This window comes from Hetaerina americana, unplaced genomic scaffold, assembly GCF_022747635.1.
Source record: "Hetaerina americana unplaced genomic scaffold, ioHetAmer1.1.p SCAF_8, whole genome shotgun sequence".
NCBI classification, from domain to species: Eukaryota; Metazoa; Arthropoda; class Insecta; order Odonata; family Calopterygidae; genus Hetaerina; species Hetaerina americana.
The window spans coordinates 62,811,504-62,883,592 of record NW_027287427.1 but is presented as its reverse complement, the minus strand read 5'-3'; the positions used below and the strand labels follow the sequence as shown (position 1 = coordinate 62,883,592).

At 37.0% G+C, this 72,089-nt stretch overlaps 2 protein-coding genes and 1 long non-coding RNA gene across 3 annotated transcripts in view; 2 read left to right on the top strand and 1 right to left on the bottom strand.

Moving 5' to 3' along the window:
* Window positions 1–51,655: 51,655 nt before the first annotated feature.
* On the top strand, window positions 51,656–57,835 carry LOC139698123 (mucin-2-like). The gene is made up of 4 exons (XM_071597046.1): window positions 51,656–51,772; window positions 53,871–53,918; window positions 56,028–57,704; window positions 57,821–57,835. The coding sequence occupies exons 1-4, from the start codon at window positions 51,656–51,658 to the stop codon at window positions 57,833–57,835; spliced, it is 1,857 nt and encodes a 618-aa protein (XP_071453147.1).
* A 105-nt stretch (window positions 57,836–57,940) lies between these two features.
* On the bottom strand, window positions 57,941–58,762 carry LOC139698121 (uncharacterized). The gene is made up of 2 exons (XM_071597045.1): window positions 58,747–58,762; window positions 57,941–58,605 (listed from the first exon to the last, which is right to left on the bottom strand). The coding sequence occupies exons 1-2, from the start codon at window positions 58,760–58,762 to the stop codon at window positions 57,941–57,943; spliced, it is 681 nt and encodes a 226-aa protein (XP_071453146.1).
* A 10,184-nt stretch (window positions 58,763–68,946) lies between these two features.
* Window positions 68,947–72,089, top strand: part of LOC139698171 (uncharacterized) — a 3,823-nt gene continuing 680 nt past the window's right edge. Inside the window, exons 1-2 of the long non-coding RNA XR_011702856.1 lie at window positions 68,947–69,047; window positions 71,075–71,140. This is a non-coding gene — a long non-coding RNA (uncharacterized lncRNA). The remainder of the gene's footprint in view (window positions 69,048–71,074; window positions 71,141–72,089) is intronic.

The following is a 72,089-nucleotide window of genomic DNA, read 5'->3' as shown; positions in this document are numbered from 1 at the left end:
ATTTGACGAATCGAATTTACAAATCTTTCTATCACAGTTTATTAACTCATCTTATGCAGTTCCCATTTAACTCATATGAACCTACTTTCTAAAAGTAAAATTTCTCCTGGTCTCCTAAACGCAATCAAATTCAATCACTAATATTTGAAAAATAGTCAATATTGGGCGGATAGAGGCTTCATTTGTGCCCGAGCAATTGTTTAAAATGGTTTATTGAATGGTTTCTAAAATGGCTTCAATGGTATGCAATCCGAAATCCTTACGAGCTCAGGATCATCCATTTATATTTTAACTTTAGAGCTCAATCACAACGTAAAATGGAATGGGTCGGGGGTCCGGGTTCGAATCCCGGCGGGGCATAATTAATCAGAGGTTTCCAGATACCTACTTGGAGTGCTATATACAGAGAACCTCAAGTGGAGTACACCGTCCGTCAAATGGGATGCTAAATTGTTAACCCCTAGGAGCCTATGTATGCTAATGCTTGGAGAGTAAGCTAATACCGACACCAGGTTTCTCTTCACCCTTCCTCAATTACCTGATTATCCTACCCAAAACAAATTACCCGCCTATCTCCCTTGTTGTACGACTTACCTCAGCCGTCGGTCTTCTACCCTAAGAATTAATACTATATAAAATGGATGAAAAATCATAGGTGAAATTCAATGGGTAATGGTACTAAAACAATGGCTCACTTGGAGCTCTTCAGATTCAATACAAATCTAATAAAAACAGAAAAAAAATTTTATACTTGCAATACTGGCAATGGAATAAATGAATGATTAAATTTTGAATTCACTTTCCACATTACAAATACAGTTTGGATGATTTTTACTAGTACTGTGAACACAGAGACCAGATGAAATTCAATGATTGAAAATTTTCGTCATTAATCCAAAACAAAGTTAAACTAACACTTAATACATCTGATGAAAAATATAGTCTTTTTCCATAAAAACACTCCTACGCATCATGAACTTCACCTAATTCATTCGAATGTTGAATCATTAACTTGTTTCATTGTGGATAAATAAAACTAACAAACGCTTTTCACAGACACGATGAAATCATTCACCCGCATCACTTAGTAACAATTCACTCATGTTTTCACGTGTATTTGTGGGGAGAAGTGATCCTCTTATGTTTTACCGCTTAACATCTACTGAAAGCACGCATGTTCAGGTTAAGGTGCACCGTTTTGCTTCTCTCAGTCGTCTTGCGTCAAAGAGTACTTACTGATGAGGTAAATTTTTGTCACCTGAGAATTTTTTGATTTCTAACTCAGGAATCCAGAGGTAAGATATCGAAGCATTAATCCTCAGAATTGGATCAACTGCTCTCCATTTTTCGTGGGTGTCCTTGATTTTGGACCTTTGATTTCCTTTAATTCCCTTTCACTGCTTTCATAACTATGGGCGTTCTGTAATGTAAACAATCCCATTGAGACGGTATGAATAACAACTTCGGTAAAAGGGCGGGTACTTTGTTGTTATGAATGACTGCTTCAGGGTTGTTTTGGTCGGGCAGCGTTGTTGGATGATTTTTAATAAATGCATTTTTACCAACTATTTCGGGGAATTGAGGGATAATTTGAGAATGAATTTGGATGGGGCGACGAAATTGAGTGAAAGGGAAAGGCATTCGGATGGGCTTGTGTTGAACTTGACTTGCTAATATTATCTTTTTGGACAGTTTCCAGTTGAATGCCTTTCATTCTAATAAAAAATTTGACTAGTGGCCCGCAAAAAAATTCAAATCTTCCTTGTTATTTCTTCGCTTGTCCAACACGAAGAGTATCAGCACAACTCCGGCAACGCAAGATACTTCGAGGAGGCGCCAAGGAGGTGCCACATCCCGAGGCGTGCCCTCCAGGGTACGAGAGGTCGAATCTGCCGCGACCCCTCCGACCGCTGCCGAAAGATCCACGGGCTCGAGCAGAAGAGGCGCCACTAGGGTAAGTAGGAATGCGGCGATCCGACGATAATTCGACGCCATGACTAAAATGTTTCTACATTTCTGTCGATCACCATTTCGCACCAAATGCTATCCGATATAACTACATATCATTTCTTCTCGCTAGCTCTCTTAAGAGATCCGGAAATAAGTGTGTGCCTCATTTCCATCATTAAAACGAGAAGTAGTGGGAAACTGATTTCCAAACGTACTGACATGAGGTACTTTCCCCTCGCACAACCAGTAACGACAACAGTACAGATGATCTTGTACGAAAATTTAAACTACCCGAAGGTAAAATAATAGCTAATGGCAATAATTATCAATTACGTCCTACCACGCGTCTTAATGGTAGCTTCCAGGGAAAAATCCATATGCATGACGTTTATATTACCCCAATCCAAAGCTACATGTTCAGTGTACATTGAAAATCCTTCAGGAGAGTAGATGTATTTGAACACATATAAGGACTACCCGTATATATCCACAACCTGCACTTACCCTTTAAACCACCCAAGAGTGAATGGCAAGAAACAAAAAATACTAATGGATAAGAAGGGTAATTGGAACTTTATTTCTCGAACATGTTGCCATCTAACTACTCTGGAGATGAATGTGTCCAACTTCTTACACTGTTTCCCCTCAGTCTCATATTAGCATAGAAAACTTCTATTTACATCGATATGGAGCCTAATAATAGCCCACATGAATTGTGGCAAGAGTTAAACACGGATGGCACATACACTAATCGAAACAGCCAATCTATTGTCGTATCTTCCCACCCATGGAGCCAGATTTTGATTTTACGATAGTGACTTCATCCGGTATGCACTTCCGAAAGCGTGTACGCTTGCTATCACGTAAGTTCTTTTGCATTATTTCATTTTGTTTTGATTAAAATGTCTCCAAACTCTGTTGACTATTGTGCTTTTTCTTGAATTTCAAAGCCATGACATGGCCGGAATAAATGGTCATGCTAAAAAAGCTGACTAATTTCCATTTGAACTCGTAAAATCTTTTAATGATTTCAACAATTTCATTCCAGCATTCCCAGTCAAACATTTCTCTCATTACTTACACACCAAGTTGGCAAATATTATAGTGACACTTTTCATCGTACGTTGATTGTTTTCAAGTAACAGTTACCCACCGTATTTGCGGTTGAAATAAATGAATGAAAGTGTGCTGAATGAATTTTTTCAGTTAACGAGCACTAAATAAATTTTTCCAACAATTTTTTTCCGATCGGATTTGACAAATTGGAACAATTATGACAAGGGCAAGATACAAACGTTTCCCTTCTTTTTAATCCTTTCTCTCATTTAATTTTTAAATGATTTTATGTTAATTAAAGTTAATTGAAATTTAATTGAAATTATATTTAGCTTCTCCAGTTTATATTTTTAATTCTCCTAATGCATTCAAAATACTACCTATTAGCTCTCCTCCTCTCATCCCCCCTTATGCCGTTGACATGTTTACACTCTACATGACAGGGCTTCCGCCTGATCATCAATACAAATGAAAATGAGGCCACTTCGTTAACCCAATTAATAACACCCAATTCAACTTCTATTGTAGACATTTATGTACTAATACCTTTAATATTATACAAAAATGCAGCAGATTTGCATACTCTCCTACAGATTACTACAGATTTGCTCTGCTTCATTTATGTTTCGTAAGATAGCATCAGAGAGTTAACTAAATCGGCTGGTAACAGATAAGTTTGGCACCAATCAATCATCATAATCAAAATCCTCTTTAACCATTGCTGATTACATCAACTTTTTTCCACAAAAAATTGTTAAGAATTCATTCAAATTTCTATGCGTAATTGGCACTAAAGTTAAAGCCAAACGAAAAATAATGTTATCTTGATGTTAACGAAGTATTTATTTCAAAAAGAAATTCTCCTAAAAATTTCACTATTAAAACTATTTAAATGTTTCAAATTCAATTTCTGGAATATTTTATTTCTCCAAACTCAGTTAATGCACAGACCTAAACTGTCACCTAAATACTCAATTTCCCAAATGTATGCATGAAAGAAGAGTGCTAGGTATTTTCATCACACTTTTAATTCGGAACTATTAGTTTCAATACATAGGCGTCATCTTCTGGTACTTAAAGACGGCCGTTGTGAGAGAAGCTAGTATTACTGAATAAAAAGTGTGTTGAAAATACGTGGTATTCTTCTTTCATTCGAGATGAATTTACACGCAGTCGAGCCTGTAACCATCGAGTTTATTCCTGCATTTATTTGTATTCAATTTTTAATGTACTCTAAGATTTTCTTGACGAGACATCAATGCTCAGCAAAAGCCTTACATATGTGACCAATGACAGACTATTTTCCTCTAGTTTCATGGACTTATAATTGTTTTCAGAAATTGTAAAACGTAAATATAAGGACATTAAGGTAAAATATGACATTTCATGAGCATTTGTTATCAGAGCTCCTATTCCAATATGCTTTCTTAGACGCATTGGAGGAAGAAAAAGAGTGAAATGAGCTTACGGATAAAATACTACGACAAGTAATGAGCATGACGAATTGAATAAGTACAGTATATATCACCTTCCCTGCTGATAATATTATATGATAGCTTAATGGTAAAATACGGGATTTTACCTGACCGTATGGGCTAATACACTTGACCAACCTGGAAGAATACTACACCGATGGACAAAGAACGACAACCATAACGTGACGAATACTGGAAACATCTCACACCACAAGGACAATAAGATGGCAAGCATAATAAGACGGACAGAGAGAAATTTCGAATGATAAATGTAAACGGACCCTGTGGACGTTACGGACATACTACGGACGCAATCGGAAATTATACGGATGGACTGGTAAGGGAAATACTGCTTCCTCACACGTCCAACTTAATTTCTGAATGGCTAGGTCTCACGAGTGGAAGTAATCACGTCCTCATCCGAGGAGAAGATCACCGAGAGGAGTAGGAGACGGGGAGGCCGGAGGAAGGGAGTTCCGGCGGTGGCTGCCGACGTGCCCCCCGCCGAAGAGTTCGTCTCCAGGAGGAGGGAAGGAGCCCGGGTGTGTACCGCCCCATTGCGGTTCCCGCAAGTCGTCCCCTCACTTCCCGCCCTAAACCCATCCCCAACCCAATCTAACGGCCGTAATCAAATAGAGGCAACCGACGTTCATTCTGTACAGATTATACTCCAATTGTTTTGAAATAATTACTTAGATGTCCTACCAAAAACATTGACGTGAAAAACTAGTGGGAAGCGTATTTTGTACAGAGGGATAAGAACCTTCTGACTTCAACTAAACCGTAATTTCCTGATTATAACATTAGCTAGGGAAACCGCAGATAACAAAAGGAAAGGAAAGAACACGCCTCACCACCTTGAGTTTTGGAATTTGCACATCATACAGGATTTACTTACTACGAGGTTCTTCAATATTTGAGTTGATCACTGTTTTGGGACTCGGTCATACATATTGATATCGCTGTGCAAGAAAAAGCAAAATTAAGGCCAAAACCTTCAGTATGAAGATGAACTTTTTAGAAGTAGATGAGATTCACTTAGTACAGAGCCCCACAAGAAATTGACGCATTCAAAATGGGTTGACAAGCTTCATTTCCTTGTATAATACCCAGTGTCTCAGAATGTTTTTAGAGCAATAAAATCGCACATGGTTTGAGTTTTTAGCTAGATCTGTTGAAATGAAACTTCTGATTTGATCTTGATATCCTTAGATAAAACTTAGCAAAACGTTCTATCCACGCAACCTAAAATAAAGATAATTATTCATCCATAAAACTACTTAGAATTGAGCAGAGAATTCAAAGCCCCTGTTCAGTGATCTGAGGGTAGCCTCTTCATCAAAACGATCCCACTGGCATTCTCCCCTGAGCTTATATTGAAATACTCATTTCTTAGAATAAAAGACATTATTCTCAGGCCAAGTAACTGTGGTCGTTGATGTGTTGGCGATCTGATTTTCCATTTTATTTAACATTCCCATCTTAGCTTAACGATAATAATCACCTAAAATAGAACAATCAATTAACCAAAAGATATTTTAAGCACAGTTCAGGTTAACCGGGGAGAAAGATACCCAAAAGGTATTAACAGGGCACAACCTACAAGAACTTCACCACAATTACAATTAAATGTGTTACTAAACATTACATTATTGTTATTATTAATTCATGCTTCAATTCATAATCGGAAACACATAATTCTGTTTGCCGTATATGAGAAGACAATAGCGTGTAATGTGTAGACCCTGTGTAATAACACATTTTGTCGGCGTATGTACTAGTTCAGAGCCAGTTCATCGAAAGGGCTGAATTGTCCTTCAACTTCGCATTTTATAATTAAAATATTAGCTATAAGTCAAATAATCAGTCCAACTCATCAAAAACTGCATTCCTATCTAAAAAATGTATGAATGCATTTAAAAATATATATTTCGAATGTCTTCAAGCTGAATGTAATTTTTAGACTATCAAATCGGTTGAAATAATTTATAAAATCGATTGAATAATATTTCTAAATGTATACAATCACTTTTAGATGATTGATACAGCAAATGTTCATATGTCACCTTAGTCGACGGGCCAACAAATATAATCATCATTATGTGGAATCACAATTTAAAATTTTAAAGGAACTACGATCAAAGAAATTATGAAAATACTGCAATAAAAGTTATAAAAACTAAATTAAAGCATTTACCTCCATTAGACCGGGCGTCATCCTAAGAATCGGTTATTTTTTCGATTAACACCGTTATTTTCTTCCAAGCAGACGTCCAGCAGGCGAGGAGGGACCACACCCTTAGCGCCCGAAGTGACGACGCCGTCACCCGCAGTAGAAGTATCGAGTCCCTCCACGGCACCACCATCCGCCGCGCCATCAACCACTGCTGCTGCGGTCCCTTCAACCGAGAAGGCGCCAGTGGTCCAGCAAGAGGTACGCATGGTGCATTTTACTTAATAGAAAGGAATCAAATAAATGGAATAATTAAAAGCCATCTCAGATACACGCATATATTTACAAAGTAAGATTGATTTTTGGTCGTGAATGACCAGTCACTAGCATAAAAGCCAAATTTGTCACGATTTAGAATCAAAAAAATCAGTATGTGAATTATCTGAAAATCAAAGTTACTATCGTCTATGCGTTGAATCCTAAATATTATTGCCGTAGTTGCCTAAACATGGACTGCACAAACGGCCGCATGTCACATGGCATTATGGTCTTCAGCAACGATGTGGCTGTCGCTTCGTGTGACGCAATGCACACTCTGTGTTTTTCTTAAACTATGGTCACCGAGTGAAGATGGGTACTTTTTGATACGATTCTCTCGATATCGATTATATTTTCAATCGATCTTAAATTGATTATAATTGGTCAATCAATCCCTAATCGAATCGATTCCGCATCCACACCTAATCCCAATACAACCGACTCATCCGATGCTCATGCATATCTCGAAAAGCTTAAAAATACAAACACTTCTCTAGATTATAGTAATATAAAGAAACTTATGATGTAAATTGTCCGAATTTGACGCCAGCTCAATAATTCCTCGAACAAAACTTGCAGAACGCGTAAATCACCCTTGGTGTCATTTTTTTGTACCAACGTAGTTTGCATTAATTAACATTTATGACGACAGTTTTCTATACGTACTATAATAAATGAAATATGTGACACATCGAACTTGAAACTATACCAAAGTTTTGTTCTCTGGGTAACTCATTCACAGAGTAAAACTGTGGATTAAGTGTGGATTTTGGTAAAAATGAAGAAAAAATGAAATTTATTTTCAAGCGTAGAATTTTACATGCGGAATGAAAGGTGAGTTACAGTGTTATATTCCCCACGCGTAAACATAATCTCTAAAGAATTTGTCTCCTCAAACCTTCTTCTTATCTATCCAACTTACGACAGTATTATCGTACATTCTATAGTAGAAACAAATAATTGGAAAGATTTATGATAATTCTGGTACATTAAGACAAACATGGATGGACTTAAAAAGAGAATAAGTCGTAGAAAAAAAGCATTTAAATATGTGGACGAAAAATATTGTTTAGGCCAGCTGCCCTTCTTGCAAAAGCTAAATTGATCCATGCTAAAATATTACTCGCCAGTGGGCACTACTTAAGAATTGAAAACTTTGTGACGTTCGCAGTCAATCAGAGGAGACGTTTTATATCAAGATCGAAGTAGATACCGCATCTACGAATACACGCACGTCAATAAATGTGAGTGCATATGATATTAATCGATCCATCAGAATTTGCTTCAAACTATCTCAATTAAATCTCATGCATACGATCTACTTTGATATTTTTCACACGACCGATTGGGTAGATCAACTCAGTCATACAATCACAACCGATTGATGGGAATCGATTTTTTCCATGAATGGTCCATTATCTGCCATATATTCACATCATGGCCACCATACAAGCCGTTTTTGGTCTTCTCAATTGATTTAAATTTAAAATTTACCGCTGGAAGTTCAAAAAAAATTATAAAAAAATATTCATTATCTGCTCCTGTATGCGTAAGTTTTGTAATGGTATGATATATTTTGTCCACAATTTCATTCAAGAAGTAGGTTCTGTGAAAGTAAATTGATGTGGATAAATTAATTAATTTTCCAAATTCAAAACTCATAAAGTATTCAGTTCTCATCAAGGAAGGAAATACCGCTCACGTTCACGTGAAATTATATTTCAATTACCGTAAATAGCCGACCTCAAATTCAAAATAAACATATTATTTTCCTGACAACAGTGAAATATAGCCATTCCAACAGGGTATTAACAAAGCAATCGGCATTACATTATCTGGAACAAAATTAATATTCACTGAATCTGATCACTACCTTCCTACTAACGAAATATAACCCACTTCCCCTTACAAGTTGACTTTCTTTAATCATCTGGTGCAGGAAGTTATTCCTCTGTTCCACTGAGCCTCAGAAAATCAGTCACTGTCACACGTTCATTTACTCAGCCATATTCGAGGCTTGACATGTTAGAACGATAACTCTCAAGCCAAAGAAATAAGTAAGACCTCATGAATGATCACTCTTCACAGAACATAAATGAGGTTATATCACCAATTAATTACATCTTCAAATCGGTAAGACCGTTAGTTTTTTTAGTTTTTTTTAGGCATTAGTGAAAAATAGATATTCAAGCAATGAACGAAAACTTGAGCGATGCAAGAAAGTTAATGTGATATTTAATACGCAGCTATGCGTTTCGGGAATAGATATTTGTACAAAAATATAGGTAGTGGCATGAAAATTGATATCTAACAGCAGTGAACAGCGTGAAAAGTTATCAAATTACTACTGAATAAAAGAAAAACTAACTGGCTTTACTGGAAGTACGTGTTATATATTAACTCTGCAAAATATTACACAATTTCCGCTTCAGTATTTGATATTTATCAAAAATGCTATACTGGTGCATTCGCATAATCACATGAGCTACAATATTAGCTATTGAGTACGCTACATACTACAGGATTAGTTCATTTAATTCAACAACAAACAGACAACATTTCCAATTCGGTAATTAGACTCTGCAGTTTCGATAAATACTGATGACCCTTTGTAAAAATCTGATTGCGATTGAAGCGTTGAATAATTTATTTTGTGGGATAATGCGACAGACTACGGAGATATTTTACACCATTGTAGAAAAAGGTCTTACTGTGGAGATCCATCATTGAGAAATGGTTCAGAGAAACAGAACTTTCATATTTTTCTTCCTCTTAAGAAGAGCTTAAGAGACAGCTATCCGATGGTTAATTACAATTAAATATCCCATCACACATTATCCACAAATTTTGAAATATCTATGCTTAGAATAAAATGCAGCTGCACTCAAAACTGGACATTTATTATATTGAGTGCGCGGGTCACAATTCCATGCAATTCCCTCAATGTTGATGTAAATCACATTAAACCAGGATACGACGAAAACGAAAGAGAAATTTCAATAAAGAGATGTGGGGGAGGAAGGTTGTGCTACTTCGAAGTTCGGGCTACAAAGACTTAACGACGCAAGAGAAACATCTCTCCCTCTCTCTCTCCGGTGAATATAGTTGAAGAGGGTTATCCAGAGCAACACATTAACAACCCGATTAAAAGGAAAGCTGTGGAGGGAAAATTAGACAGACGTTGGACTGAGAACATAAAACTGAATTTAATAGCACCCTTAAGACGAGAGAAAGGAATATTTGTGGCAGATGGCAAGTGTTCCCGGTTTAGCATATACATTTATTGATTCCATGGTATTTATTAGTTTCAGCGTTCTGATCCGCATGTTTAATACCGAAAAAAGTATATTGTGCCGTAATGAAGGGACTGAAAGTATATTTGGAACTATGATTGGAATAATTTTTCAAAATACCAATACAATTTCGAAATGACATTTTCAATTTTTCTCTCTTTTCTCTTCCTCCATATCTACTACTTTGTAGGCTAAGTTTATTATAATATCTGCAAAGTCAGACATGATTTCAAAAGCCATTTACAATACTTGAGTCCTTCAAATGTTAATTTAATTTCTTTAAAAAATGTTTTTTACACAATCTTTATTTACCAACAATTGTTTAATCATGATACCTTTTTTCACTGAAATTCATGAATTCTCAAAATTTTTTGATTAATATTCTAAGTCAGTGACAAATTTTGTACCTATCGCTTTCCAATTGTTAACTGAATTTACAAAACGCAAAAACTTTCATCCATCCGTACAATTTTTAAGAAAAAATTGTTCATTAATAATTATTTACTGATTTATTTTATACTTAAATTTAGTTATTAGTAACTCCTATTTTGCAGTGGTAATTTTATTTCTTGGGCAAATAAAATGATTTCTACAAAGATTTCAAAATTACATCAACACAATTTTGAACTTACCTCTCAGGTTGTCGCAGTCGAAGCCAGCAGTAAGGCACCATCAGCTTTTATGGAGATAACACGAAGCTCAGATCATATGAATGGAATTGAGAAAACGACAGCAGGGACGCTTATTGACAAGGTAATTAGATTATGTTTAAATGTAAAGAGAGTTGATTTGGATAATTCAAACAGTGATATCTTCTTGTTTGAAACATTGCATCATATTCATCTGAACTTAAAGAGAAAAGGCGTGTCTGAAGGAACAGTATTGCAAGATACCTACAGGTATTCAGCCAAGCGCCGACACACCTGACAATGAAATACCACTAAATATCGTGTGAACGTCATTTAACAGCCACAATGGAATGTCAATTTAACTCGAAATCCTCAAGAGGAGAGAAAAATATCCTAATCCGATCATCATAACGGTGAATATTTGTAGTAATTGTTGTCTAAAATATTTCTACAAAAAAAGATTTATGTTCACCTATGAGATCTGAGAAATTATGATACGAGTATTATCCTTTGAAGATAACATAAACACATCATTTATGAAAGTCACCTTTGTCTAAACGTTACGTAAAAAATGGACCAGATGAAGGGATTCAAGATGAGGGGTAAATTGTCACCTTGAATTTTGAATTTCTTGACAAAGATTAGTTTTGTCGCTCCTTGAGTTGAGCGGTGGATATAATATATTTTTATAATAATAATTATATGTAGTAGTGGTCTATCAGCTCATGGTAGGATGGGCACTGGCACTACATACTAATGTACTTATACGCTCTAAGTAGCATGACACAAAATATTTTTCAAAACCATATCGCTATTACTCATTCTTTAATTATCCATATTTCATGACTCCAGAATTTAATTCAAAATGCCTATTCTTTTCCTCCCTCTGTCTCATCCTCTGAGCATTCTTCCCTATAGTGGCGCTTATTAATTTTCTTTTGTTGTACCGTAAAATATACATTGAAGTAGAATGTCTACTTGGATTCAGTACGCCCATTCACAAAGCCAGCGTTATGATATTTTACGAGCATGCATTTTTTTCCATATCATATATATACATTTAATTTTAACTTAACATTATTCTTGCTGTTATATCCTACATTTTTTCTAATAAAATATGAATTAAGTATGAACTTCCAAGCTACTTCCTTTTCTAACCCTAAACTACACAAATTTCAATGAGTAAAGTACGGATCAGACTCCGACAACTTGTCATTCCTTGAATAACCTTTTATACTTTGGGGATCGTTTATCATGTTTCTGTTTATTCAGTTTAATTCATCCACCAGTGGATATAACATCATTGAAATGGATTGTCAAGTGAGTTTCATTATATTTCTGCAGGTTCCGGATTCCCGCATCAGCAGCACCGAGCCGGCCCCGTTGCCCCCGAGCGCATCTCCCAGGGGGGAGACCCCCGGCCGGTCATCAGGGAGAAGAGGACAGAGCCGTGAGGGGCCGAGAGGTGGTGTCTCCGCTAGGAGGGGGGGCGCAAGAAGCCGAGGGCCGGAGGCCACGCCCACTGAAGAGGCAAGAGAGGGTGGTGCTGAAAGGGTAAGGAAGATGGATGCCATGGCTACCTATTTATTAGAATTAGGGTTTTTGATGGACCCAGGGGCTACACTCTACTGTATTCCGACACACCAAACAACGTGCCACAAAATATCCCTAGTCCCCACGCTATACACGTATATTTCAATAACTCATTCCTTAGCTCGGGATACTTTCTACATCTCTTAATTTCAGCCAAAATACCTGTTCTTTTACCTCCTATATCCCTTTTCTCCAGCATCCCGTTGCCTCTCATTACCTCCTGCATCCACTTGCCTTGTCTCCTTCGAAAATTTCAGCAACAATCTCTTTCCCTGTCATGTCTAGAGCCTCATCGTTTGTTTCTATTTCCATCCATTTTAATTTTACCATTTTCTCGACACGTACATTTCAAAGGTCTCCATTCTACACTTATTTAATCATTTACTAATGTTGTTCATGAATAACATGGTAAACATATTAATATAAATTTCAGTCATTGTATTCAATTTTAGCATGGTAATCACAAAATCAATAAAAAGAGCATTTATATCTTTAGAATTTCAAGTAGTCAAGCCAGAACTACATTGAAAGCATAAATATTAAACTACTCTAATTACACATCCTTGATGAATAAATACGAGGGTCATCCGGAAAGTAGTACCCGTTCGTGAAATAAAGACACAAAAGTAAATATTAACAAACATAAAAAATTTTATTTGAAAGAGGATACTTTAAACTACTTCTCAACATAATCTCCAAGCAAATTAAGGCATTTGTCATAACGTGTGACAAGTTTCTGTATTCCTGCTGCATAGTCCTTCGCCGCCAGCTCATTGAGATACGCGAGGGACCCATCTTGCACAAATTTTTGCATAATGCAGATGGTGTTTAACAATTTCATGAACAATTGTTCGAGAAACATTGGGAAAATGCTCACAGATGTCATCAATTGTGACGCGCCGATCGTTCCTCACGAATTCGTCAACTGAGCTCACCAGTTGGTCTGTAATGACAGACGGTCTCCCCGAACGCTCATCGTCGTGTGTGTTCCCCCTCCCCATGTTGAAGTTGCGACACCACCGCCGAACAGACGACTCGTCCATTACATTGTCTCCATACACCTCCTTTAATTGGCGATGAATATCACATGGGCGAACGTTTCTTGCATTGAGGAATTTAATCACTGCCCTCACTTCACAACTGGCGGCGTTCTCAATTTTTTTAAACATTGTAAACAATCACAGAAACAACACAGGCAATGCTAGCGTCACGCAACTTGGCTCAGAGAAGGCAGACAAGCCACTGAAGCTATCTGACCTCGTCCAGCGGCTACTCGCGTCGTCAGCACTTCATGCGGCACGAACGGGTACTACTTTCCGGATGACCCTCGTAGTTCCCAATTACATTCCCACTAGTTTTATTTTATTATGCTTATCAACGGCTAAGTTAAGCACAACATTCTTCTTCCATTCTTTGATTTGTTTAGTATTATGTATACATCATTAATAATTGATAAAATATGAAGATTAAAATGATTGCTCATATACATTCTGTATAAAACATGACAAGAAAGTATCAGTTGTCTAATTATCAAAAAGTGACTCAAATATCTGAGGCTCGATTAAGCTTATTTTCAATGTGCCAATTTTGAGCTTTACATAAGAACTCAGAGAAATAAAACACAAATACTCACTCGATAGGTCAACTAAGAGTGAAAAAGTTAGGGAGCTATACTATCAAACAGACACACTTAAAGATTCTTTGTTCCTTTGATTTTTTCAAGATAATGAGACAAATGAGCAAAATGACGCATACTTCAAAAATTTCTTCCTCTTTCGTCACGGCATAGGCACTACTATTTAAAAAAAAAAAGCCTTAATCTATCTTTTTTTGCCAATGTTTTATAAAATAATGGATAACACACATACATAACATCATAAAAAAGCCACAAACAAATTTACTTGTCCAATCCGAAGACAAAATATGTAATTATTATCCACATTTCCCGAAGAAAGCGTTTTGACTACAATAAAATTAGCCTCACTATGATCAATCCTTATTCCTCTCCTAAAACATTTACAAAAGCAAAAAAATCCCTGCTTTCGCACAGGTCAGGCGCGTCTTTACTTATTTGACTAGAATTAATCTCGGATCCTTATTCCTATGAGATCAATAGAGTTTGGTAAAAAAAGAAAAAGCCATATGAAAGAAAAACGAAATTGGCCAACATGTGTTTTCTCTACAGTCGATGTGTCTTTTTGCGAAAACTAACAGAAAAAGTAAAACTGAAATATAAGTATTTACTAGCAAAAAACCATCGTCTTAAAAATACAACGTTCTTTCCCAAATTACTGCTGAGGGAAAACATTTATTCCCTTCATTTTCCCACACAGCCTTTTAAATTCCCTACTTAAGTTCAACTTTCATGATGGTATCTGGGAGAGTTAAGGGTCATCTAACATTCCATTTTCCCTGAATATTAGGAATATTTTCGGTTTACTTTCGGTTTCTCTTTCAAGTTAATGACGATTTCTTAACTTAATTTCTCATGGACACAAAGCAATACCGATTCACTTGTTTTAATGGTAAAAGAATTTTGTAAAAAAAGTGAATCATCCTGATGTCTATTTTTAACAAGGAATTTAATTTTTACACATCAAAGTCTTTTTTGAATTTTTTATTTCAATTCATGCTTCTGAATTCAATCGCATAAATTTCCTAGAATACGAATTTTAGTCTCAAATGTGTCCGTCCATTTTAAGGATGTTTGTTTTTCCGGATATTTGTCTGCAACAGATGTCATATACATTGTCCTTTAATAAAATAATGGCATCGCCAAAATCATTTATTCAACGTAATATTTAGTCAAAAGTCATCCCATTCAAAATGTATGCTAAAGACACATACCTCCTTAAGGTGCATGGCCGTATGACAAAATGTACGCCAAATTTCTCCCTTTTCTAGCTAAATTGCCTGCTTTATTCTGGTACTCTGTCAAAATTTACTTCATCTTTCCTTCCATAGATTTGAAGATTGTTTTCCTGCTGGGACTTGATCCCTAGTTATTTGAAAAATTTTGCTTCCATTCATTCAGATAGCATGGCTTTTCAATATTCTTTTTATTGCCCCCCATATGGCGCTGTTCTATATTTTACGAATGAGCTTAGTGCCTTGTTTCGGGAAGAATATTACTTCGGTAAGAAATTGTCCTTTGATTAGGGAACAGGCAGCAAACCCAATCCCTGAAAAAACATTTTAAACTCATACAAATGGTGCAAAGTCTCTTAAATGGCTATTACCTGTATATTACGCAAAAATACATGAAAGCTAACGTGATCTTAATGAATCAATATTAAGCATGAGCATGTGTTTCTCTCGCGGCTTTCAGCAAGACAGGCGGAGGGGGAGAGTTCAGAGGATAAAGACCACCTCCGCGCCCGCTCCAGAGCAGTTCTCGAGGACATCGGCAGGGGCTCCAAGGAATTCCAGACGTGGCCCTCCACGGAGAGGGTTGGAGGAGCAAGGGGGAGAAGCGAGCACTTCAGCGCCACTCTCAGGACGTGGCAGGGGAGAGTACTCGAGGGGAAGGAACTTTCAGGTGAGGGATAAGTGGGTGGAAAATGAAAAACACCTTTGACGGGAAACTTTAACCCGTTTTCACAACTCATGTTCATGAATCTGTGATTTTTTTCCATTATCTCTCTTAAATAAAAATAATAGTAATATTTGTACACGCTTTGAACTAACAAATAAATCATTTCCACGCTCTTATTTGAGGGAATATGCTATCCAATGGGTAGAAAATTGGTCTATTAAACCATAAGGCCCGAGTTCGATTCTGGGGGAAGCCTCTGTGCTACTTCAGCTACCCCCAAACTGTGTTCGTTTTCGGGTGCCTGATCTTACTCGTGCATGGAAAGAAACCTACTCTGATCCATGAAATTCACACGCATTCGTGGTACTTGTTTGAGCTCTATCCTCATCAATGAAACCAAACTTTCGGGTTGGTATATTTTGAGTGGTCCCTGTTGACGTCATAACGTGGATTAATTTTATTATATCTTCAGAGATCAATGCGATCAATATTAATAAACAATAATTCGTTGGTAGGTGATTAATTATCACCTCTATTTCCAAACATTATAGTCAATTCCCCAAGAATGTTAATATTTTCGCTTGAAATCTCTATTCACAAAACAATAATGCTGAAGAGTTTTTATACTAATTTAATTCATTAAGTTCCTACTATATGGTAGTCCTAACTTTTTGTGAATAATTTTAACATACTATATTCCAACAATTTCAATCCTCTGAATATTATTAAATTTTTGAAAACAGAATTGGGTTGAATAAAAGTATTTCACCTACTGGTATTTGGGTGAAAACATTTACCTTGGCAGGAATGCACTTCACAAAGGCTACCTTAAAATTTCTAGATGAAAGATTAAGTAATGCAACGGAATGCATATTAATACCACTGCATAATACCGAGATTTACTGTGAAGATAAAAATCAAAACAATGATGATATCTTCAAAAATTGCGGTATACAATGAGTTAATTCTGTCATCAAAAATTTCTAACAGCAATACCATTCTTATTTTCAAAGTTTATTCCATCTTATTTGCAGAGGACACGAACGACGGAATCGCCAGAAGACAGCTTGATAACGAGGGCTTCCGAGTCCCTGGTTACTGTCACTTCAGCAGGAAGCTCCCCCGGACAATATTACTTCAGGGGCCAGACAGACAGCAACACGGAGCCTTCACCTCGGGTACGATTGAATGTGCGCGGTCATATCATTGCACCTAACAATCTTCCCCAAAAGTACTTAAGTTGCAAAACATAACTTGGAAATTTGGCTCGTTTTCACAACGAATGTGTAAGAACGAAAAACCCTTTAAGCCTTTCCCTTTGGTGTGAAAAAACATTTGCACCTTTCCACAGGTTCATTGGTAACGTCAAACGCGTTTCGGTTAACAGAACCATCCTCAGATACAATACGTTACCAATAAACGTTGTACGTTACCAATAAGCCGGTGGAAAAATGCAAATTTATTTTTTCTCATAATGATGACCTCCCACTACATCTCGCCTGAATGTGTTTCCCTTTGGTTAAACGTATAAAGGGTTACAAATCAAAATAAAACCTAATGTTGAGTTTTTTTTGCTAAAATTATTAATTCTGGTTATGGTAAATCTTCGATGAACTCAAGCACCACAGATTGTTGTTCCTACAAGCTCTGACTAACAATTTTTATGAAACTTCATACCGATATTTCGGTATGGAGTTCCACAAAAAAATCAATATTGGCTATAGGAGTGTCGCCTTACAAACACAGGGCAGAGTTCACAATCTGTTGGCACCCAACTAACAGGACAAAATATATCCTTAGATATAAATATATGTTGAATAATTCACCTGAAATCCTATAACGACGTATAACCTTTAAGCTAAGTGAGTATTTTTACCGTACCTGTCTAAGAGCTTGTGTTGGATATGAAAATCAATAACGTGGTTCCAAACTCTACACTTAATCTCACCGTGCTCAGTCCCGTCAATATGTTGTCAATATATTCTCTTTCTTCTTTCCTGGCCGCCATGAAAACGAAAAAGGAGGAGACGCGAAGAAAATTGGCCGCCTTGACAAATGCCAAGAAGCCACCCAACGCAAAATTCCAATCGACCAAAAAGGTAAGTCGGAATATGAAGCTGATGCAAGAGGAAGAAGATGGATAGAGTGAATGTTTGATGTTATTTCCGGATAGCGATACATTTCCCTGATACATTTCATTCGGTGTTTAGTCTCCTCAGAAAAATAGTTCTCCACAAGCGAGTACATGCTACTGATACAAGACAAAGAGGTTTGATTTTTTGTTTCAGAAAGCTTTGTTCCGAATTCCATTTTGTCTAGTCTTAAACATACTTCGCTCAAAAGGCTCATAATACATTTAAACCTTAAAACGTAATAGATTATCCCAAACTGTCAAATATAACCAACATATATTTTTCTTTCTCTAAATCATATATTTTAAAGCCCATTCACCAATATCGCAAAACCCTTACTGTGATTTATAAAAAAACAATAATCTTTTAAGTATGGCACTGCCATAAAAAATCCTATCCTTTTGAGTGTCAGTAATTTTCAGTTTTCAAAGCTAGAGAAATGGCCCGAGCTATTTTGTGAACTGTTTTAGACCCAGCTCACTTAATTAAGATCATTATGGATATAACTTTGGCATCCATGAAATTCATCCCTACGCCACTTCTTTAAGCTAGGAACTAGAGAATTTAAATATTAAGGGTCGGAAAAAAACCAATAGGAATAGCTAATGTTTTACTGATACAATTTTACAACACGCAGAAGATAATTACACTTTCAAAATTAATAATCTACCTCTAGTGTTTAGAAATAGAAAAAAGATTTTGAATTTAAGTATCTGCCATCAAGCTAGCATGCCTATTGAGGGAATTCGAAGTGATATAATGTAAACTAATAACTCTGACAATATTTAGGTGTATTAAGATCTTTCAGCAACATTCATTAATAAAGGAATTCTCAAGTGTAATAAATATATGGTAAACCGCTATTAGCAGACAACATATAGTGTATCTAATTGCATGAATTGCTTTCAGGTTATATTTTTGCAATTTCTTATTGTGAATATATTCATATAATTTTTATTATGAAATAAGCATCTTATTCATATTTCCATTTTCTCGAAAGTGAATATCTATCTCGCTCTCGTATGTTAATAATATTTTGATTTGCACTGAATATATTTTAGTTGCATGACGTGAATTGCTGCCCTTTTTTTGTATGAAAATGTAAACGTTTCTCTCGCAACTCCTTCACATCACGTAGCCTATTCATTTGCTTATAATTAAATTAAACATGAATATCTCAATTGCAACAAGACTTTTCTGCATGGTAATCATCTTCATATTGTATTTCAGAAATACATTCTGTATTCTGTTTCTGGATTATATTATTTTGCTCCCACAGAGCATGTAAAAACTTCAACATGTAAATTATACCAGAGGAATTCGTCATAAATAATTATTGGATTCAGGCACATTGGCTCCTCATAATTTCTTAAAATGAAATCTTACAATAATGCCAAGTCCAAGATCAGTTATTTGTTTTTCGCATTCATATGTGGGAAACGCCCAAATTCTAAACTAACCAGGCTATAGACTTCATTCCATAAAAATAATTTTGAAGTCATTTTTATTATTAATAATCTTTAATTGTTGTAAATAAACTATAACTACAAACTAAAAAGACAAATTAAATATTTTCCATGTAAAAGACATTCCTCTTCGACTTTCTTTAAAGACAATTTCACCGACACATAAATTTGAACCCACGCTAAATAAATACCAGTAACATATGTGATTTAATTTTCAATATAAATTTAACTAATATAATACTAACAGGCTAATTAATTCAAAACTTATTATTATCCCAAAATATCAAAATTTACCGATATTACCATGTAAACAAACGTTTAATCAAATGTGATATTAGCTACAAGTATGCTGGACCATTTATTCGATTTCTCCCAATCGTAAATAAATTCGCAAATATTTAATTACTGCAATAACCCTCTAACGCTGAGAATAGCAAACAAACTTAAATATATAGATTTTTTTGTTTTGAAATTGTATTTATATACGAAGAATCAAGATAATCAATACAACGTACAATTACAGACAATCTTTATCTTATACCATAGTGATATGAACTTCATAATATAAAAAAGTAGTATACATTAAAATTTATACATGGAATACTCATCCTGGTCCTGCTATGCCAGTCAGTCCTGGCATGACAGCAAGTGCCACGTAAACAAAAATGACAGCTTTATATTTATGCTTTTTAAGTCGAATAAAATAATAGTCACTCGAAATTGTGGAGTGTGTTCACATACTCAGTCAATGCAACAATGTAATTATACGCCTTTAAAGTATAAATTTTAGGGCACTATGTCTTCGAGCATTAATTAATCGTATCCTCTCATTTAGCCTTAAAAAATTTTGAATTTATTGAGACTGCCAAAACTTAAGTAAGTTATATAGCGGGCAAATTCATCAAGAGATATGTCCAATTTTGTTAGTGTATGGAGCAATAATCTTATGGCTCGCTTTCACTAATTCGAAAATATCAGTTTGATTCAACAGAAAGAATTGCAAATTTCGTCAAATTTAAGAAAGTAAACTTGAAGGACCTTCTGAAAATCTAGCACTCAGATTCAATAATTAAAGGGTATACGATATCATAAACTCATCATCAAGTTTTGTGGGCTTTAGCAGGTCCTTCTTGCCTATATGCATCTCTCTATGTTCTCTCCCCTCTTCTTCAAGTCTGAAATTTCATCCTTTCAAAATGTCAATTATCTTCTTTCTCCTTCATCTATCAGTCTCTACTTCCACCGTTCCTTCTAGTCCATCAGGTTGCAAACACTCTCGTCCTACGACATGTCTCATCCATTTCTTGAATCAGTTGGTAATGTTGTAAAACATCTTTCTTTAATTCTATCCCCTTTCTTCTTAATACGTATTCATTTTTTAATTCTCTCTGGCCATTTGACGTGAAGAACCCTGTCCCGTATCCACGTTTCTAAGTTATCCATTCGCTTTCTTTCATTTCCGCTCCTGTTAAAATATCCCCACTGTATGTCTAAAGACACCACAAACAAAACGAGTGAGCATTCTCCTCTTTAGATTCACTTTTATTTTATGGTACTACTTAATGGCATCATTTTTTTCTACAAGCCTCCTTTGTGATCTTGTTTTTATTCCCATCATATTTTTACAGTCTCCCGACAATTCTGTTCTCAGCTGTGTGCTTGTAATTTTCTGAAGGCCTCCTTTGTCATGCAAATTCTTGATTTTATTTCCAATTCACTTTAAACACCTTTCATCGCTTTGGGATCCAGATTGGTACTTGTGTCTTTCATAAGTCCCCATTTGTAATTCCACTTCTCGCTTCTATTTCCGCTAAATCTTTCGTCACTTCTGTTCCAAGATATGTGCTTGTATCTTTCTACAGGCCTCCTTTATCTTGCCAATTCTTGCTTTAATATTCGCTAAATTTCACAACCTTCCGTCACTTTTGTTTCCAGATGCGCACTCGCACCTTTTAACTTCCCGAGCCGACTTCCATCCACATATACGTGCTAGTGTATTCAACTGCCGCTCCTATCTAACTTACAGGTTAACCTGTACATTACCTTTGTTTTCTTATTCTTTAATGTAAGTCCGCATTTCTTTTCTGTTTGCATTGGGCAATCAACAATCATATTCAGGTGCTCTTCACTTTCTACAAACAGAAACATATCGTCTGCGAATCTGATATATTTCAATAATTTTCCGGCCTACATTCACTCCCTTATACGAACCCTTCGAGCACTCTTCCACTATTTCCCCAAATACACGTTGGAAATAGTTGAAGATAAAATTCACCCCTTCCCTAACCCTCTTCTAATTTACATATCACTCCCTCCTGCTGTTTCCTGCTCTCATGGCCCTCTCGCTGTTCTCTAGAGTACAATCTCCGAAACAGTATTCTTTTTCTCCAGTCAATTACCTTTATATTTAACATCTCCAACAGTTTTTCTTTTTATCACACAGCCCACGAGCACTCTCCAGTTCTAAGAAGCAAACTTAAACTCCCATCTTTTTCCAAACCTCTTTCCATAGTTGATCTTACCACTCCAATTGAATCCCTAGTCCCCTTCCCTTCATGACCCAAACTGCTTCCCGGAATTTATTTCTCTTCCATCGTCATTCTCTTGTATATCGCTCTAAAGAGGGTATTCTCCTCCGCCAAGTCGACGTTGATTGTCAATAATGTTTAAGCTTTATGAATTAAAAGTAAAAATGACCTAAATCACTAAATATTGATAGATTAAATTTTACCGTGACTTAAATAAATACACTTGAATAATAACGTAACTAAGTTGTTTAATAGCACGACAACTGCTCTCCTTTTCCTGCATTGCATAACCAGGGAAATTATCCAGTATGTCACTGATGAACATTTAATAGGCTTTCCCTGGTAGTGGCTTTGCCTTGTGCATTAAATACTTCTCATAAAACTGGCTGGGGGTGGGCAGAATAAAGGTGCATAAAAATTATTAAAATTCTTGGAGCTTTTAAAACGCCATTCAGAGAAATTAAGTTATAGCTAAAGTAGTACGTGCCTCTCTATAACATTGACACTGGCTCCGACAGTATGCGGCGACTTGAACTGTGGGCGTCCGTGGTAACATTCTCCAGAATACGTGGCGTTTGTTTGCTCGGGTTGGAATAATTTCGAGAATTATAAAAACAAAGTACGGAGTGAAACCCTAGGAGAATTAATTCCTAATCACTGAAGTTCGATATCGGAACGTTATCGCGGTTAAATAATAATGGACGGTGTGAGGCCTCGCCCTCTCGTCATAGGTCATCATGATGCAGAGTCAAAGAGTGACGGGAAAGGACTCCTTTGCATTGGCCGGCGACCGATGATGTATCGAAAGAGAGAGTTTTTCTGAGGTGCTAGGGAGAGAGAGAGAGAGAGGGGGCGTTCGAATTGCGGAAGCTGCAGCGGTGGAGGGCGGGAGAGAGAGAGAGAAAGCTCCGCCGGTCCGAGAGAGCCTCCCTGCAATAAGGACGGCTGACGTCTGGTGCACCAGCTTCGGTGCTGCACGAAAAGATACCTTTCCCTCGCCGTCCCTGGACGGCGCCGTGGTCGCACGGGAGAGAGAGAGGGAGAGAGGGGGGGTGAGGGCTCGAATGGACGGTTTTGGCGGGAGGGGGTCTAAGCGGAGGAGGCGAAGAGGGGGGGGGGGGAAGCAGGGAGCGGAGAGCGGGATGGGCGGCTCCCAGAAGGTGGGAACGGCACGCATACGCCCTCGTTTCGCCCGCCCGCGGCGGGGGAACGACCGGCATTGCGTTGCATCTCACCCTTTTCGATTTTGTTTTGTTTTTTTTCTCATCATTTCTGCTTCGGAATCGTTACACTACGGTGGTAGGTTGAGGGAGAGGGAGGGGCTACATTCCTTCGCTTGATCTTGGATCGAGCCTTGCCTGCAAGATCAGGTTTTCCTCCTCGAACAATTGGAACGTAAGTAGTTAGAAATGTTTGGAAATTGGATTGTCCGTCCAACGAAAACTTGTTTTTAAAAGAAACACAAGAGACTAAAAGGTATTTCAACCGTAAATGATTTTCAGAACTGATGCTGAAATCCGAAGACGCCTTGAGGTACAATATTCCGAATCCATGCCTTCTTTGATCCTGTAGAGAGTGCTTGAGTCACGGACGAAAATACCGATTCTCTGGGCACAAATGGTCCGAGGGGCTCACTACTCACTTTCTACCGAGTATGGCCGTGTGCTAAGGATGCACTGCTATGCCCGCTCTCAACCAAGCTCTTTTCGCCTAAACCCTTACAACGTCTCGGCTTTAAAGGAAAGTTATCCCGTGGGATTTCTTGGTCTCTCTCTCCCTCCATGCCACTTATTCATTCGACACACTATTCGTTTGGCATTGAAACATAAGAAATATCTATCACATTGACGTACCAGAAAAATCGTTATGATTACATCAATCAACAATCATAGGGGGAAATAAAAATACAACGGTATAACTCGGAATGTTAAATAAATATAATTATGATGATAGTTATAAATTAAACTAAAACGAGTACGCAAAAACTGTCCCAAAATCAACGGTGACGAATATAAGGCATAATATCTTCTCTATCCCATTAACACATCAAAAAGTCAACAGATTCCATGAAATCCAGCGGCTTCGTCATTTTTTTCCAACGTATTACTAAAGGATGTTTAAAGGGAAGTTTTGGACTTTCCATGATGGCTGACATTACACTTTATGTTGGACTTACAAATCAGTTTCGTAAAATATAAACGCTTATGACAAAAAATACTCGAACCGTTTTAACCAGAATATTTATTTCTCTCCTTCCCTTCACCCGTCATCCAACATTCTTCCTGCAACGCCAAGCCTTCATTATCCTTCTAACTTTTAATATCTCCTCTATCTTGCCTTCTTTGCCTACTTAGAATTTTCCACGACATCATATTCTGTTCTCCAATCTTATCCTATCTTTCTACAATTTGGATATTCCAAGGGTCGCGGGTTCGATTCCCGCCTGGGTGAGTTTTCCTCCACCTAGGGCTTGGGTGTTGTAAATGTGATCATTGTTATCGTTGTCAATAGTTCGATGTAAAGGCCAGAATGTGCTGTTTTCGGACTTATACTGAATAAATAAATAAATAAATATATATATTTTTTTTAATCTCACAGCTATTTTATCTACTACTATCCAATTTCTCTACCTAGATGCTTCACAAATTTCCAAACGAACTTTTACCCCTTTTCTACGTAACGATGAATTTTAATCAACATCATCACTTGAAAGAAAACCTTTAACAATCTTTTTTTCCACTCGCTAGAGTTCTAATAAGATACATACTATATGGTGGCCATCGGCCGTATTTATCACGAAAAATCACGGCGAAATCCGTGAAAAGTCACTTTTACAAAGACCTATTTCCCAAACGTAACATTTTTACCGATCCTTTTTAATGTGACATAGTATATCGATGGTCACTATTGGATCGATGAAAAGGTCAATTAAGCCAACGAAGACGATATTTAAAAATGATTAGCCCTTATAGGTACTTCCACAACGTGAGGCTTCAATGTCCACCTCTGTCCACCACATACCTACGTATTACTTCAGCACCGCGTTAACCACCTACCCGAGGGACACATATTACATGCATACTCTTTCAGATTTGGCGACAACACTCTTCTCTGGACGACAACCACTTGGACAGTCCAAAGGACGGAGACCCCAGCGGAGAAAGAGGGAGGGGAATCGACGACGATTGGGGTTTGGGGACGGAGGAGGGGCTCTCCACCCGGCGTGAAATTCCGCTGTGGGACTCCCTCCGGGTCCACCCCCTTGGCCACCGCCGCCACCGGGCCTGTCTGTTGGGCCCGGGGCAGTGTGGGGGCCTCGGGGACGAGGCCCGGAGGCGGAGGGAGGCGACGGCCGTTGTCGGGGGGGGCGCGGCCCCTTCTCTCCCTCCCTCCGACCCCCATTCGTCGGCCCCCGCGGCCTACTCCCTGGTGAGGGTTGTGGAGGGAAGGGTGGAGGAGGTGACGTCCAGGGGGAAGATGAAGAGGAGGAGGAAGAAGGGGAGGGAGGAGGAGAAGGGAGAGGGAAACCCGGTAAGGAGGGAGAGGGCGAAGGAACAGGGTTGGCAACTGTCTCGTTTAGACCTGGAGATGCGACGCGGAAAGGAAAAAGAAACCCACTTTTGTGAATCTCACCAATGACCATGGCAAAATTCGTCTCTTTAAATGCATAAGTTCCTAGTTTGTAACCTAGTCAAACGAATTTGACTGGAATGATTGGCATTGGGACCTTTAGAAGCTCGATAAACTATTTATGGACATCTATTTGAAAATATTTCTATTAGAAAATATATCAAATAAATAAAAATTTTGTGCATCAATTTTCGTTGCAATCACCGAAAATCATCGTTTTAATCGACCTACATATACATCCAACACATCTCGAAATTACCAACTGCTAGGGTTGGAGAACCATTAAAAACACCAAGCTCTCTCCCTTGAAAGGTTCCTTAGGGAGTAAGTGAAAATTAGACGTTTGCTAAAACCCCTCTGGAATGTCACCTTTCTTGTTTGACTGACCAATTCATCAATGAGATCAAGATGAGTTTCGCATAGGAATCATGTTTACTTTTTCTGATTCCTGAAGCACGAATTTCCACACATTATTTGTCTGCGATCTTGATTTGGTGGGCACAATTCACAAATCTGACACAAAATTCACCCAAGATGCAATTTCTCTTCGAATAGTGGTTAATGTATCCCTATTTCCTCCAATAACATGCCTGAAACCTTTTCATCAACACCGATGAAGTTACCAAGAACTCTCAGTCGTGGTTGCAAAATATACCGTCAGCTATCTCATCAATCTAATTTTCCTAAACGGAGCAAAAAAAATAAGCTCCAAGTATCACCAAGTTTTCAAATTTCAGGCGTAACTTAAACAAAATCATTCCAAAGCCAAGAATTTCCTCCAAATATGATTGTAGCGTCAAAAAACCAGATATATTTTACTATTACAACACACGGCTTAGCCTGACGGAATGTTTCTTCGAGAAAAATAATAAAATTGTGTATTCCATACAAGGAGATCTAGATTCGACCACCGATCAATTCAAATATTTTTTTCAAGATTTACATTATTTACAGTCACGTAGACTAATGCCTAAGCGAGAGGTCCCGTTTGCATACCAATGAACGCCACTATGAAAGAATTTATCTTTTACTTGCTCAAGAAATTGCTGACGAATAAATTTTGTAACTTTAAAATTTCTGCTGTCCAGAATATTTTATATTCCTCATGTACACACGGGAAAACTGCGTTCCAATGAGAATGACGTAAAATTTCGATCACGCGATAAAAATAATAGATCCAGCTACGCTTACGGTCAAATTTTTAATGGTGAATATCTGACTTAATCCGTATCTGAATAATTTGAGGATCAGTGTCCCTTTTCTATAGGTTTCGTAATCGAATTAAGATTCTTATGGCTAGAGAGAGAGAGAGAGTGAGCCTTCCTTTCTTGAGGGTCCCCCCTAATATTTTCGATTGAGCTTTCAACCTTTCACTTTACGTTACCTGCTTTCCAGCGCACTCGAGCAGGATAACCTGTTCTCATCTGCGCGAAACACTCTTACCAGTTCCTATTGAGGTACTTTCCAGCCTTTACTCAACATCTGATTAATTCAGTGCGGAGATACTCCTCGAACTTAATTCTCGTACATGAAAATGCCTTGTTAAAGTCATTTGTGTGACAACTTGTTCGAAAAAAAAAGCCATGGCAAATGGGAAGCTGATTTGACAGTGAAGGTACCTAAACCGCTATTGAGAAAACTCCTCTTGAAATAGGTGAAATAATCTACTCACTGATAGGAAATTTTTCCGACGCTTTTAGGTGATTAATTTAATTACTCAACTACTCAAGTTAATTGCGGGACGGTCACCGCATAGAGGTAGACTCCGTCACGAAGGCGTGTATTGGGAGGTGTATTAGGTAATCGGCAATCGGTGTAATACACGTTTATTGACATTCAGTATCATTCTTTTGGACAGATTTGTCGTTATAGTATATGATTATCTCTATCGATACGATCAAGAGCTATGTGAAAGAAACAGGATTACTCATAAATTGGTCTTTTTGGCAGTCAATTTCCGTTCTCCTCGTGTTTTGGCCTACACAAATCGTGCGCAGATAAAAGTGGTTTCCTCATGGTCACCATTAAACTCGAGTTATTTGAAAGAAACTGACACGGACTATGACACATCCACATGGGTTCTTAAAATGTTCTGATTGAATGTTTGTTAACTCCATGAAAAACATTATTTAACACTATGTCATCCTTTACTTTCCATAATGTCTGCCATTTTTCACGCATTATCCAATTCTTCCTATTTCCCGTCAACCGAATGTTTTCTTTTCTGTCTTAAGTAGTCTTCGAATTCCTCCATTCTCATCCTCATTTTACCCAAGCGTAAGGCAGTACTTCTTCCATTACATTCAGCATATTGTTAATACTGTTTAGATCAATTGAAGAAAATATAACAAGAAAACCACATAGTAATCAGAGAACGGGCGTAATAAACAGATGCTGGAAATGTAACAACGTATGACCATTCGCAATGTAGGATATACGACCACAAACTTCAAACATTTCGCAATAATTTTATTTCGGTTACCTTTTTAAATGGCTGGCTTTTTTTTAATGTTCGCCCGAATAATCAGGTAGAAAACCTAGAAGTTCAGTCTTTAAAGAAAGATCAGGAAAATAAAAACCAAAATGCCATAAAATGAAAAACAAGGCATGAACACTTCCAACACTCAAAGATAAACATCAAACGAGGTCAGTGTCGTGGAACAACTTTCATTTACATCCAGCTTTATTTCGATCTAAGTTAGTAGTTTTTTTATCAGTAACACCAGTACATACGCTGTTTGTTGTTTAAGGAAATTTATATAATTTTATAAGGTCGATAAGAAGGTAGCAACATTTTTTTCTAAGTGATGATTCGATATGACAGCATAGGGCATATGGCTGGCATACATATACCTGCTCAGTACGAAATTCAGGTTAGGAATTTATCGAGTATTGATCTTTAGCATAAATAATTGTACAAAAAACTAGTCAAATATCAATAGAAGTATAAACCAACATTACCAAACCATGTGCCGTAGGTGTGTTTTAAAATGTCCGCGTTTAAAACTTGGTCAATACCACGAGACAGTTGGCAATTCTGATTTGAGAATTGGAAGAGGTGGGTTGTGGATGGGAGGAAAAGTAATAGTAGAGGTAATATTTAGGTTCCGGGGTTCATCCATTAGGTCTCGTTACTCTGCTAATTGCATTACCTTCAGTTTCGTGATTATTAAAGATTAGATACAAAACCAAAATTTCATAAAATTTCCAACAAGCTTCTTGTTTCACAAAAGTTTTAATGATTTCAGTGCTACTTAAAACCTTAAATTAATCATAATATTAGTAATATTTTTTTTAGTCAAAGGTTTCCGACTACTTTTAATTGAGGTCCTAAAGGAAAAAAAATGAAAGTCTCAGTTGCAGATAAATATCAAGTGAATGATTCGAATTTTTAATGAGCTCTCTCAACCTGTCAGTGTAAAATATCGGCAACGACACGCATCTCCGTCGCTCTTTTTAAATAAATCGCCGATTCGTAGAGATTATAAGCTAGCTGAAAATAATTTAAAGAATAAATAATACTAAAACGCGAACACCGTAAATATATTCAATATCATTTTTTAATATAAACCATTTTTTACCTGATAAAAGTTAGTATTGTTCTTCCTTTTTTAATACTTCAGATTTGGAAGTGACAAATGAGTGACCATGCTAAGACTAAAAATAACATCCTTACCCATTTTCTGTGAAAGCATCACTTCCTATCTTCCATTTACAGCTCGGGAATTTCAAAATTAATTTGGAAATGGATTCGCTTCGGCTTCATCGTTAAACGCCTTGGTTCAATGGGTAATAATCTATGACAAATGGAAGACGAGGGAATTTATAGCTTTCATTACCCACTGGTATATTCATTGATTGGCTCCAAAAAACTATTTAAGCATTAATCCATGAGGGATCCGTTCTTCCAACTGAGTTCGAACATAATGGATGAACACCGCAAGGCCTATTGAGAGTGCTTCGGGATACCTAAGTAACCTCTGACTGACCATATGGACAAGTGACCGTAGGTACATTTTGATGGCATATGAAAAAGGGTCCTTGAATCAAATACAGTCGGTTCAGACAGCTTACCCCGGGTTTCTTCCAGACGATACGTAGGGGGACTGGCGAAACAAATTCCTCCGGTGGAAGTGCCACAAACAGTGCCTAATACTGAACACGACTAATACCAATTTTTACTGTAGAACATCAGGCAGAGCACATCAAAAGGAAGCCATTTTGATGGATAACATCCATCTCCAACCTGCTGCACACTGACTCACAAAATACGAGACGAGAAAATGAATCTTGCTACAAATACTGAATAAATGCTCTCTGGCTTTTTTACTCAATATCTGTCGATACTTCCGTGGATACGAGTCCACGTTTCAACTTTGAAACACTAATTTTCCCTAATTTTCCGACCTCCGACATGCTGAGGTCGCAAAGGGAAAAATTTCGCCTCGCCGACGAACGGTGAACCGCGAAAAGGGAAAAGTATCTGGAGAGCGTTTTTTCGGTGGACCGTCCTTGCAAAATGGACACACTCCTGGTATGTCACTCCCTGGTCTCTTCTTTCGCTCCATCACTATTCTGATTTAGTTTGCAAGGAACGTGATTAAATTGAAATCAGATGAACGTCGATTCCCCCTAATTTGGTTGTTCGCCATGATAACTGGAATGGAATACGTATTACACCATAGGAACGGAAGAGTGAAACCTGAGATAAAAAAGAATAGAAAGTCAATTTCTTTGAATTTACCGAGTCCGTAAGTGAAAGAAAGAATGTGGAATGATAATTTTGTTGCTAAAAAAAACTGAAACGAGTCGTTAAATTATCCCAGATGCATTAATTTTTAAGGCAACCAAATTTTTATTCCAAGTTATTCCTTTCACTAGCTCTTTCCACTTTCGATAAAACACACGATTTTTAGAGTTCATCTGATTTCAAGTCGCAAGGGGTTATGGTGTTACTACAATCCTCTATCTCAAGTATATACATTGGTGTTAGTAGTGATAGGTAGAAGTATTATTTTATTGCTTTTTAAGTGAACTCAACACTCTGTTCAGTCAAACTTGGCAACTGGTACAGTTCAAGGATATGGAGAGAAGTTTCAACATACTTTAGTACACTGAATCCATTCGTGTCACGTGTTTGTAACCGTGGAATTTCCGTCATCATCCGCTCAGCTTAACGTGGCATCTGCTAGTTTCCGATGCTGTCGAATCGGCAGCTGCCAAGTTACGCTGAATGGAGTGTGAAATTCACGGTGGCGGTTGTAGAATTTTAGAAAGAAATATAAGGCATTATCAAGGTACATATGTATATGATTTAAATGGTGGTAGTGTAGACCTTGAAGACATTTAGATTAGTAGAATGCTGCTTCTGAAGCAAGAGCAACATTATTTTACTTAACCTATGCTGACGTGAGTATTTCACTCTTAAAGATTTAATTCTGTCTTACTAATTGAAGCGCAAGGTAAACCTCATGTTCTCCTTTCTATCATCTAGGTCGTGCTCTTATCTTTTGGCGGTCAAAATCTGAGGGTATTGCAGTAAAAAATCTTTTGTGAGTTGACAGTTATCACTGGTTATATCTCTGCTGCGGAAAGATCTCGCATGATGAGTTAATGAAATTATTCCTAAGCGTATAATTATGTATTTTTCCTTTATTGTCTGAGATAAAGACTACGTTTTTTATATTAAAGTGGGTGCAATTACATTACGGACGCTTAAGTCATTCGGCTTATGAAACTGATACTTCAAACTCATTAGATAATTTGTGACCATTTCCATCAAAATGTGACGCAGACAGAGATGAAAACAACATTAAACCAACTTAAATTCCTTCCATTCTATCTAAAACTATGTGCTGAAGTTTTCTTCCATTGAAAACAAAAAAGATCACATTACTAACCAATATTTTTGTAGACTAAATAAACCTATACCAAATTATTGCAGACGTTCCACATTGCAAAAGAATATTTTGCACGACAATATTTCGAGAAAATTCGAAAACTCCAATGCCTCAAAAGTAACACTTGGCGCCCTATCATAGTAGGTCGAGTATTTTGCTACCTACCAGAGGACCCGGGTTCGACTCCCGGAGACTATGGATACCCAATTTTCCCCCAAGAAATAAATGCATTTCCATTTGGTACCAGATCTACCTGGAAAACTATGGGTGGCAAAGGGAAAAATAACTGACCCCCCTTCCCCTCTTAACTTCATGTGTGGACTTCACACACCTTATTACGGCTCATGATGAATTAAATCCAGCAAAGTATATCAAAGCGAGCCTCGAGTAAATTAATTCGGTAAGAATGCACAAAACAAGCAAAGACGGATAGCATGAGGATTACAAAGAGAAACGACAAAGGACAAGTATCCACTCTGAAATACGCAGGACACTCTTTATCACCTTTCACTAACTGCAAATCCTTCTATATGCACTCATTAACCATCACTTCGCTTTACGACATTCAGTGCCTAGACACAACGGTGTGGATAGATGCTAGTTGGCACAGCTTTTTCGCTCCTCTCACCAATCGCTCTCAAATCAAGGGTCACGCGGCACTAAACTGGTCTATTCAATTTCCAACCTACAGACCGGAGACATTGGTGCAAACCGAACTGGGTCCAAGGCCAACGTCGAAGATAGCGCCGCCAAGGAAAATTCGGTCACTGGAAGTCTAGGGAACAAGGTGTGTATGAAGGTCCATGCTATGAAATGTATTACGTCCAATAGAAGGTGTACATGTAAATGTAATTAGCTTTTTATTCTTCAAGTTGAATTTTGCTTCACTGGTAACCCTTTGCGTTTAGATATAGTTAATTTGGATAAGACCAAAAACCATCTAAGTTAAACTCCTGTTAAACTGAAAATACTTAAACGTTCAGGTAATATTGGATACGCTCTCTTTCAGAGAGGGACAAGAGAGAGCGTTAATTTATTTCTCTAGCTGAACTTTGCTCCAATAATGTTAGCCTGATTATTTTACATCCATTATCGCCGGCGCTTTCTCGCTATATAGTTCAGCATGTTCGATACGAACGGAATCAAAATGACATCTAAAAGAGATCATTCACCATTACTGTATTTTCGCACGCAGTGAGCTACTGTGTTTTTGAGGGGTTTTGGCTATTGGTAGCTTCAAGATGAAAGCTAAATCATAGCCGCTTAAAAGCAGAACTAATGTGACAGTAGTATTACAAAAATGGACGTGTAAGTGTTATTTCCAAAGTTATATAGGTCGGAAAGAATTGGGAAATAAGGAGGCCACACATCAAAGTGACCTAACCAAAATATGATTTTTATTAATCTTTAATGTAGTAGTTTTGAGGGGAGGCGACCGACAGCTAAGGTCATTTGCGCCATAGGGGATGGACAGGAAAGGATGAAGGGTGGAGAGAAACCCGGCGTCGGCATTAGCCTACTCTTTACGAAAGGCGCCAAGGGGTCCGCAGTTTAACGTCCCATCCGACGGACGGCGTACTCACTCAAAGTGCCCTCCACAAAGCACCTCAAGTAGGGATCGAGATACCTCTGAAAATTATTCAACACCGCCGGGATTTGAACCCGCGCCCTCACGGTGGGAAGCCAGTACGTTAGCCCCCGCACCATCTCGATCCCCTTAATCTTTAATTATTTCATTTTATACATACTTACAATTCTTTTATTTATATACTTCAATTTATGATTACGTATCATACTAATATATAAAGAAAAACTTGTTTCAAAACCAATTTAATTTATTATTACCTACCACAAGAGACACTGATTGAAATAATGCTGAAATTATAAAATATTCCAACTTCCGTCTCAATAAATGATCCCTTCTTAAGAGAAGAAGATCCTTGTAATTTGGAATTCGGCTAATGGTTTGAAACTGAAATCATGCTAAAAAGGACTGCGACCCGTGCGGCAAGGGATCTAACCAAAGAGAAGCTAATTGATATGAAAGTAAGAGAATTAGACGGAGATGTACATGTAATGATAAAGTTCAAACTAATATCCATAACTAATCAATCCATAGTAGCAGTGATAAAAGTTACGATAGTTCTATAATGCGAAGCAATATACCCGGATGTATATTTCATCACTGAAATCAGAACCCTTAAATCTCATTGCTTAAAAAGGGGGACTTGCATTCCGAAAACGGGTTGAATTTGATTTTCCATACTGAAAACAGAAATAAGTGAGATACTTATTTCCTATCCGATCCTTGTATCCAACGACTAATCATAGATGAGCAGTGCTGTTTCTAAAGACTAACGATTGTTATATCAGAATAAACATAATTTTTGTGGAAATCTATTTTTTCTCTATTTCATCAAAAAAATCCAATTCATTGTCCAAATTTCTCTACATTTCCTAGAGGATTGTAATTTTTTGAAAAATTTGCATTTTTCTCAATACGACAGTGATTTTTTGCGTGAGAACTATGGATAGAATCTGAAATAACGACAGCTCAATTCTTATTTGAATTTAAGAGTAAACATTATCGTCTCGTTCCCTTCGGGTTCAATTACCGGAACACAAAATTATTTGAAATTGGAAGTATTATTAATAGCATGTAATATCGGATGCACTATTATTCAGCGATAAGCATTCATCCACAGAATTCAGCATAAAATTTTATATTTTCTAGCTGAATATGTTCAAAAACAACTTGTATTAAAATATAATTAAAAAACCTAATAGCAACAAAATAATAGCTGCATTAAAGAGTAAAATAAAACTTTATAAATTATTGCGCTGGTTTCTCTCAGAAATGATTGAAAGAAGTATACCTAGTTTTATGAACTTTAAGTCTGTCTCATTCAATCCTCCAGAGTGCTGGTAGACTTGCGAAAAGGTTCCCATTGGACTTCAGAGCCAGGTTTTTTTCTTTGTGAGAAACGGCTAGCGCCAACAGATATGAGAATAATTAGACGACATTGAAGGTAGAGTCAAATTCTCACGAAAGCTTAACTTTCCTCTCATTTAAATTTGATTTTACATTATTTCCTCTCACTGAGTCCAATCGTCTCCGACGCTGGGCACTCAAATTAATCCGAAATAACTGCGAACGCTTCCCCTAAAACGTTGATTAAGCTCTTCCGGGAAGTCTCCATCCTCGGAGAAAGTTATCATTTCAAACGCATCCGCTCAAATCTCTCGGGCCCTGAAATCTCACGAGAATTTTCTTTGATCTGCAGTTACCGCTGCAACTTCCAGCGTTGGGATCCAGGAAGCCATTCACAAGAAGCCCTCCAGCTGACGGCCCATACGCGGGAGCAAAACAGGTGAGAATATATTTCCAAGTACGGTGTGACTCATAGCATAAGAAACATTTCCATGAACAACAATATTCCATTATCTTCTGGAGAAGTCAAGTATGAATAAAACAACTCAATATTAAATCTGATTTTGAAAATAAAATGGTCCGAATGCAAAAAACATGCGATTTGCAACGAAATCGCTTCACCAAACTTGACGGAGATAAATAGAGAATAGGGAAAACAAAAATCAAGTAAAAATAAATTATATGAATTTTAATGTGATAATTGTCAGTCCCAGTAATGCCATTTTACCAGACTTTACATTTTATTCCTTTTATAATCATACCCGTCGTCCTTTTTCTTTGCTTCCTTGCCTACCTTCCGTGTTTTATTTCTTTTGAATTACCTCGATTTATTTTATAAAAACCAAAGGTACATGTGGCCATCCTCATTTCTTTCTCTTTTGAGACTATTCTTGAATTTATTTAGAATCAATTCACCTTTATAACTGAAAAAAGAGTTCAAAACTCATTTACACTGAAATTGAGTGAAATGGTGAGATTCATAAATTATATTGTTGACGCAAATACAATTTCGTCTCTTAAAACGGATTTTGTTCACATAGAGTAAGAGAATGTTAACTTTTTCAGAGTCAAATATCCAGTGAGAAATAATTCAAAAACAAAATATTTGTTTAATTCACCTGCTGGAATTTCCTACTAAATAGGACGTTATACTGGCTTTAGTATTTATATTTTTCCACGTTATTTTCCTTGCTATCTTATATATCTCTCCCGTCCCGTCAGTTAGTTCGTTTAAACTTGTCAAACATCTGGTATCGTTTTTCCGTTTTAAACGCTACACTATATTTTTATGATATAATGTCAATATTTTCCTGTAAATTGAATTTTTATCTGCTTATATAATATATGCCTCGTAATTCTCTTTCATTATATTTCAATATCGGAATTTTTCAGTCACCTTAGCCCATTACTTAAATCTCTATTCATCCTCATCCTTGATTTGCATCACTCTCTCCTCTTCTAAAATCCCCCCATGTAGGGTCAATATCCATAATTTTATTCCTTTTTAGCAATTTTCATATATTTCTATCGATAATGTTTCTCCGTTTAATGAGTTATGTTTCCACAATTTAATCGTTCCACTCTAATTCCTACTCCTATGCCTAATTACTCCCTTCACCCATGACAGCGTTTAAATCACAACCTGAACCGTGCTATATCTCTGATTACATTTATATAGACATTATTTTTGCCATCATTCACTTCTATAGCCTACCTCAGTTTTTTAAAGAGGCATACATTAAAATTCTAATGGCATTTCAGATACATGAATACATTATGGTTAATATATATCAAACAACTCGTCCTTTTTTTCTTGAGTAAAATGATATAATTCTTCCGATTAAACACATTGAAAATTGATGTCATTGCGTAAACAAGGTATGATAATTCATTATTTATTTTAATAATAATATCCAATATCTAAAAAATATATGCTATAATGTGTTATCAGTACCTTCAAGAGGGAGGTACGAGATCGCGGTGTTCATCCACCCTCAATTATTTTCATGGAGAGTCGAAGGATATTAATTTAAAATTTGGTGTGCAATGGTGTCACGGTACACGGTTTCAGATTAACGATATATATTTGTTATCTGAACTTGTGTGCATGAAAAACGTAAATATATCGGGTTTTTTTAATGGTATCCAAGTATCTTAGTAAATATTGCATAGAAATACAAGACCTATTGCAAAAGAGAGACCATAATCATTTTTACGCACATATTTTACTAGAAAAAATTCACATTTTAAGGTTAACTGTTAGTTTAATTTGTAATATATATGAGTTGTCCAGCGTAATGCAAGCGGCAGCAAGTTCAACTTTAAGCACTTCCAATTCCCCTATGCCTCCTTCTAATGGTGAAAAACCCTTTCTTCTCTCTTCCTTTTTCTTCTTTCGTTTTTCTATGATATATTTTAGAACAGATTCGTCTTTTAGGTGGCTATCGAGTGAGGTGAGGTTTCTTATTTCCAACGCTGGGTATTGGGGTTTATATTACGTAATATAACGTAATTGTCGGCAAAAATCGAACAAAATAACTAGACGCAAACGTCTTTAAAATAAGTGGTGCTCGTAAAGAGCACCGTGGTGTCACCACCTCAGCTTACATGCAGCTGTCTTGCTTGACATGAGCAATTATCATGTTTTTGTCAAGGAATTAACTATCACGGAATGTAATTCCATGATACGAAGTGAAAACCCGACTTGACCTCCGCTTCGTCCAAGTGGTGCAACTGCAGTAAATTCACGAGCAATCCATATCAAGTTATAAGCCAGCAATCAGGTCGGGGACCTTGGATAATGACTTGGCATCCGCCCCTGAAATTTCTCTTTCAAAGGACTGCCCTAGGCCATTTCTGCGAAAAAATTTCTCCTCTGTTTTTTTTCAAGTCAAGCTTTAGACAGCATCCAACTTAAATTTCCCAGGAAATATGCCTTTCCGGAAGAAAGGAAGTGGTTGTCCCTCCTCCTCTTCCCCACCCCCCTCACTCCATCAAACTTGCTTTCTTCTCTCGAAAGTTTATTATTTTTTTTCTTTTTTGCACACATCCTGGTACAAAAATGTTACATTTTCGACACAGGATATCAAAAAAAGAAAATTTTAAATCACATACAAGGCGACGGTTTCATTTCGCACATTCATAAACGATGGAGTTAAATTAGAACGTTTGTGGTCGATCGCAGACACCTGCCTTTCTTCGAAGGGACAAGAAGGAATGAGGCTATCGAATACCTAAAGAGGCAAGGTTCTTGAATTGTGTAATCCCAGCGATATTATCCACTTCTATGGTATACGTACACATGGCACCATACGTCCCCGTCACTTCCCCCACCCCATGACCATATCGTCACTCCCCCTTGGAAGCAAACGATTACCCGCGAAGGGCCAAAGACCAAGGTCTCCGCGTGAAAGTGAATGATTTTATCTTTTGAGATTCCGTTACAAAAGATCGTTCCAGTTGACTGCTCTATAGGCGTTACAGTTCAAAAAGCGCTGTCGGTATCGGTGGTCTACTATTCCCCGTAGTTTATCTTTTTTACCTTCGGGTTTTTTTTCTCCGAAAAAGTTGAAACGGATGATACAGTCTTAAGATACCAATTTTTTTCTCCTGTATCTAGGGTGGATGTGGTGATGGCACTGTCTAGAACCAAATAAAAAGTAAAAAAAATAACTTTCGCGCCCTAGGAATCTAAAGCGTGGAACTGAGACTATTTGGAATCTGAGAATCGAAATGTTATTTTCGTGAAAATAGTGCTTTCTCCTCCGCATTCTGAGATGTTTTCGATGAAACATGTCTCTATGAATTTTGTATCACGTGGGCACATCAAACGATTAACTCTTTCTCACCACTTGAAAAGTCATCCTCATCGCTGAAATGCCCCGACTTGCTCGAAAGTTTTGAATCAAATCTTTTTAAATTCCCCAATCGAAATGATACCAGCGTTAAATTGCCTTGGGTGAGTTCAACGGCCATCAAAATCTTGAAACTTAAAAAAATCCCTGATGGACATTCCTTTACACACTACAATGTCAATGGAATAAAAAAGTTAGTATTTTTATATTCTGCAATCGCGAATCACATTTTATCGGAGAATTTCTCCTTGATTATACGTGTAATATGTGATAAAATTTGCTCTAAAAAACGTAAAGGTGGATGATCAGATGATATTTTTAAATCATAGTAATGGATCAATCAGTGGCTAAAAGGGACAAATTTATTCTGCACAGAGGAATTGTTAATAGGAACAGATGAATTTAAAATATGGAGGAAGGCATCACTGAAAAGTTCCAAAAGTTAAAAGACTCATTCTGCACAAACCTTAAATACTATGGTGCTTTTAATCACTATGGTGTAGATCACTAGGCTTCATGTTTGCATTCACCTGCAATCCAAATTATTCCCAGTATTCTAGTGAAATTTTATTTAATTTGTGAACTTCGAAATTTCAATATTTCCCATTCTAAGGATCTTTATAGTAAAATTGCGATGAAACATTTGGTAAATTTCAAATAATGATATCACTTCTCGTCTAAAGAACATGGAAGAAGAATAATACCTTGGTTTGGCCAATAATTTGGAAGGCTAATACCTAATACTCTTTCCTGCATTGAGCGTGAGTGATGCCCTAATGTTTTTTAAGCAACTGAAAATTACTAAACAGCCGAAAACTCGAGAATATATAAAGAGGAAATCATAATTAATGTACTAAAAATATAAATGCTGTCTGGTTTCAAAACGGAATGAATAATTCGTTTAAGTCAGACATTTTTCCGTGAAAAATCAAGGCAATGTCCACAATCGTCACAGCCATACAAAGATATTTTCGATCATATATAATCTAGTTTAAGTGCTACAAATTCAAGTAACCGTAGTCAAACTACAGCACAGTGTGAAATTGACGTGCCAATATAAACTGCAAAGTCGGCATTTTCCAAGCCACCACAACTCATTGGTCGGAAATTTAATGCACAATCACAATTCTGATCACGATTGTTTTTATTTTACATGGCCAAAATTACGTGGAGTCGTTCGTGCACAACAGTTGCCCGGTTTTCGTAAAATACTAAATATGCGAAATTATGTTCTACTGTGAGTAAATGGGCACAAATCGTGGATAAAATAAAATTCGACTGGATATAGTTCTCAACCGAGATCTTCATTTTCACGGTAGTTTCTTAAATTAAAAAGATTTTCTATCGGCTACTCCTGGGATCACTTGTGAGATTTTTTTCTTGGCTCACTCCGATGCTAAAATGTAATAACAGATGAAGTCTCCGCGCTGAAGTTATGTAATCAATATCTTGACAGAGTGAACCATCTAAGAGATAACATTAAAATTACAAGTTTCTCAGAATTCTTTTCATTTATACGAAAAAAATAACGCTCCATGTAAGAAGTTATACAACTTTAACTATTAAAATAATTATCTAACAAACATAGTACTTGTATATCATACAAACATATACTTGTACTACAGTACATAGGATTAAGGCCTTGTCTATTTTACGCTCGATGGAGGAGCGGCTAGTAATTCTGATGACATAATATATTAGAATAATGGCTAAAAAGGCATAGTGCCAAAACTCTTTTTTCGATGAGACTTCATTGACAATTATTCTGATCCTCATCTTTCCAAATATAAATGAAATTTTAAGCCCGTCGTTTTTTAAATTTGTCACTATCATCTTATTTTCATAATTTCTCCTACCGTGCGAAACTGAAGAACTAACGATATGTTATTCCATGGTCACAAAGTAGTTCTGCTTTGAATTTAAAAAAGAGATTATATGCGTCGGTATGATACAGGCAATAAATTATATAGGGACTTCACGAGAGTCATTAATAGGCTCATGGTGGCACCCAACAAATAAATACAGAAAAAGAGCACACGTGAATATACTTCCGCAGATATTTCCTTCGTGAAATTTCCAAGAATTCAGGTCATCACGGAAATGAATTGGAAGTGGAAGTGGCATTTCGTTTGCCTATTTAAACATTTCCATCCCACGTGATGCTCACTTTCCCACCAGGTCTTCGGCATCCTCAACAATCGGCCCTCCTTTCAACGGGCAGCGTTAACCTCAAGTCAAGTCAAACGGATGACGTGAGGAAATGGTTACTTGGTGCTGTCAGAAAACTATTACGATGAAGCATTATTAGGAGAGTTATCGAATAAGGGAAGAGGGTTCACTGAGGAGGAAGATAGAGAAGCTAGAAGCGTGCAGAATATCAAAGACATGATGGCAAAGTAAAGATCTTTTGGAATGAAAATCATTGCGAAGAAAAATATAACTTTGTAAATCCATTTTCGTTTCATTGCTTCACGGACTTCAAGGGAAAAAGCGTCATAAGTAATATTTTCATGCCCACATTGCGTTGAGTTGCCACGCCAACATTTGCCAACATTCCCCGATTTCATACCCAGCGGCAGGGCCAGGAATAAGACGACAACGACCTGTGTGCTGTTTTGATTATAGATAAACAAATGACAAAAACAGCGAGTGTCATTTACCGTGAGTTTCGGAAATTGTTACAATAACCTGCGATGACGATCTAACTTCTCACTGGTTGCACCGTTTGAGGCAACGAAAAATCGGATACGTGAAAACATAGCTTTAGCCTAATGGTTGTAGCGTTCAGATAATTGATCAGCAGCTCCGGGTTCAACTGGTAAGACTCTTAGCTACCCTACATCTTCACACAAATTAAGCGATTTTCCTGGTGCCAGGTTTACTTCGGAAACCGCGGGCAACACAATTGAAATGAACTGGCCTCCCTATCCTAATGAATGGATTTCACTTCGCCAAATCGCCAAAAAACTTTGGTGAGGTGAGCTCTCCTCTATAAAACCAACTTTCGAGGTGATTACAGTTGTTTCCTGGGCAAAACAAAAGGGACGTGTGCAATTATAATCATGGGAACTATTTCTCTTTCATAAATTCAAAAACGTCCCTATGGGAAATGAAACCGCTTCCGGATTAGTACGCGTTCTACGTACTATTTATAACCTTAAACACGTACCTAGAGATTTTGCTACCATTTTGAAGAATGTCATTGATATAGCAAGGGAGTAAAAATATTCCAGAGCTAACGAAAGATTTAAAGTAATATGTAGTCAGTGACGGGAAGTGGCTGAGTAAAATTAGCTGAGCTACTGGCAACTTTTACTTCTTAGATATTATCAACTTGAAAGAGTTGCACTTTGAAAAAATAAACTATTGCTTGTGATCTATTTACAGTTTTCATAAGGTTATCACTACTTTATTATTGCAATCTAACACGATACATTCAAAAGAAGTTTAGGTCCAATTACTTCGTGATTTGAAGATCGAGCAATATTTACATCGTAGCTAGGAATTTCAACACAAGCTTTCACCAAAACTTAAAAATACCTATCATAACCTATTACATTCTGGTAAATAATGCTATTATTATTTAATATTTCAATGCAGCCTAAATACAGTTAATGAAATTAGACGTGATTACGTGCAAATTATGGATATCCATGGTTAAAATAACATTGATGTAGTTTCCATAGGTTTGAAAGGCCACAAAAAGTTCAACGCGTTTCGTTGCCAGAAATCAATTGCGTCTTTTATATTCCATTCCCATCCGTAACTGTGCTAAAAGTAACAAAACGCGTTGTGTCGCGCTTGTGACCATTAAAACTTGTGGAAGCTACATCGTCGCTGTTTTAATTACGTGGCTCAATTTATCAGTTAGGAAAGTTTCAAGTACTCTGCATTTGCTACGCATTAACTTAATGAAATAATAACTTCATACTTAATGACAGTGCAATCAACTCTTTTTTAAATTGATCTCATTCACTAAACCCATTAAATTTTAAAATTGTATCAAACAATTTAATTGCATCAGTAAAAAGTTACTCCCAAAAATGTAGGATAAATGTAACCGATTAAAAATTTAGAAAATAATTTTAACCAATCACAGGTTTTTGTTTTAGTATCTAATCTTTACATTTCTGTATCCAGTGTGTTAGGAGTTCAAAGATATTTTGAGTCGTAGTATTCGGGTCTTATACGTGCAGAGTGTATACTGACTGGGTCTCTTTAAAACCTGCCTTAACACGAGAGAATGCTGTTACTCGTAATGTTGACACAGCAGCAAAGTCTATGAAGTTACATCAATATCTCTAATAACTTCGGTTCTTTAGGAGCGTTCCCGGGACTTTTCGAACTGCTCGCATACAAACGGCTTGCAAAACGATGAAACTTCCCAAGAAAGCGTGAAATTATGCAAAATTTTCAATCATCATATCATACTTTGCGTCTTCGTAGCGGCGTGCGACACGGACACATACCAGCAGACCTAGAGAAGAAAAAAAAGACGACGGTGATCCGTGTTTAGACGTGAAGCCAGCAAATGACAATCTGGACAAATTCTTCTTTGCCTGTCTCTATACAACCTTCACGTGAACTCGAGTAAATACTGTAAACATTGCACAGTGAGCCTTCGACCTCAATTTGAGAACAAGTGAAAAATGGCGAGCGATTGTTACCGCTCTCTGCCGCAACCGCGGCGACGAAGACTACGCTGGCGAGCTTAACGTTCCGATTGGCTCTCCAGTCAGCGATGACATAGGATCGGGCGCGTGAAAATGTTGCATTCCATCCCCGAGGCCCCATTTGACGCAGAGCTTCTCCCTTGTCTGTCCCAACAGGGCGAGGGCGCCGGCGCCGCTAGCGTCACGCCACATCGCTTCTCCGCCAAGCACCACCACCGCAGCGGGGAGCCGATCCGCTCCGTGAGCACCACGGCCACGCCCGCATACGTGCCCACGGTGCCGTCGGTGGCCGCAGGAGCAATCCCAAGGGTGAGCAACAAGCAAGCAGGGCAAGTGGCGGCATCCACGAGACGCCACGGGAAACGACTGGTCGCAAGAGAGCGTAGCTGAGGGGCTCGCTCTGTCACAGCTCACCTCGAACGCAATGAATACCATTGCCTCCCCCATTCCCTCATCCTCGTGCATAAAATCACATTTGTTCCGAAAAGGAAACAAAGAAAAATCCCCCCTTACTCCGACACCAGTGCAAAATTGGATCACTATTTTCCCTTTCAACTAAAGAGAGATAAAATATACATAAACATAATCGAGCCAGAGCATCTGTCTCAAATGAATAATTTGGATAGGTGATGAAATCCAAATTTACTTCATGCATATTAGATTTCTAAATCATAACGTGATGTAACCTCCTCTTAGATCTAAAACCCTTTCATTAGAGATGATGGCCCATTTTTTTCAAAACGACAAAAGCTTTTATTGTTTTATATCGCACAACGTTCGCGTCGGAATTATTGTAGGTCTCAGTGCCAGTTACGACTAATTTCTTGTAATTATTTATGCTTTACACGTCATCTGCAAGCTATGTTCTGTCCCAATACTAAAAAATTTAGTTCCCTCATCTCAAACTGCAGATAAATATGTATAATGTAAGTTTGCTTTAGGGTCCAACTGAATCAGGATCTTTCATCTAGTTCAGTTCGTGTTTTAGTTCTCAATTTCTCAACACCGTTCCAAACAGCTGATTGTGTTATTTTTCTGGCACGAGAAACTTACTGGAGGAAACCGCGCAGTATTTTTTTTCAATTCTTCAGTTCAGAGCACTCAAATATGAAACTGTGTTCATGAAAGCCTTAAATATCATAATTCTACTGAACTCTATGCACACACAAAAAAAACTTTAAGAGAAAAAATAAGTAGAAATCAATTTTTTGATAGACAAAATTCTTGTAGGTAATTATTTTCCAATTGACAATTTCAATCTGAAAAATGTTTTACTTTCTCCACCTAATTCAAAATTCACGGCACGCAGGACTCGATTCCATACATTCCCATTATATTATCATTTTATTTTCATAATGTCTATAACGAAAATTGCATTTAAAAATTGATTCATGTTTTTCAAGTTCGGATATAAATGTAGCCTTACGTCATTGCACGGAATTACAATGGCGCATAATAGATGCTAGTAATAATCATAAATCATAATCTACTTTTATTGATAATTTTTTTAGCTAAATTTAGCTCTTACATTTAAAAAAATCAATTATTTTATGGGATTGAGCAGATATCCAGTTAGGTATTTTAATTATTAATAGAATATGCATATTTTACTGATGATAGTATTAATCGATACAACTGAATTTTTCATATGTAGTTTATTAGTTATCAGATATCAGAAACAGGTATTTTCAAGTTTCTCAAGACATCGTCAAGCCCATTGGTCTCACGCGTATTCAACATATATTCTCTTACGCGGGGAAAGTGTTCCCCCTCTAATGGACTTCCAACCTCCCTGGCATGTAGCCCCAACAAAAGTACGATTTATACCAATGTGTTAACTGCTAAATCATCGCCAAGAGAATAGCAAAATGATTATTTTTTGCTGGGATCACACATGATATGATTTATAATGTCTTTTGAAAACTACAAACAACATTCATACAATAAAGTGGTAAGGACACGTTCATCATGTTTTTCTTTCCCTTGGTCCAAGACTTTCAGCAGACTCCAATCTCTGAAAACCTTTCATTTTTACCATATCCTGCCCTGCATGCACCACTCCGCGAAGAGCTTTTATGCTGGGGAAAGTCTTCTGAGAGCTCGTTGCATGTCTTTCAGAAACTGCGCAATGTCAAAGGTCGATGGGAAAATAAACTCCTGCATCGTATTTTCCAATGGATGGATGACGGAAACGACAAAAGAGAATGTCTTTTCGAGCTATTAATCCTCCTGCTTCAACCTTCAGCATTTCTTCCATGAACGTAGCTGCGGAATGAACTTAGTATAACGCGTTTGAGCAAGGCACCATGGTTTCAAGGATGACTTATGAAATAGAGAGCGTCGAAGCTGTCCTCATGTACCTTACGCGATCTAATTAACATTCAAAGTGTTCTCATACAGCGGAGTATTCACTCGCGATTTTTTTATACCTCGGTACTACGACTGATATAACATCTTTCGGACTATGAAATGATTCACATAAACCATCAGAAATCACACTCCAAAGGTATTTGGTGGGCTGTAAAATTGAAATTCAAAATAAGATTCCGGAGAGTATACCACAATTTTGCTTCATTCAGTACTAAAAATCCGCGGCATGTTAAAATAAAATTTTCTCTCAAATTGCACAGATTCTAAAATATTTTAGAAATTTACTATTTTTATGAAGCATATTAATAAACCTTCCCACAGCGTCATGGTGGCTTCCGTTGCGCTTAATCTGACGTTTCGATAATTCGATTTTCTCTTATCAGTGGTTATTATCATGCAAATTCTGTGTGATGCGATCCATAAAACAATTTCCACATATGCTCCCTGGTTTGTCACCATGGGTTAAAAGGGCCAATTATCGTTCATAACTTAACTGACAGGATTATTCCTTGTAACATGGGCTCACTCCGCCAATTAGCCCCAACTTTTGCATCACAAAGAGCCTCTACTAATGTGAAACGTGAATATTCGACTCGATAGCGAATCGATCACAATTTTATCTTTATACATATATCAAATGATATTATACCTAGATAGATCGGAAATGAGGATAGACTGGGGAACAAGGAACTAGTGCAATGGGGAACTCTTTAATGAAAGCACGAAAGGAGGGCATATCGTTGTGGGAGTTAGAGGCTCATTTTCATCATTTTTCAACGATGCGCCGAGTTTTCAACGAGGCTGGCATCGGGTGGGCGAGGCGCTGAAGTGGGAGAGAGATTCATAGAAGCATTTGAAAGGGAATTCCGTTCCGCTATTCCAGTCGTCGTCCCACGAGCGGAAACAGTTCCTCCCGTCCCGTCCGGCGAAAGGACGCATTCTGGCAAGAGGACGGCCGTGCCAAACGTTACCCGCGGGATCTCCCGACCCATTAAGGGTGGTAGGTTTTAAAAATTGAAGCCGAGCGACGAGGAATGCGCTTGTGGACTCCGAGGAGGGGAAAGGAAAAAAGATTTCTCAGCTCGGCGAGGAGTGAAAAGAGATGCTGGGTGTCTTGCGGGGGGAAGGTAAGGGGGGAGAGGCAGGCAAAGTCCGGGTGGGCAGGCGGCAAAGTGGGGGTCAGCGGTGGGTAGGGGGGATGGTAGTGGAGTGAGGGGTCCGAACGGGGTTGAGCGATGAGATGGGAGGGGAAGGCTGAGAGACTGTTATGTGTTTTTCATTCGTCGGGAGTAAAGGGAAATGAATTGGAATGGGTCACTCGGACGGTTGGGGAGGGCGGAGAATGGTTGCGGGACTGGTTTGGGTGCGCCAGTAGGTCGAGCCCCGTCGGTCGGCATGCCCTCCATCGATGCCCGATCGGGATAGGAGTCGGACGAAATATGGAAAATAAAAGTGGTCCACTTTTACGTGGATCGCTGCACATATAATACACGCATGCATACCTGTGTCTACGTGTATATTTGTATGTGTGTATGTGTATGTATGTTTGTGTGTGTATATATATAATTATATATAATACATGCATATATACACAAACGTACACACAGTATATGTGCGTGTTGTACATATGTATACTCAGGCATACTTTAAAAACCTTTCTCCCCCAAATGAATCCAGCGCGGCAAAGGTACAGCCTACATTTCGTCCAGGGTGGGCGCGCGTTTTCTGCTAAGAGCCATTTCGAGCTGCTGCGTGAGTCGGAAAACTCTGTTCCTTGTCTCAGCGGCGAAAAGAATCATTCGTCAACGTGCAACATTTTTCGAAAGGCCCTAATTAAACTCGGGATTGCGAAAATATTAAAGGTCAACGACCACGACAAGTGTTTTTTGTGGACAGAATTGTTGCCATGGTGGAGGCACCGGAAAAACGCCTTGCGGAGCCATATGGGGAGATAAGAGACTAAGGCTAAGGGGGGGAAGGGGGGTTTGAAGAACTCCTGTTAGTTTTGCGAAACTTTGCCTCTCCTTTGCTCAATAAGTAAGAAGATAAAATTCCGGTTTCACACTCGGGAATAACTCAAAATAGGAGAAATATCGTAAATACCGTTCCTGTGAAGTCACAGCCTTGAGTAATCACAAAGACAGTTTACTAAAAACAGGTTATCTTGAGACTGGTTCGTCCAGGTTCGGTATTATTGAGGTTTTCACTATTTCTATTGCCTCCAAAACAAGCCCTGCGAATATAATAAAGTTTCAACGATTATCAAAGAAGAACCGACTATTGACATCATAGTTACCAGTATTTTTTATAGTGCATCCGTCAATTATAGGTTATTAGCAAATCGACAAAAATCAATCTGAATAATATGCTGATACCCCGATATCCACTGACAAACGAAAACCCTACGAAGTCAGGAGAGCACGAATTCAATTATTCAATTATTTTTTAAGCGAAGACTACAACAATCGATAACTATATTCTGGCATCCTAGATAATGCCATTCATCGAAGGAATTAAATCCTTTACGCAAACATGCGTACAAGGGCGTCTAATTTTTTGAGATTATGAAAAAAATACGTTTGGAAGAAAAATTAAATTTATTGAAAATAAATTTAATTCTACATGTGCACATAGCTGATTATTAAAATAGGAATTATGACGTAATAAATAAATCCTATCAGATTCAATATTGTTGATAGTTATCTTGCATGCATAAAAAGTTATTCCAGCGAAAAGAACCTCGAGTTTCCAAAATTCCAACACGAATTTCTCCTCTATTAAGTCATCTTAAACGGCATCCTGGCAAACTAAAATGAAACTGATGGCCAAAACAAAGCGCAAGAGGGTGCGCAACCTATCATTATATTGAATTGAATTTTACGCAATTCCTGGGAAAAAAACCGGTTACTGACGATCCGACAGGCGTGGTGAAATACATGAAATAATCCATTCCTGACATTAAATTACATTTCAATGCCCACTGGCAACCATGCCTGACAGATGTTCGCGATGACGACGGTGTAGCACGTGACCGCCCTCGGAGCTAAAACCAGACGCAGGATTTCGAGGATTTGTTTTCTCCGGAACGAACCAATGAGTTTGGCCATTAATTCGAGACGAAGTTCCCACTCCAAACGCCCTTCTAATCTCTCTCTTTCTCGGCTCCGCAACCCGCGGTCTCTCGAGCCACCGCCCCTCCCGCTGCATTTCGCCTCGCTTAATCGAGGAAACGTTCAGGCGGGCGGCGGAGGGAGGGGCGATGGACGAGAAATGATCACTTTCACTGGGCACCGCTACTCCCGACGGCGGAGAACGGACTCCCAGTGAAATACCACCTTGGCCGTCCCCCCGACCCTCCGAAGCGCGCGCCCCGATACGAATGCGAACGGGCGCGTTTCGTTCTCCCCCAGTCGCGGAGAGAACCAGCGGTGGTCTCTCCCACGCGACTCCCCAATCGTAATCATGAGGCCATGGCGAACGACCCTGTGCCATCCCAAAGCGAACACCGCAGTTCAAGAAAACCTTATTGAAGTCGACGTGCAAAAAGAAATGGATTCCGCGGTCGAAGTGAAATGGAGCGAGAAAATAGGTGCACGGGTGTTTAAATGAAACGGTTGGTGCTAGTTGGAGGAACATCTTCGCCAATATCAACGTCGCGCTCCTTCAGAGTAATATAGGATACTTGGAACAGAAGACCACTAACCACAAAGAACCATTTGACGGAGGCAGAAGCGAGTTAAGGCAGGTTAGGTAACGAGTTTAAAAAACCGGACCACGTACGACACAGGGGGCACGAGCACATCGTTCTAATAGCCGAAAGTGAACCCCAATCGGCCTGCTCAACTTATCAGGGCGAAGTATGGGTACCGGAAACAGATAAAACCTTGCGCCTTTCAAATTTCATCACGAGCTACGAAGAACACACTTGTGCGGCAACGAAATAAGTTTCACTAGTGCTTCCCGAAAGAAATTACAGCCAAGAGATATCAAATAGGAGTCCGAGTAGACGAACCACGAGTGTGCCCTCTTGGGAATCCTTGCTCTAATAAGGCGCCAGAATGTCTACGCCTGTCCTGTTCTATCGATTCTCTACCGGCCACTCCCTTCTTCCTCTCTCTCCTAAGCCATCCTTCGGCCACCACTCGGTTGTTTGCCCGCCGATCCTGTAGAAATGGGCCACATTGTCGCGGAGATGTTTCAGTCCGCCAACCGGCGACCAGCTTGCGCGTATCCAGATGCTATGAGTGATGTTCCCGGGTTCATCGAATAAAACACTCCAATCACAAAGAGACGCGGCGCGTCGTTCGGGAAGATACTGAACTGAAGGTGAAAAGGGTGTCCTTAGGGCTCTCGAGCGTTGAAATCACCACCACCGCCAGATAATGCGACTGGCAGACGAAGAAGTCTTGGGTGGCCACAGCTTCGTCCCAATTTGCTCGCTTGGCACCCCCGCGATCTTCGCGAGCCTCCGTCCGCTCCATTTGCGCTTGTGAGGCGTGCGTTACTTTCGAACCGCCAAGGGCTTCTGATTTCCCGCTCGTTTGGTTCTAGTGGGGAGAGATTGAAGCCATTGTGGGAGACGTTAAAAGAGGGAGGGACTGCGAAGAGGAGGGAAACTTCTCCCTTCGCCTACCGGCCGTCTCCCTGAGTCGAGAGGCGAAGGTGGAAAGGGGTGTTCGAGGAGGGAGGAGGGGAATGATGGGAAGAGTGGACGGGTTGGTTCGGGTGAGAGGGAGAGACGAAAGGGGGGAGGAGGGTCCTGGAGGTCCGTTGTAGGCGGTGCACAGACGATGGGAGTCAGTCCCGTTTCTGCTATCTCCACTCCTGCAGGCTAAGAGTTGACAAACCGCGTAGAAGATGAATTCGAACTTTTCTTTATTTGCCACGGACTATTGAGCATTTCAGGTGAAGCGGAAAGAAGTCAAGGAATTCGGGGATAAGATTTTTTTCCGATCTCAATCGACTCGATTATCCGGGAAAAATTCCGCGTAAACAGAGGTAACGAAAATTCGTGACTGTGGGAATAGTAACGGTATGCAGGGAAAGGCAGTTGCGACGAGGGATTCTTAAGGGTATGTCACGTTTCGAAAATGCCTGTAAGGAATTCGCGATTCTGCCGTAAGTTCTCTGCCATCAGCTTTCAATGCATCTGCAGTCGGGAATCTTTTGCACACGAAGGATAAATACGATTGCCGATGAAAACAACTTAGAAATCTCTCCATTCATTCATAATAAAAAAATCCACGATTTCGGGAAAAAATGATCTGCGAAACTATTTAGAAGTACGAAATGGAACTCTTTGACAAACAGCACGAATAAGCCGTCATTTTCTCGTCCATATTTCATAACTTCAATCTCTATACCATATCATAAACTTAATTACCGAGGCGCATCACATTCCTTGTGCGTTTTCATTTCATCGTGTGCTAGGGCTTCCAAGGGTGAAGAATGGTCGTTTTCCCACGAATGGCTTGGCAACGACGTCGAGTTCCCGGAAACCACTCTCACACGGGACTTAGAGGAAATCTTTTTCGCATGCCAAGCAAATACTCTAGAATAGTCTACGGTACCTTTATTCAGTATTTCACAATTGAGAGTCAACGGATTCTCACGAGTGAGGGCACTTCAGAGACTAATTGGTCGTTATCGTGACTGAAAGTGTTAAGACTAGTATGTGTTCCCGAAAAGATCAAAGATTTTCCCAACGATAGCTCCACGAATAGAACTTATTAAAAACCTACTAATTGATTGTGAATTAAATAATTCACTATTTCAAAGAATGTGATTCCTTGGTAATGCATATGATGGTTACTCAATAATGTAAACAGAAGATGCGTTACCTCAGTCTCCCTCCCTTCGCCCAGCGGAAGTTTAGCTACCCATCTCTTGACATGTGAAATGAGTATGCAGAATAAAAATTCTGTCAATATGTAACATTTGGTTTGGTAGCTAATAATTATTACTGTACATTACTCAGATGAATCGTTTTGTGTTTAATTTCTATGTCTAAACTCTCCAACCAAAACTACGATCCTTTACAACTGTTACCAAGAAAATAATTCCAAGTCAAGCGTCCACAGTAGATCTTTGTGTGCTATCCAGCAGAAGTTCGCCATTTCTCAGTCGCTCACGGAAAATTCGTGGAAGGATGGGTATCCGGTTTGACTTCAAGACTCTCGTCTTGATTCCCTTGTTGAAAAATAAGAAGGTTGAAACCCTACTTCTACAAAATATACCTTCACAAGGAGGTCTAAGATTAACCAGGGTAAGACAGAGAAGCAAATGAGAGCCCAATGATTTGGGAGAAAATCTCGTGCCATAAACCTTGCCAGAAGATAAATAGAAAAAAAGAAATCGACTTTTCGCTGTATTTGTTCATCAATCAATCAAAAAGAATCAGAGTCTTATGAAATTATCCCTCCACATTGCGAACTTTTGAGTGTTAGAATTACTCTTTGACTTAGTTCGAGTTCCACATGATCGAGTTGCGTATTAGACGTCTAGATTCGTGGAAATCCGACGAAATTTCGTAAATCTTACCAACGCGCGCCCTGAAATTACGTCTACCCGTAAGATAATTTGTCAGAATGATCCAACGTGAAACCTTTGAAAGTAATTCTTCTCCCCTGAAAGCATGTGAAACCCTTTGTTAATTATGTCAACTTTCACTGCCGAAAAGTTATGGGTCGCCAAAGCCTGAACAAAAATTTTACATTTGAAACTGGTTCGCAACTCATTTCAATCTGTTTTGAAATTCATTTCCTTATCTCTAGCAACTTCTCCGGAAATTGAAACACATTGCGAGAGAGTCAAGAGAGAGACAGAGAGTAATTAGGGTTAACAGTAGAAATAATCGATGTTCGTCGGCAGAAAAGGAGTTCTGTCTAAAAACAAGTTTGAAAACAATTAGACTAATCTGTAGTTGCAAATGAGAAGCTAATCTAGTTAGTGATGCAATAGAGTGCACAGAAGTTACAATGTTGAATTGTGTACCTGGTGTTTTGCAATGAAACTGAAAAGGGATACAAATCAGTTTCAAACCTATCCTATTAACTATATTTCCCATAGACAAAAACTTTAAGAGGAAAGGAATGGGATAAGTTTTGGCATTGAACATTGAACATACAAATTAAGGAATGAAAGTGTCTATTTTTAGATATCAACTTATATACGAAAGTAAAAATGGGAATTATAAACATTTAACCATTACCAAAACTCCATAGTTCATGTGTGGCATCATTTTTTAGATATCACCTCAGTTGCACTAAAAGTGAAAAATTATTAATATTATTCTATCTATCATGGTAGATGGACCTAAGGACTAATCACCATCAACACTGGTTTCTCTAAAACCAAATTATAACATTCAAATTTAAACTCTGAAGAATTTTCACATCAATTCATCCCAACCGACATGCTTATTCTTTTCCTCCCTCTACCTCATTTTTTTAAGGATATATTAATTGTATCTTTAGTAAAGTCTCTTTAAACAGAGTTAGTAGTCTCTTTAAACAAAGAATTAACAGCCGAAGTAGATGGATATTTTGCAGGCCTGAAGGAATCTAATTTTTGGGATGAGATCAAGACATTGGAACATCGCTGAACCAAGGGCATTAGTGTACAGGGAGACTACATTGAAAAATAAAAAAGTTTCACTGAGGGTAGTGGTTTATTTCTATTCCATTCCGAGAACTCTTCTAATTACCCACGTAATTATTCTAATTCACATTAAAAAAATTCGCATATGTAAGTAAGAAACACAAAATAAGTTGTAACATACTTATTCACACTGAGTCTGGCTCGCCCAAGTTAGAGCAACCATCTGAAGAAGTGTTTTGTGTTAAACGAATTCCTAACTGAAATAGCTCATAATCATAAGAAGAATTGGGAGTGATATGGCTAGAGGGACCTTTGAAGCCTTGGTCTACAGTCCCAACTGGGAGTTAATCAAGTAAAATAAGATCTATTGAACTCATGCACAAACAACTTGGGGTTTCTTTCTTTATAGAGTTTCATGCAACATTCTAGATATATTTGACCCATTACATTCAAGAATATCTGAAGGACTAATATTCTATTCTCCATTATAAATATAGTGTCATCTGAAAACCCAAACATGTAAATTTTACATGTTTTTCTTCAATTTCTCCTTCCAAGGATGTTTTGAACAGTCCTGGTAAGGGGGCGGATCTTTCTCTGAAGCCTTCATTTGTTTAATCATCCAATGGCCTTCGGTCTTTCAATCCTATTTAAGATATATTTGCTCTTTTTTAGTAAATGGATTTGTCATTGTAATTCTTGCTAAGTTTCACCATCAGTTTTAAATGCATAAATGATTATATCTTGTCCCCTTTCTTCTGCAGGTAGAGGCATCCCTACCACTGGGTGCTGCTGTGCAACAGCGACCTTTAGTGAGTATACCTTATTCAAACAGTACCCTTCTTGCCTAGGTTATGCCTAGGGATACCTCCTGCCAAGCTACACTACAGTTATCCAAAACTTATCTTCATTTTCAGATAATGCTAACAATAAACTGAAAGACACGATATCAATTTCTATACTTTTCAGAATTGTATCACACATATACAGAATATTTACATTTATCCATATCCCAAGCCTAAGCCATGCCTATAACATATGCATATATTGGCAAAGTCTGAACACGATTACCTTGCTTGGAAAGACTAATCCCTTTGACATTGTAAACTGAATGTAAATCAAGCCAAAATGATTAAATTCATTAACAAAATTTTGTTAAATCAACAAAATATTTATGTGAAATCCCATCAGAGGGTTTGAATTTCAAGAGATTTCCTCCATTTGCAAGTTTTCAAAATACATGTACTAGGTATCCGTTACTTACTGAATATTCTCAAAAAATATGGTCCCCTATAATGCTCTACCCACATGCTAATAGCTTTCAACTAAGCTTCCATCAGAAAAACAAACAACCAGTGCTTCATTTATGCCACCAGTGCTTACCATATGTAACGTGCTTTATAATGTGCAGTAGTAATGTTGTGATTAATGCTAAACTCAACAATGTGTCAGACTTATACTAATAAAGTTTAGAATAGTGAATTAGAATTGGCCAATCAGTTTGTATAAATGTTCTTTTCATGCATAAGAAATAAAGTGCCTAAATTAATTGATGCCAACACACTCATTCATATTAGTTGTTCTAGCATATGTCCTTTTATCTGTATAATATTACAAAATAGTTGGATTGGCAAAATTTCAGCAAGGAAGGCTATTGGTAGTCTTACATTCACTCATAACTCCGCCTATAAGGTCATTATATTTTCACATATTACTGTAAATATGCTTCCCAAGGTCGAAGTCAACAAATTTGCATGATTGGTGCGATGAATTGAACTTTTTTTTCAGTGAATACATATTAAATTTGACCTGGAGACCTGTTAATTGTGAAATAAAATAAACCTGTAAACTACAGCTTTGAATCATTGTAAGTTATCTCATTTTTCTCAAATTATCAGAAACAGTGTAAATTTAAGCAGCAGTAAAAATATTTAGGACTGGGACATGGACACACACTATTAAATGTGAGCATGGGAAAAATGTGTTATCCACCTTCCTCACTTATCATGCTCGGCTCTTCATCATATATTGCATTGACACAGAGCCAAAGCTTGATGCCCCTGTTCCTATTACTTCTGCAGAATTTATCATTGATTCTCTTAGTCAATCAGAAGTCATCCCCATTTCCAATAAAACCTTTAAATCATGCTCTAAATGTCCCATATTTGCATTTGATAGAAAATTACAAGCAAATTTCTCAAGAGGAAAAAGTGTTTCCAAATATTACTTCCAAAGGATGGATACATTTTTTTTCAATGAAATTAAATGTTCTTTGGAAATTCAAAACCCCTAACTATCTACTCATATTTGTATTACTTCATACAGGCACTAATGGAGTCAAAATTTAAATTGGTAATAGCATGAGATGCAAAAATGATAAAACAATAGTATATATATTAACTAGTTAGTACATTAACTTCAGGCTGAATTTTCGAGGTTCACCAAGGTATTTGCATATTTAGGCGAAAGATTAAAAACTAAATTTTGAAATAATAAAATTTCTGTGATCACTAGAATAGCTCAAGTTCAACTCATTCCAAAAACTTAAGATCATCAGATTCCTTTCAAATTACACAATTTTCTTGGTAGGAACTACTATTTGATACAGATAAACAAGTTGTAGTTTTCCATGTCATGATCACAATAATCAATCATGCAGTTCAATAAAAGTCAAATTAAAAACTTTTGAACAATTATTTGATTTAATTATTGGCTATTCTTCATAAAATTAATCTTAGGAGACAGTTTAGAGTCTCCTTCAACCACAGTTTTACAAAAATAATGATATGTGAAATTTTATATAACAAAACTATGCACATGAAATAATTAGTGAGGAGGGTAATGAAAAAATGAAACACTAAATAAATGACAGGTTGAGAAAATTACCTTTTGCATCCTCCTGCCCAAACACCAATTTGCAGGTCAGTGCTGGGAAGCAGAAACCAGTTGGCAACCCACAACATTCTCCTCAAAAGGCTTCTGCCATCTTGGATTCCACCCACTCAACATCAGCCAAAGAAGAGAAGTCTTCCAATCCTGAAGAGCATCAGGCAACAGTCATCAGTGGCACCAAAGGGGATTCAACCATAAAAAACCATGGTCCCTTCTTTTCAACCCGTAAACCCTTTGTCCCTCAAAGCAAGTCCTTCAGTCGTCCTCCTAGGGGATCGACAACCACCGTCAACCCTGACTCCTCAACCCCTGATCAAAAGCCAACCACTTACGACCCAAAAGCAGAGAAGAAACGACCAAAGTCTTTCTCTGTCATTGACTTCACTCCTCCACCAAGATCCACCACTCCAAACGTCATTTTATCAACCACTGAACCAAATGAGGACCCCATCCAGAAAGCAATTACCTCCTACCCTCAACCTTCAAAACCATCTCCCAAACCCACTGTATCGTCAACGCAAAGAGTATTCAAACCGGCATACAACCCCACATCCAAAACAACAACTCACCGGGTGATTGACTTCACCCCTACACCAAAATCAAGTATCTACCATGTCGAAGTGAGCACATCTAAACCAAAAGTATTCACCCTCTCATCTCTGCTTGCAGATATTACACCTGAGGTGTTTACAGTCATACCCAAAGTGAACACAGTGACCCCTCAAGCCCTAACCAAAGTTCCTACCTTCTCAACAACCTTTGATGACGAAGTCATTCCTCTGCAGAAACTGTTTGATTCCTTGAGTCAATCGACTTCAACATCAGGTCCAAGGGCTTCATTGGAGATTTACAATCGTGCATCCCACATTACCACCACGACCTCTGCTCCAACAACAACAGCTATCCCTCATCCCACCACTGCAAGGGAGCAGGTTCAGAATGTGACTCGTCCTTCAAGGGCCACGCCCACTCCATATACCCCAACTGAGCCACCGCCTTACCAGCCTCGATTCAGCAAAAGGTTAACCATTGCACCTAAAGGAACCATGAGCAGTACCACATCAAGGGTTGACCCATTCACTCCTACAACACCTATTCCCTTTGCACCAATCCAACTGGTGACCAAAGCCTATGAAACAAAATCGCAGGCTGAGAAGACCCCAGTCTTTGTGCACTATACTACCACGACCACCACCGAAAAACAACCATTTGCCAGGAAAAATGTGCTACAACATGAAGAGGAGATTTCATCTTCAACTAGAAGAACATCCAGACAGGAAGTGGCAAAGGAAATTGAAGAGTCAAATGAAATCGAAGGTGGAAGGAGAAGAATCAGCACTACCACTGCTCCAGAGAGGACAGTGTCATCAACATCCACAACAAGAAGGCCTGAAAGAGCATCAACGGTACTCAGTTCTAAAACGACAGATAAGGTTGAACAACACAAAACTACATTACAGCCAAAGGTCACTCCTATAGCACCGTTACAAAACAACCCTACAACCACTATCACAGCATCATCAATGTCACTACTTACTACCTCAAAGCCCAAAAAACAGTCAGCATCCACAGTAGCGTCAAATGTTCCAATACCTACAACACAAAAGCCCTCTTCTAAAGTAACATCTGCTACTAAAGAGACCAATCCTATCAGAGCAATACTTCATGCTGAAACCAGAATTGACAGAGCAAAAGAGACTCCAACAGTAAATTCATCACCAGCAAAGACAGAAATGACCCAAGAAATGATAATATTAAAAGATATTCACTCATCAAACAATAATATTCAATCAAAAGTGGGATCACCTGTTACTACTCCAAGGAGTCAGACTGTTAACAAGAATTTAATTGACTTCACAACACATAGGCCAATAAAACCAACGTCGCCAAAAATAATAACAATACAGTACTTGAATTGGCTGTCTACCTCCACAGAAGAAGCTTATTTGAGAATGTCCACCACATTTAAACCAGAAATGGCTATGCCAAAGTCTAAATCAGATGTGGCCACCCCTGTTTCAAAACTAACAACTATAGTACAACCCATTACCACACGAAAACCAACCACTACAACAAAACCAACCACCACAGCAAAACCAACAACCACTACAAGAAAAACAACCACAACAACAAAACCAACCACTACCACTAAACCAACCACCACTAAACCAACCACCACCACAAAGCCAACCACTACAACAAAACCTACACCCACAACAAAACCTACAACCACAACAAAACCTACAACCACAACAAAACCCACAACCACAACAAAATCCACAACCACAACAAAACCCACAACCACAACAAAACCCACAACCACAACAAAACCCACCACCACAACAAAACCTACCACCACAACAAAACCTACAACAACAACAAAACCTACAACTACAACAAAACCTACAACCACAACAAAACCTACAACCACAACAAAAGCAACCACTACAAGAAAAACAACCACCTCAGCAAAACCAACAACCACAAGCAAACCCACCACCACAACAATACCAACCACTACAGCAAAACCTACCACGACAAGAAAACCCACGACTACACAAAGACCAACCACCACAACAAAACCTACCACAACAACAAAAGCTACCACTACACAAAAGCCAACAGTAATTTACAAACTAAACACTGACAAGAAAACTACAGTGGTAACTCAGGATAATCTGGCAAATAATTTGAGCAGAATGGAAAACTTGTCAAGATCCAAGGGAAAAACACTTTCTGAGCCAATACTCTCTGCCACTAACATTACATTTAACCAACTCAGGCCTCCAAATTCTCCATATCACATGGATGAGATGGCTCAGGAAATATCTGATGTGACCACATCGTCCAAACCACTTCTAGAAGTAAGAACCCATGGCACCACAGAAATGGAGATGACAAAATTTCAGACATATCAAGATGCACAGATACTCCAAGGAGGACTGGAGAATGCAGACAATGTGGTAAAACACTTTTCAAGAATCATTTGAAAAGTCATGCTAACATTTTCTGTGCCTTTTAAGTATTACATGTGATTAATTATGTGTTACTTTCTAATTAACTTCAAGCCAAGCAGCAGTGGCTTTGCAGACATGAAAATAAGCAACTATCTTAAATATTCCCAAAGAATGAACCATTTCCAGAACCACATTCTCCATTTGCAATTCAATATTTCAAAATTACATCTATATGTTTCTTACACATTACACTTGCTTGGAGATCTAATTGTATCATTGTTTTCCTGGCCAGTTTGAGTTTTACTCATATATCTCATTCCTCTTTATTTATGCATGCAATGGAGAAGGATTTTAACACATAGATCCTACCAACCTACAGACATAATGCACTGAGATGAAACAGACAACTTGTTAAATGCATTCATCCCCCAGTATGTAAATGACCACTGTTAAGGACCAATTAGACAATAAATCTATGTAATCACATCATAACCTATAGAATAGCTTGGACTAAAAAACTAATACTGCATCAAGGTACTAAAACTTAAAATTTGTAGTCTCAAAAATCGAGTGACTATGATTAACACCTGTACCTTCAGTAGAAATCTAATTTATTAGCCATACCATGGTTATGGTATTCTTTACCATGCTTATAGATATTCTAGAATTTGCATTGCCTTTTCTTGCTTGATTTTTTCTTGCTTGATTATTTCCCATTATACTAAACTAGGCATTCATATTTAATAAATATTCTAATTTAAGAATCACAAGCCTTTCACCACATAAAATCCTAAAATTGAAATTCCGCTGTTTGTACAAATTTTTAGCAGAAGATGTACAAAATGTTAGAACTTCTTTCTCCTACTTATTGTAAATCAATCACTTTATCTCTTGATTGCAAAAACTGCATGATTTATTTTTGATGTATAAAATAAGCCAAATATTTCAGCACACAAACACATTGTTTTCCTTATAAATAGAAATTGGTTGTATTATGGCAAAGTTCTTCTTTGCTACCTTTGTAATGATCACATTGTTCAAATTTTTTTACTGAAAAATTGAATTTAGAACCATATAAAATTTAGCTGTAAGAAGGAATACCACAGCAATTCATACTCCATGGGTGTGCTACAACATTTGGCTTACAATGATTTTTTTTGGTCTTGGAGAGGTCTTAAAATAAAAGTAAAATGATGTTCCATAGCAGTCTAACATGAAAGACTAGATAAGGTATTTTTTGTGAGTTCAAGTTATTTTCCATCTATCAGTTCAAAATGAAAAATCAAATTTTTTGAGTGCAAAGCTAATAATCTTTTCCAACTTTCAGCTAATATAATTTTTAAGTTTCCAATGGGTAAAACATGTTCATTTTTGTAATAATAGCTTTAGGTGAAGCTATAGCATTTTTAATTTTCTCCTAAAAATTTCAAAAAGAGTTTGATACTAGAGAGTTTTCTGAAAAAGATTTCCAGATACAGTTTGCACATCTGATTTTTTATAACTCTCTAGATGGAAAGCATGAAAATGATACTAAGCAATCAAATTTGACAGGGATAAATAATATACTACAAGGATAACAGCAGGTATTTTTCTTAACGTTCTGCATTTCTAATTGTTTTTACCAGAAATGTTGGGCTTAGACTACATTCAACCCAAAGGCTGGCTTTGATATTTGAGCCATATGGCTTATGAAATTCATACACTGATGGTAGAAAGGCAGTCAGTTCCTTTCCCTTTGCCACTACTCAGTTACTTATAAAGTTCCAGCAACCAGAAAAATCATACCAAAGAGGATTTTAGATGGGATTGCCCAAAAACATCACAAGAAGAATCTGAACTCAGAGCATATTGGTCAGCAGCCTAACACTCTACCCTTTGGACTACCATAACACTGAAATACTGGCTATCGATAGTAAAAATAGCTTAGCAATTTTCCATAAATTTGAAAATTTGCTAATTCTGTTTCCAAAATGGACATCTAATCTCAAATTTTTACATGAAGTCATGCCTGACTCTGTACATTTTGCATGCATTTCCCTAAAAATAATCCATGATTTTTTATGATTTTTTAAAAGCCCTACACCAAAAATATACCCCACTTAAGATCATCAGATTGGCACATTAAGTATCTATTGCACAGCATGATGGACAAGTTTCATAATAATAATGTTAATATATAATAATAATAATAATAATAATACTTTATTCATTTTAAAAATGGTACAACCATATTAAATGTCGTCAATCATAATATTACTTAATATATAAACATAAGTTCTTAAATGTGATGAAGATTGTCACAAAAGAATTCATCCAATGAGTAAAGTGGGTGAGCAAGTAACCAGGTATATACCCTATTCTTGAAACTCTGGATACCATCTGATTTCAACTGAGTAGGCAGATAGTTATACAGTCGTATGTTCATATTGTGAAATGTGTTGTAAGTTGATGACAATCTACAATAAGTAGTATTTAGATTCGATTTACCTCTTGTGGAATAGTTATGGAGGTTGGACCTTAATTGGTAAGTTTCTAGATTAACTTTCACATGAATCAGAGCCTTAAAGATATACAAACAAAATACAGTCATGATTCTATACCTAATAAAAAAAGGTTTGCAGGAATCACGTGGTGGTATATTAGCAAGAGAGCGAATAGCTCTCTTTTGCAGTAGCAAAATTTGTTTAACATGAGGGGAATGACCCCATAACTCAACACCATAATTCAAATGACATTGAAAGAAGGCATGGTAAAGTGTTAAACGATACTCATTTGAAATGATAAAGTTGAGCTTTCTTAACATATAAACAGCTTTACTAAGTTTATTACAGGTCTGACTGATGTGAGTCTCCCAATTAAGTTTTGTATCAATATAAATTCCTAGTATTTTAGCAGTTTCAATATCAGTTGTTTTTGATTTAAGACTGCACACAATATGCTGAGTTTTGTTAGTATTTAATTGTAAATGATTAACATCAAACCATTCCTTAGCCTGTTTTTGGGTAGCGCTAGATCGTAACTTTGCATCTTCTGGATGTTGACACTTTTGCACAAAAGTAGTGTCATCAGCATATAAAACAGATCTAGGTTTCATATTACAGGGCAAATCATTAATCATGATAATGAAAAGTACTGGGCCAAGCACAGAGCCCTGTGGTACACCACATTTTACTTTAAGAGCTGCAGACCGACAGCCATCAAGTTCAACCAATTGGTGGCGATCATCCAAATATGACTTCATTAGTTTCAGTGCAACTCCCTTAATACCATAATATTCTAGCTTTGTTAGTAATATTGAATGATTAACACAGTCGAAGGCCTTACTAAGATCACATAGTGTCACTGACATATAATTAAATAAACATCGATAAGATTATTGGCATTGACACTTAATAAACATAATAATATAAATTATAATTAACAATTTTTATATATCAAAGTGGGCATATTTGGACGATATGGCATTCCCTAAAAATAAGTTGTAATGGATATTCCGGAACAAAAATTATAATAAAACCTGGTTTTATTTGTGGAGAAATACGAAAAAGGCATGACTTTGCCAAGCAAACATTTTTAATCTCCTATTTTCAACTATATGTTTCAATATTAGGTGAACAGTAGAAGTTATTTAATTGATGTACAGAAAAAATAAATTACAGAGACCCGTTGGAGACTGATCCAATCCTTTGAAAAATTTAGATGACTTGAATTCACAAAAAATGCTATAATTTAATCACTGCCATTTATTTTATCAAGCATGCATTGTAAGAATGAATATCTTCAAATTTCTTGTGATGCCTTGAAAATTATTCATCAAACTTGGAAAAATAATGAACTTCAGATAACATTTTTTTTAAATATTTTGTACATAGAAGTTTCATTAATCATTGTACAGTTTTCATTTTCACCCAGTATGTACAGAGATACATCATTGAATCTTAGTGCAATGATTCCTAATCTCAAAATGAATAAGAATGCATTCAACAATAACAATAATTATTCAGTTTAACAATGGTAAATATACTTACACAAATAATGGGGAGATGTCCTTTTTCCTGTACTAAGATCATCACTATTTTGTGGAATTGATATAGGAGCAGGAACCCAATTATGGTACAACTCAGCATATTTCTGCAGTAGGAAAGCACAGCCGAGGAAGATCTCACGGTGAAAGACATCACAGCTCTGCTTCCAGGTCTAATTCCCAGGTAGGAAACATCCTTTCACTCCTCAAGTAATACTTAAAAAACTTCCCCAGCAATGATGGCAACTGCAAGTGCACAATTCTCTCCTCAGTAGCAAATTTCTATTTTTGCATGGCACAATAATCATATTTGATTGAACTCTCCTGGATTGTGCATGATGATTGCCTGAATAGCACAAATAGATTAGTCAATAAGTAGACACCCATGTGAATTTGTATGAATATGTTACAAATACGACAACAAATACATAATCCTAAACTAATGAGAGTTCACTCAGAGTGGGAAGCACTGATATGAATTTCAGGCTCTTATGTCCTGAAATATTCATAGCTATGGTTCCAAAAATATAAGCTTTTATATTAGTAAGGGGCCAGGTTAGCCAGATGGGCAATGCACTTGCCTGCAAACCCAAAGTCTGTAGGTTCAAGTCCCACCATGTGAATGGATGCTATGCCAAAATTTGTGCCTCAACCCTTGAGAAAGTTAATGACAAGCCAAAGGCTTATTGGGACCCCATTGGGCAATCAGACCACCATAGGCACCTAGAGAGGAAAAAAATAAGCAAAAATAATAATAATTTTCTAGTGTTGAATTACCTGCAGTGCATTATTGTAACATGATCTTATTTAAATTTCTAATACAGGTAAAACATGACTATGCATAGACCCTCCCTGGACATCAAGCCCACAGTTAAATTATCAATCAAGTAAATATGTACTGAATCAACATAGAGAGTCGTATCAGCCATTACTTTGAGGAAATTCTGGTTACTCACAAAAGTAAAAGTTACTGTGTTTTCCCACAGTTTGTTATGTCAAGTTTTTCACCTCCACAATACATTTCAGGCGACATTTTTATTAAATGGGCACTAATATACACAGTATTGATTTAGTTTTGAAATAATGAAAATTAAAATTTTGTAATAAACCTATTCAATTTTCAATTCAACTTGTACATTATTTGACTTCAGTAAACATTAAATAATTATGCCACAGTATCTTGAATCATGAAGGCTCCACGCATACAGATATATTTTGGGGAATCCCGTCACTCAATATCTTAGCTGGAGATTCTGCTTCTACAGGAAGTTTTCTCTAATAATTTGTCTGAATGTAAAGTTTAAAAAAAACTGCAGAATCAGAGCTGAAATACTGTGAAATATGTGAGAATATAAGAGGGTTTTAAACGTTTTAAAAAACCATTTATTCCCATTTACCACTAATGTTTCAAATATTTTGATTGTGCCTTTACCAAAGATTACGGTTTTTATTGTCAATCATTACAAATTTTAAAAAAAACTTTATTGGAAAGAAACCACAACATCTGACATGGTCACATATTAGATATTATAGTTTTTAAAGAGCTCTGATGACCTTTTCTAAAGCTATAGTTCCCACATTAAATTCACCAATGCATGTGTGATTATATTATCAGAGATATTACACATGCATTGATGATGGGTACTTTAAGGTTAAAATTATTATTACCTTATTATGCTAAAATAATTTAAGCTATAATGGTGCCACCTTTTGTGGTGTTTTATTATAACTGTAGCATGATGAATACATTTAAGGTTTTATTCATTTTTACCACACCTGTTTGAAGCAAAAGACTAATATTTATCTCACTCTTTGACATTACCGGAGCAATTTTTTCTATGAGTAGGTAAACGATGCCAGATTCCCCTCCAGCCTCTTCCATCACCATAGTTTCATTCTGTCAAATGTTATCCACATACCCATCACAGTAAAATCAGTCTCTTAACATGAATGTCTAAGTAAATAACCATAAATAATTTTCTATTTTGTGCACTGTGACTAAATCAATGTTGTAATTATTAAACATTTGTAAAGACAAGTTTATTAATGGTTTTCACTCATTGGAGGGGCAAACTAATGTCTTCATGAAGGATAGCTTCTCCGTTTCTATATCTTTTTTTAGAACCAGTTTTAGATATGTTGTACTAAAGTTTAAGCATTATCTTCTGATTTGGAGATGACATAATTAGATGGCACAGGATATGTGGTAGTCAAAAATTAAAATGTGAGTAAAGGATCATGCAGCCTTTTTCTAACACTTCCCATTTCCAACAGTGAAAGCCTCGCCTACCCATTTTATTGTAATTTACTTCAATTTTACTCACTTCTGGGAAAAAGCGTGAATTCTAAATTTCAATTTTGTTATTCATGTACGTATAGAAAGCCATATTTATTTTGAAGTTACCCTTTAGCTTCAATGGTCTACTAATAAGTTACGCAGGACCCAAAATAGAAACTGACTAAATGACATCATCTGTTCAAATCCAACATTTTGGATTAACAGACATAAAAAACATATCTATTATTCAACAGGAGACAACCACAAGAAAAGTGAGGTACAGGATATTGACAACGGATTACACTGCTACTAATTTAATAAGGAACACGGTAAGATGTACAGAAAACATTTTATAGACAACACTGGAATGACTGCATGCAATTTGACACAATAATATATATGTCTAACAACTTTTCAATCAAAAAGTATCTTGTATAGCTATTATGTAACAAGGAAAATTTCCTTTCCATGTACTCTTATGTATAAAAGGGACTCTTATTCTCATGCATGTTTTTTTAAACTACATCTGAAAAAAATCACCAATAGTGAAAGTATTGATATCACAGAATTGAATCATTCTCAGAATATTTTCCGTGTCATATCTCCATTATTGGGTATCATTTGTTTCACTCCCATTATCAAACCAATTCAGGGCTAAATTTTAAGCAGCCAAAAACAAAGAGTAGGAAGAAAGCATATCAGAAAAATTTTCTTTGAATTGGATGGGAGTACCCTCCCAAAACTGAACGAAGTTCAAATAACTGGGTCAGTACTGAAGAGGCTACATCAAAACAAATTAAATTATCGACAAAAATTGAAGAATGCTTCATTCCAATGGAAAGTGACAAAAAAACTGCAAAGCATTTGCAAAATTATCAAATCCTATGATGTGAATATTAACTATGCCCTACAAACAAATAAATGACTTAACAAACTTTGAAAACCTCATAATAATCTCCGAGATAGAGGTATGCCTCTCTCCATGACATTCGAGGAACAAAATGGATCTCTCAGCCAGTGAACAAGGTATAAGTCATATCCTGAGGACTTTTGGATGGGAGTTACTGGTCAGTAGAAGGGGAAGTTGCATAACCTATGAGGTTGTAGGCTGGGATTGCAGCACTGTTTTTGGTGCCTGCTCTAATCAGATGAGGGTCTTGTCTTCTTGCAATACAGCCAGCAACCAATGAATTTTATTCCTTCCTACACCAGCTGATTTATAAAATACAGAGGGTGAGATACAGTTAGTGCCACCTGCGGGAATGCCATAAGGCTGCATATTGGGCTGACAGCATTTATTTGAACCCTTTACTCTAATCTCTATTCATAAGTATCCTTTTTTAAAGTTCCTAAGGTCAAATTCTGAGGAAGGAGAATAACCAAAGAAGGGTAGATAATGATGGGGGTAGTTAAAGGGAGGAGGACAGAATGGAAGTATTGTCATTTCAAGTAGACTTGTATCTAGTCAGGTTCAAGAGGAACTATAATTAATTTTGTGCATCAAAGACCTACTTCTTCTTCCATAGATACTTACTTTCTCATCAATTTTCAAGTATAAATTTAGTTTTTTCATTCTTTACGTCGGAGAGATATTGCATGAGTCAATCTAAAGATGTTATTCAATCAGCAGGATCCCGATTAGCAAGTGTCAATGTCCATGATGATATGAAATAGAGTGTAAAATGTCTTGATGAAAATTGTGGAAGAAACATTGGCAAGAGAACAGAAATGGAAGTAGAAAAGAATGTGAATACGTATGAAGTTGAGACCAGGAATCTAAAGTTAATACCAAAAAATAAAAGCAAAATAATGCGACTACAGATAATGGAAAATAGCAATTTAGCAATGTGGAAACATAATAGATACAGGGAGAAATGAAATACCAAAAGCAGATCCAATGAATTTAATTTAAACGCAGTTGCATATATGCATTTGAGCAAATGTTGAGTTAAAATGGACAAGATAATAAACATATTGAGGTGAATAATTACTTCACCAGGAAAAGTATTTACAAAGAGAAGGGCATTAATAAATCTAGTGAACATTGAAAAAATATTGTTGAAACATTGAGAAAATTGTTGCAATTTTTCCAACATCCAGCCTTGCAGAAGAATGAGTATGAATTCAATTTTTTGAGATTTGTATTTTTAAATTATTGAAGAAAATTAATTGCCTCATAGTAGGTGGACAAGAAGTTTTTGGAATGAATTTGAGAGAGAGCAATGAGAAATTAAAGAATGCTACAGAAAGAGTGTTATTAAGCAGGGAATGCACAGGCAAAGAGTAGGCATTTTTGGTACCATTAAGAGGACAAGAAAGAATAAGGAACTGAGAAGTTAATTAATGAGAGGCAAAAGTTATTTGTTAATGCATAATAAGTCCACAATATGGAGCAGATAATAGCTTAAAGTTGCCTATTGGCAAAATATTATGCATCTTTAATTGATAGAAAGTTATAATAATAACCATGGTCAGCTAATTTTTCATTATCATCTCTTTTACAAAATTTAATTAATATGTATTCTTCAATAAATTGGTATAATTATTTCAAATTTGTGAAAGTCCAATGTTAAAAATGGGCTGTACATGATGGCCTTCAAGATGCACCCTCATTTCATAGGGCACATGCAAGAAAATAGTATTATCAGTCAGCGCAAAAACTTGACAATAGACCAACATAATTTATAGTTCCTTTCAGTTCTTACATTTTGGAAAAGCCAGATAAATGGCACAATTGCATTCCAAAATGCCTTGCTGCTGTCATTTTTCCATATTCTTTATCATAGTCAAACACACTTAGTTTAAATAGAATTGAGTAGATTAAACTCCTGTCTCTCCTTGTCATATTTATTAGGGTAATTTATTTAGAACAAATAATTCCATTAAGTAAGAAGAGCACACGTTGTTTAGTTATGATCAGCTGTGATTATATACAATCAAGTTTGTTCAAAATCTCGCTTGTAATTCTTCCTACATCGCAAAAGTGAGCAAAACGCTTTTTTCAGAACACAATACAGTAATAAAACTCTCAATTCCAACATTCTTAAATTGAATAGAATATATTACAAATGAGTAACTGTAATGATCTAAATATAATGGAGTCAGAATAGGTAGTACTAATCATCTGGGATAAAAAGAAAATTTAGCATTGAAGATTAACCAATGGAGTTTGAAACTTCACATGGACATGGGTGATTTCTTTAACCATAATTTAGGGAAAAAAGGTGCATCTTACATGCCGTTAAATACTCAATCTTTTTAAGTGGGATGGATCATGAAATTTTTGGCCCAATAGTCACAATAAGGTAGCATAAAAATGTGATAATGAAAGATCCATGTACCTGTGTTTTCATTAATTTGATGCCATATTGGTATTGATGTTGAGTGAAACAAAATTTTCCCCAATATTGCACTGAAATCTGCAGATATTTATCTTGCCACTTCAATTACTTAAACAATGTGAAATTGCAAAACTCGAAGACTCATTAAAACAACTGAACTTTTCAATGTCTTACAAAATTCATTCAATGTCATTTTATTTTTATACAATTGTCATTAAATATTTGTGACTATATTGAAATATAAATTCACGTTAATTGCTGTTTTCTCCACAATTGACACATTACAGACCAACAGTCCAGTCCAGAGTAGAGGGAATGGTGAGATTATTACTAGCACAGAAGTGACACCGAAGGCAAAGCCCACTTCTTTAATATTCAGGTGGAAGCCAGTGAGACCTACTCCCAACTACGACTCAACAACAGAGACTGTGAACACAACTGACCATTTGGTACTCCTTTTAAAAAAGAATTTTAATCTATACATTGTTGGCCAGTATTTACCACACCTAAAATTGTATCATTACTTTAAATATCTAACAAATATATACATTGCGCATGGTATTACATACAGTATGGGATAACAAATTTGATGGTAGATAATAAGCCAATCAACTGACATGCCATAACAACAGTATTTGAAGTAGAATTTCAAAAATAATGTATGCAACTTTAATTAATTGCCTCAAATCCTGCCGACTTTAGCTCTTATGTGATTTATTTCCATATAAATTTTAATTGGCTGAATAAAAACAGTTAATTGTTTTGCTTGAAATTACCTAATTCTAAAAATTCTACTTTGGATATGCATTTGGTAGCTATTACGTGGCAAAAAAGCATCCATTGTCCTGTAAAAAAGTAAACATGTAAAAAGCATTACAGATTACATTGTTACATACATTACACATACATTTTTACACATACATTGTTACACATATATTGTAACACATTACATACAAAAAGTGTTTGTCTAACCTGTCCAAATACATACCCTTCCTCAAGTGAGAAGAGCTAAATGCAGGATGAAAATAGAGCTGGCAATTTGGCAATAATCATCCCAATTAATTTTTCCAACAATTTTTTCCCTTTGTACATTAAAAAAAAGAAAACCTTTTCTACAACTGCGATCAATTTGACAAACATATTTAACTAAATAAAGAATTGGTTTTGAAGAATGGCTGTAATTTTTGCAGAAAAAGCAACTACTTATGTCTTTTAAATTTTATATTAAATTACAAATGAGGCATTTTTCACCTAAATAATACTTTGGCAAAAACAATATTCATAATGAAATCAGTGAATAATTTGTCAAAAGCCTGAGCTAGACTTGGATTAAGTAACTTGCTTTCTTTATTCAAACATTCCTGATTAAATCACATACTAATTTCAGTGCAGGAATGCAATTAAATCAGAGAGAAGGCTTTGCACACCAGGATGCATTTAGCTATATATCAGGATGACCAATGCTCGTATCTAGTGCATTCTACTTAAGTATAGTAACTCTCATTTTTCTTCAATATCAATCAGGTTGGAGAAACCCTATCACATTTATAACATTCAAAGAATGCCAATTTAAGAATCTTATTCAGGTCAAACAAGCCCTTTTTTACACCATAATGTCACACATATGTATGTTCAGAAAATTATTTTACCTTTCATTCCTTAATAGTTTGCCACGCAATGTCATGCCTAACTTTATTTAGCTTTCAACTCTGCTTGAATAAGGCTTGCATTATTTTCACTTGTGAATCAAGTTTGCTGAGCAATGGCTGTCACACTGTGGCAAGCTATTTTTATTCAAGTTAACTGTGAATACACTTTGAGGATTGCCACATCAAATTGGTTTCGACCTTCATGACTTAAAAGCATAATCTTGCTCCAAGTATGATTGAAGATTACCTAGCTCTCTGCGGATTTTTTTTTTTTAATTTTTAATATAATTCAGAGAAGGATAGTAACTGAACAGAAATAAATCAGTACAAAGATATCCCATTGGATTTGGCAGGCCTGATTAATTATTTCCCTACTCATATGTAATCATACATATGTCATATCATCAAGCTCATATTTCCAACTCAACGCATTTATTCTTATTGCTATATTCTGGCAAACATTTAAGTGTATGCACTGGTTTACTGAGTTTAGTAAAATGTATACGTTGTCAACCTTCAACACTTAGGGACTCAATTAATTTTTTTTAGATGAATCATAAGCTTTCAAACAATAATTTTCTGCTTTTCATTTAAAATCAAATACAATTGCCAGCTCTAGTCACAAATTCCTACATTCTCCATATTTTCTCCCGATGAAGAGTGTATGACACTGTATGATACATTAAAACTAATTGTGGATATGTTTCTCACAAACTGTAAATTTGCAGAAAAATTACCTATGGAAGCATGTCTCTATAGAAATTATAGTTTACTAACAGCACTTTTCTAGCCTAGACTTTTTGTACAGAAATATGCCTCTCTTCCAGAATCCTCCTAATTTGCATGCTACCAAGAACATCAGTGAAAATATAATCCCCATGAGTAAAATAGAGGTAAGTCTCTTCAATTAACCTCATAATATATTTCACCCTTGTAAAAGCCCTACATATACTCTTTGTGGTACTAATAAATTGTAATTACTAAAATTAATTTTTGTTGGATTAATTTGTGTTTGTATTTAATCAAATCTGGATAATCCCTCCTCAATCTTCTGATATGTAATAATAATAACAGATGGGGTTAATTTAATGAAATGTTTGATCTTAATGAGATCACTCATGCAAAGATCTTATCGATATGATAATAAAGTTTCCATTCTTGAGTGATGAAAGGCTAATTATGTATTAACAAAGAACCAATTACAAAGTATTTTTTAAAAAATCAGATTGAATAGATTCCCTGTCTAAATTTCTCCTACTATGTCTCTAAGAGGTGAACTCAAGTCATCCCAGTGTATGACAGCCACGATTTTAGTAGCAAGACTACATGAAATCGGTAAACTGAATTGAAATGATACCAAAATGTAAAGGACTAAGTAAGCATACTAATGTATTATTTCAATTCAATGTATAATATCATGTACAATGTCTGTACAGAAAGTAACTTACGTTTTAAAATATAATATGAACCTAGGGACAAGACAAAGTTTTACTATATACATTTGAAAGGCACATTCTTTATCTATTTTTCTACATGGTCACCATTCAAATTGAGATATTTATCATAACGATACTCAAGCTTTTCAATTCCATCTCTGAAGAAATCTGCCACCTCACATTTTAACTACTTGTTCACCTCAGCATGCAATTCTGCATCACTGTCAAAGTGCAGTGTTGCAAGTTATGTCTTCATCGCTGGAAAGAAGGAAATGAGCGATGTTCACCAATATTTCATTAATTTTCATCGTTAGTTCATCCGCCACAAGACTAGGCGGACCACTGTGGCCCTCATCATGAACATTGGTGCGGCCATTTCTAAACTGAATGCACCACTGCCTCACTC

What these genes read in the sequence shown, in the direction of transcription:
- LOC139698123 (XM_071597046.1), top strand. Translation starts at nt 51,656, where the DNA reads ATGGGTATCCGGTTTGACTTCAAGACTCTCGTCTTGATTCCCTTGTTG. An exon ending in GAGGTCTAAGATTAACCAGG is followed by an intron (nt 51,773 to 53,870) that starts GTAAGACAGAGA and finishes TTTCTTCTGCAG; the next exon opens with GTAGAGGCATCCCTACCACT. An exon ending in CTGTGCAACAGCGACCTTTA is followed by an intron (nt 53,919 to 56,027) that starts GTGAGTATACCT and finishes ACCAATTTGCAG; the next exon opens with GTCAGTGCTGGGAAGCAGAA.